Below are 72,089 nucleotides of genomic sequence, written 5' to 3' on the forward strand. Positions count from 1 at the left end.
GTGTACCACCATTGCTTTGAGGAGATTCTCCTGATCTCAATCTGCCTGTCCATGGCGAAGTATGTGAACCACTGCTAGAGGACACTGTAGGTCCACTGATATTTTGTGATTGCTGCTGTGAATTCTATGCAGCATTACCGTTTTGTGCATCTACATCAATCATCACATTTACTGGTTTATACCAGCTGCTCATCTCATAAGAAACAACATCTTTGCTCACTATAAACTTACGAGTAGAAGGGTTATAGCATCTATACCCTTTCTGCTACAGAGAATAACCAATAAAGATGTACTTCTCAGCTTTTGGATACAACTTGGACCTCAACTCATCTGGCACATGAACATAGGCAATGCAACCAAAATTTTTCAAATGAGAAATATCTGGTTTCCTACCAGTATACATCTCCTCTGGCGTCATGCCATGTATTGTTGCAGTGGGAGTCCTGTTCATTATGTAAACTACTGTAGCAACTACTTCAGCCCCAATAATAATCTGGTAGATCTTTTTCATTTAGCATGGCCCGAGATACCTCTCCAATATGCCTGTTTTTCCTTTCTGCAAGTCCATTTTGCTGTGGGGTATGATTGCTTGAATATTGCTGCTTTATGCCATGCTCCTACAGGAACCTTGCAAACTCATTTGAGAGGTACTCTCCCTCTCCATCTGACCTTAGGCATTTTATTTGTAGGCCTGTTTCTTTTTCAGCCATAGCTTTAAAAGCTTTGAAATGCCCAAACACTTCAGTTTTCTTTTTCATAAAATGCACCCAAACTTTTCTGCTGTAGTCATCAATAAAAGTGACAAAATAATGATAGCCTCCAATAGATGCAGCTTTAGTAGTCCCACATCAGAGTGGATTAATTCCAATGGCTTTTTACTCTCTTGAACATGCCTAGGAAATGGTTTCCTTGCCTGTTTTCCAAATTGATAGGCTTCACAAACCTTATGCATTTCTGCAACCTTGAATTTTGGCAATCTTGCAATAATATTTTGGGCTTGCATTCATTTAAGTCGCTGTATATTAACATGACTAATGCGTTTATGCCAGATATCAATATCTGCAACTACACCGGTCCCATGTGCAAACATTACTGCACTCAATTCAGGCATGTCCGCATCCAACGTAAACATCCTGCCCTTCTTCTTTCCTTTTGCTATCAACTGACCGTTATTTTTCATATCCTCAACAAAGCATCCATGAGGATTAAATGTGACCTGCAAGCCCTGCTCAACCATTTGACCAACAGAAACCAGGTTCTTGGTGATGTTCGGGACATGAAATACATCAGACAGGTATTTCTTTTTCCCATCCTACATAGACAAAGGAATTTTACCAATCTGCACAATAGGATGTGCAGTATCATCACCAGTCTCCACAAATCGTGGTTTTTCCATTTTCCTTGCATCCTGCATCCATTCTGCATGACCTGTCATGTGGTTTGACACACCTGAGTCAACATACCACACATCATTTCGTTCTTTAGTACTTGTCACAGAATTGGTCATGTGCTGCACCATAAATAGATGCTCATTTCTGTCATCACCCTGTCTACAAAAGATGCATAGTTGCCTTGTTGCAATTTTCCATTCATAATGTCATTTTGCTTTTTGTAGTAGTCCTTAGCCATATGACCCATTTTACCATAGTAGTAGCATTCAACATTGCTGTTTGCATTTTGACCTCTCTGCCATCCACCATGGCCTCTTTGGCTCCCCCTGCCTCTAGAGTTACCACGTCCTCCTTCGTAGGACTGGTTTTCTTGAGTTTGATGCATATTTTGATTTCTACCATGGCCTCCAGATCGGCACTTTTCTGGCTCTCTCATGCCATCCTTTAAATGCCTGCATTTCGTGTTGATTGGGAACATTAGGAAGAACTGGTTCTTCTTCATTTCCTATAATGAACTCCCAATAGCCTTTTCCCATAAGGAAATTCGTCATTCTAAACTTCCATGCCTGGAAGTTATTCTTGTCAAGCTTTTTAGTGACAATCTGTGAAAGAGAATTAGACGCCATTACAAAACACTGCAAAATATTCTGTCACTGCAAACAACACAGCTTTTGCCTCATGGGCAGATCTGCAAAACTGACGAAAATGGTATTTGACCACACAGTCACTTCCTAGTAATGATTTTGCATCAACAGGCAACAAGCATGATTTTGCAACTCCCAATATCTCTGCACACAGGCATACGATGCAATTTTTGGCAACTTTTCATCGACCAGCAGAGCAGTGGTCGCACAGCAAAAACAGGGCCTTTTTCACAGTGCCTGCAAAGAACTTCTGCCTTCAAAACGGGCCTCGAAATGGCTTCGAATTAGAAAAATAAAGCCACCAAGGGCTATGCCCTTACCTACAGCATATACTGTCCTCTTGCCACACCGCGAAGGGCGTCTCAATCTAAGACAATGCACTCTTGCACTTCCGGCTGTGCTACCTGCAGAGATTTGCTCCCAAACTCGAAAAAGGAAAGCAACAATGGTCCTCTTACCAGGACACCGTGAACTTGGTTTGCTTTCTTGAGCTCCTTACCACGAACCAGGCTCTGATACCATGTGAAGATAGTGGGAGAGAGGGAAGGAGTCTCACTTGCGGCTTTCTCACATACACAATGGGGGAATACACACAAAGGTGGAGGCTGAAAACAATTTTCCTCTTCTTAGTTGTGAAAGCCAAAAGAACTCAAGTACAAAGAAATGGAAGAACCCTATATGTGGGTCTCAAACCAAACTCAACTAACTAAGGTGGCATACTAACTGAGCCACGAACTAGAGTAGATAAGGATAGCTGTCATCCAGCTATTATTTGTGGGTGGTGTACCAACCGCATCTGCAGCTAGCAAGTCGGTGACATAAATGCACAACGGTCACCCTGGCATATCGCGAGTGGAGCTCGATATCTCAATAGGTGTAAGGTACAAACATCTATGACCATATGTACCTCAATGGCTCCAAAAGTCTATGCCAAAATGTGTCGACCATCCTTATTTTGTAATGACTTGCAGCTACTATCACACCATGCTCCTATGTTGGTGAATTGCCCAAGCGCTAGAGTTTAGCATCTGGCTTCTTAGGGCAGTCTATGGTGGTGAATTACCATCATAAACAACCACCTGAGTATACAAGTGTTTTCACACTGGCTCAATTTAGTTGTTGTAGTTCAGAGAGTGACCTGCTCCTTTGCGATGGCTAATACCCATGCTGAAGAATAATAGAAGCTTGTAAAAGCTCAAAGAAAGAATTGTCAAGGCAAGAGAGATTTCCACAAAAGGGTGATGAAAGGACATAGGCCATCTTTGCACATAACCTTATCCATTGCTTTATTCTCTTCATCTGTATTTGGGGAAGCTTTGAGCAAGAGATTTAGGTCTAGTTTGACATATAAACTCTTGTCAGTTGTAAGTTGTGGGTTTTCTGAATAGTATTTGGGTCATTGGAAGCAATTTTTTTTGCCCTGAGTTAGGAAGTGGGTTTCACTAGGTAAAACCCACTTCCTAGCCCTAGCTAGGGCAAAAACATTTGCTTCTAATGACAAAAATTTGTCCAAATAGCAAATGTTTTTGCCTTGGTTAGAGCCAAGAAGTGGGTTTTGCTTGGCTTTGGCCAAGGTAAAAACTTTTGCTTCTAATGACAAAAATTTGTTCAAACAACAAATGTTTTTGCCTTGGGCAAAGAGCTAGGAAGTGGGTTTTTTCCTGGTGAAACCCACTTCTTGGCTCTGTCTTGGGCAAATAAAGTTGCTTTTTGAACATACATAGACCCTTGCTCCTCTTTTTAGTGCACAATCTAGACTTGTTTAACAAAGTGATCATGGTTGAGCCTAATTACTGGCCCAGATATGTTCAAGAAATTGTTCTCTGCATATGGGTTGATGGTTTGTGCATGCTGTGGTTGGTTGATGGTTTAAAGCAATAGTCTCTTCTCAGCAATGCATTTTCCCAACATGCTTCTTTCTCCAAGTATTGATTCTTTATTATTAGACATGTTAGATCATGGTCTTGTAAGGGGCTTCATTTGAGTAGGATCTCTCTTCTACTAGTATCTCCCTTCATGTGGTTGTACCTATCCTTCGTCCCAATAGTTACATCTTCACATGATTACATCTATAAGAAAGTATAAATAGTAACCAGATATCAATTAGTGTCTATGACCATACTTGAACTACAAGGCTACACATTTGGTTAGCTATCAATGATGAGATTGTCCTTGGTCTTTGCAAAAGCGATGAAAACTTGGCATGTTTGTGTTAGGGTATAAAATTCATTTAGATGTATAATTTATATGAGACTACCCCTTATTTCTAGTGTTAGTGATGTTATTGTTTGAACGTTTGAAAGAAGACTTATCTACATCAAGGTTGCATGTATTTGGGAATCTTTGTTAGAGATCAATATGGCATAGGAATAATTGACTAAATGAGTCAAAAAGCAGGTGAAAATGGAGCAATGTTCAAGGAGTTGAATCACAGGTTTACATGTAGCAACGATGCTGATGCTAAATCACATCTATCTATAGGTAACACTAATACCCTAAGGTGGTATATTTGTCTTAATGGCCCATTCTCTTTGTTCTTCAACCTCTTATGGGGGACCTTTATCTAAGGGAAGAGAAGGGGTGTTTGTGTGGCCTATGTGGATGGTGCAAGCATGTATTAGAGATCTATGAGCTCGGGGGGGTCACTATGTATAAACCCTCTATACCACGTGCGTTCAAGGAATATTTCTAAAATCCCTTATCTGTAAAATTTTCATTAATAAAATGTACCCCTTTTTTATACAAATTTGTAAATTTTTTCGAAAACTATTTTAAATAGTCCCTTATGTATATTTATTTCTATAAATTTTAGAAATAAAAAATATCCTTCTGTTGAACTCACGTGATAGGGTTACATATGATGAGTGACCCCCCCGAGTCTATGAGGTGCTTTCATGCTACTTCAATCCAGAGTCTCCATAAGCAAATCAATCAAATTAATTGAACCTGTAATGGACACCCTTGGATGTGGGTACCACATGCAAGTATTTGTAACAATTCATCTGTCACAGATGATGGGTGCATGGAAGGGGCCTATACTACCCTAATCATAATTGGATTGCATGCACCCTCTTATAGACTTCATGCACTGACCATGAAGGTGCATCATTTCCCAAACAAACCCTAAGGTGATGCAAGCCCTCATATCTAACATGCTTCTGAGCCAGACCTATGCCCAAAGCTTGAAGTGCTTGTTGGAGGTCATCACAACCACAATATGATCTGGAAGATCTAGCATATAGCGAGTGCACATAATTGACAAGAGGCTCATTAAGAAGTATAGATAAGAACAGGTTCTACAACATCACAGATCTGACACATTGCACATTCTACACAAACAATCTAATTTATACATTATTGACTCGTGGGTGAATGAAAAACCTTGGAAATCTATAAGAGCACTAGAGTTGGTAGAATTTCTAATGGACTAAGCCATTTCCAAGCATATATGTCCCAAATATCATCTCTTAGGTCTAGGCTCAAAATTTTAAATCAAAAGTGATGGAATTGTTTCCAAGAGATTGAATATTAAGAAAAGTTTTCAAGCCCCAACCATCTAAACTATTATGGTCTAGTAGAGAGACTCAATTGAACATCTCATGTCATGTTAGCTATGTGTGTCAATCCTTGGAAAGCATCCTTACACATAAGCCTCATCCAAATTTTAGAAATCAAGAGAAGGGATGCAAAATAATGGGTTGAGTTATTGGAAGGTGCATTGACCTTTTTTTGATAGATCTCAATTGAACACTTGAAGAAAGCTCAAGACAGACAAAAAAGACACTATGACCAGAAACACTTGAAGATTTCCTTTAATCAATATGGAAAGGCTTTAGGAAGGCATGTTTATTGTAGGCAGTTCTTGCTGAGCATGTTGACCCAAAGGATTTGGGTGATGTCATGGTGTTACTTATATGTGTGTCACCATTCTTTGTTTCTATTGATTTTAAAAGCATAATATTATGTTTGGGAGAACTAACATATGTTGTGGTTTTCAGTATCATCATGTTTTCCCCAAAGCAATACCATCTAGCTAAAAAAAAAAGCTGATAGGGAAGAGGGAGGACATGATATCTCTCATGATGTATCATCTACAAGCACGGGGATGGCTAGTACCATTGCCCACACAACAACTCTTCCAATAGTTGAGGCTGAACTCCATTCTATAATAGGGTGAACATACTGGAGGTGATACAAATTTGGTGTCTCCTAAAGGAAAGGGTCTACAAAGGTATGGAAAGGAGATAAAAGGTGACATTTTGCAAGATGTCATTAAGTCTTTTTTTGCAAAGTCCAGCCAGCCACCTCCCCCCATACCCCTATGTAGACTTGTCTTGAATGAGGCCATAAGGATAGTTGGTCGTAATGTTGCTATGCTTGTCTCAGAATTTGAAAGTGTAGGATATTGTGAGACCATGGGGAATTTTCTAGTATCATTGAAAAAACCAAAGAAACCAAAAATGTAAGTCATAGATGAGGACTTAGAGTAGTGGGGGAACGTTTGGAGGGAAGCCAATGAGGGGTTTGAGGTGGAGCTTCAAGATAGTGTGGAGAGCAAAAAAAAAATTGTTATTTGGGATGGCAATCACAGGTGCAAAGCATGGGTAGAGCGAATAAAAAAGGTGAGTCCTTTTGAGTATTTATTTAGGTTTTATTAGAATTTATTTTTCATGAATCTCAAAAAATTTGTGGTCACTTGTACAATGTATCATGCGACCCGCTCTCGCCTTGTGTGTGTTTATTATCAACTTTTAGAATTTAAAAAAGCAAAAGAAGGTGAAGTGCTACTTGCACTTGTAGAATTGAACAGGTGACTTACTTCTGCTTGTAGTGGATGGGTAGTGTCAGTATCCTTAATCTAACCTAACGTCATATTAATTTATGATTTTCATGCATTGCTATTAGGTTCGCTAGAGTCTATGTGCCAAGCACATTGGCACATGAGGTCTTCTTGATGCAAAAAATGGTATGTAAGAAAAGACAATGTTGATGAGGTACTTTAGTGATGAAGAAAAGCAGAAGATTGAATTGATGCTTTTGAGATAGAGTAGAATGAAATGCACTCAATGGTATAACCTACCCATGGAGATTCTTGTGCAGTTTGTATTCAAGGTATTTCAAGGGGAGTTGGGATATGCGTGCATGTTCCCATAGATACAATGATCTACTTTAGATCATATTTGTAGTTGCACTTCAAGGATTCGTGCCATTATTTACATCTCACTAAAACCTCATTTCCCCTTGAAAGAAAAATTCATAGGCCTTGGTGGCAAATTAAAGAGTGATGAGTACAAAGTAAAAAACATAGGCCAAGTGATGAGTACAAAGTAAAAAACATAGGCCAATGACGGAATAGCTCGAGAATAGTCAGTGCCTTTGTCATTTTGGATTTTTACAAACTTAACTAACCTATGTAATCTTATTTGATCAAGGTACAAACTCAAAATTGAAAAGGAGTTTCAAACTTAGAAGGGTAGTCAACCACGTGAAGTGCAATCGCGGTGCAACTTGGAGTACACAGACAAGCCCTCGACAAGCCAGGAGATATCTTGTGCCCTATAGTATAGTGCATACCCCCATTATAAAGCCACTCATATCCTTTCTCCTTCAAGGAGGCGTCCGATAAAACAATTCATGAGAGGAGCTCTTAGCCCTCTTTAGACTTTGTGAGGTAAATCTCCCTCCTTGGAGCCAGGTTGTTAGAGGGAAAGAGAAGAGAAACGGCATTTTGTTGTCTTGATATCTAGAAAGACTACCAAAACTAGGGGCATTAGAAAACGGGGAGAGGATCTTCCGGAGCCTATGGGGGAGAGATTTGAACTTTGCCTTGGGAAGAGAAGCATGCCTTGAAGATGGCTAATTCCTTTAGGGTGGTAGAAAATATGCATATACACAAGCGGTTTTTCTTTCCCAAAACCATAAAATATGTTAAATTTATAACCCCTTGAATGCAAGTTGCATGCAAGTTTTTCTAGTAATGTACCCGTCGGGTTTCCTTCATGGATTGCCAACCACTCCATTTCCCACTACAATTGCATTGTCGCTTATGAGAGGGTTAGGCAATCAAATAGAAGAACAATAAGTCCCAAGCAAAATCCTTGAAACAAGTGCTTCAAATGTTCAAATGTTCAAATGAGGGCACTTTGGTGTCCACTCCACTTGAGATATACAAAAGTCTATGTCACTCTCGAACATAAGAAGGGAGCTCCTTTACAATTGAACCTATTATACGTGTGAAACAAGCCAAGAGACAACTCCTTCTTCATTTCATTGAAGTTCGAATGTCTTTTGGTCTGTCTAAGAGTTCTTTGATCGGATACTTAGAGTCGTGTCATACTAGTGGGAAAAAACCGAGTTCCAAGGGGATCGACGAGTGTTTCAGTCCCTTAATAGAAATCGTAATTGAAGGGTGGCTCTGTTCTCTTTTCCTTCACATAATCAATAGTGCGGTACATGCAGTAACCGGAACCAACACTAGTGGGCCGCACAAGCTTTAAAGCATGGGTTTGAAACGATCGCTTTCAAAACAAAGAAATGATAACGAAACTAGGGATATGCAAAAGGTATCTGACCTAGAAGTACAAGAGCCGAACAATCGGATACAAACTTTTGCAAAGCTATAAATTATAATGTATAAATTCCGATGCCTTGATGCATAATACACAGCGGATGATCTCGGGAAAGATGCTAATTAAGCGGGAATCAACAGGATGTCCAGGAGGATCCAACGAGTATGCGCTTGAGAAGGCCCGGCCCGTTGATCCAGACAGAGCTGATGCTTGAGAGTGCAATATCTCCGGTCCTTCAGGAATCGGTAATGGTAGACGCTTCTGGGCTGGCGCAGCTATCGCGCGGCACTTTGTACAAGATGAGCTTAAGGCAGTTCGTAGGGTGGCGCTTAATTCTCCAGACCATTGCTGGCTTTTGGATAGCATCAAGCAGGTGCTGCGCGGAGCTGGTGCATGAGTTTTTGTGCGAGGGGGCGGTAGCAGGGAGCCGGCCCAACAGGGTGGTCGAACGAGAGCGCTGAGCTGGGGGGGGCAGGAGCTGCTTGGGTCTGGTGATGAGCTTGTAAGCGTAGTATTCTTTGGCAGCCTTGCGGAAGAGACGGCCCTTGTTAACAACAGCGAGAGATCGCGCGGGCGACATCCTCCAAGGCTAGGTAGCGATCAGCGAGCCGAGAGAGACGATGGAGAAAGATGAGAAGCTCGATGGGGAGGCGATAGATGAGGGAGCGCCTGCTGCAAGGAATGCAAAATGCACTGGTTCTGCATTTCATGGGTGGCTTATAAGAGAGAAAAAGAAAAGCGTGAGGCACGCTTTTCAGCCCTTTTGCTTTTAAAATTTCCTTTTGCTTCGGGGGCTATGAGAAAATCGTAGGCGTTATTTCTTCAAAATGCCATAACATATAGGCTTTAGGAATTAAATCCAGACACTTGGATCAACAACATTTCTAATCTAGAAATAACAAACAGTACATAGCCGCTGCAAAAAAAATCAACCACAGACCAACACGTCACCATTCTTTACAAGAAAATAATTAGCAGAACAATCTTCCAACCGACACGTAATCCCAAACCAACTAAAACAACCGGTAAAAATTAAACGCGTAGCAAATAAAACTAAACAAGATTAACGTTAAACATTTGTTCATTTTAATATAAACCGTTACCTACAACAGCACAGGTAACATCAAAAGCATAATCCCAAATCCATATAATATTCCAGTATCAAAAGCCAAAAATGGCAGTTCTGACAAATGTTATACAAAACCAACCTTGAACTACATTTAACCAAAATATCCACTACACCTTCTTCCCACTGCCTCCATCTCCTTGCACCACATTCCCTCCACCGTAAAAGTGAAAGACACAACCCTTAAAAGAACCTGCAATGCTGTAACTTGAAGAACCTCTACCACCACTAATCCGCTCCACAGAACTGTCAAATCCGTTAGGGCAACACTGCACCATTTCATTGAAGAAATCCTCATCTTCATTCAATGCCTCAGAAATATTTTCCACATCCTTAAAACTCTTATCAGCACAACAAAAACTCGAATACTAAAAATTGAACAGACAGCACCAACCGGAATAACTTTCGTAGAAGATCCACCACCAGAAGACTCCGAAATAGAGCCAGCAGAACAAATCGATGAACTAGCAAGAGAGACCTCGCCTCCATTACACTTTGAAAAATCAAAAACAGCTTGAGCATTGCCAGTTACAAGACCACAACTATTACTGCAAACAGCTCCAAAAGAAGCAGGCAATAAACCACCAATAGGAATCGGATCCAAAGCACAGTTACCCAAAGAAACTCCATCAACAACATTAGCATATTGAGCCATGCATTCACCAAGAACTTCCTCGTAAACCCTCCTCTTTCCAAATTGATCATATGGCCTCTCAAACTCTCACAAGCACGCAGCAGCTGAACCTCCTCAGTCACATTATACTTCTAAAAGGAGGAAATACACCCTTGACTAGAGAACTTAGTCGCAACCTTTGTAGGAACGCCATCAAAAGCCAACCTGCTGAACGCAATCGACCTCGACAACTTGTTCGCAAATTTACCCCTAGAACCACCCCCAACAGTATCAAGCATGCAGGAAACAAGACCTTTGAACGTCTCAACACCAACGTAGTTGCGATTGTACCATACCTACAACAACACAAGCAAACAAACCACAAGTTTAAAACTGAAAGAACAGAATCACAATCCATTAAAAAAAAAAACAGTAAACACCTACCACAGATCTGGGATTCTCAATTGATTGAAGGAAAACATACAACAAATTCTCGTCGCCCGAAACAATAGTGGGATATTATTCAACAGTTGGTCGAAAGTGAACACAAAATCCAGTCCGTAGCTCTTCAACAGTTTCCCTAGATGCTCGTCTTTGTAACACTTTAGGCTCATCACATGATTCTTTGTCAATCTCTCAAACCAGCAAAACACAGATAACTCTTATTAGCACAACAGAAACTCGAATACTAAAAACTGAACAGACAGCACCAACCGGAATAACTTCTGTAGAAGATCCACCACAAGAAGACTCCGAAATAGAGCCAGCAGAACAAATCGATGAACTAGCAAGAGAGACCTCGCCTCCATTACACTTTGAAAAATCAGAAACAGCTTGAGCATTGCCAGTTACAAGACCACAACTATTACTGCAAATAGCTCCAAAAGAAGCAGGCAATAAACCACCAATAGGAATCGGATCCAAAGCACAATTACCCAAAGAAACTCCATCAACAACATTAGCATATTGAGCCATGCATTCACCAAGAACTTCCTCGTAAACCCTCCTCTTTCCAAATTGATCATATGGCCTCTCAAACTCTCACAAGCATGTAGCAGCTGAACCTCCTCAGTCACATTATACTTCTAAAAGGAGGAAATACACCTTTGACTAGAGAACTTAGTCGCAACCTTTGTAGGAACGCCATCAAAAGCCAACCTGCTGAACGCAATCGACCTCGACAACTTGTTCGCAAATTTACCCCTAGAACCACCCCCAACAGTATCAAGCATGCAGGAAACAAGACCTTTGAATGTCTCAACACCAACGTAGTTGCGATTGTACCATACCTACAACAACACAAGCAAACAAACCACAAGTTTAAAACTGAAAGAACAGAATCACAATCCATTAAAAAAAAAAACAGTAAACACCTACCACAGATCTGGGATTCTCAATTGATTGAAGGAAAACATACAACAAATTCTCGTGCCCGAAACAATAGTGGGATATTATTCATCACTTGGTCGAAAGTGAACACAAAATCCAGTCCGTAGCTCTTCAACAGTTTCCCTAGATGCTCGTCTTTGTAACACTTTAGGCTCATCACATGATTCTTTGTCAATCTCTCAAACCAGCAAAACACAGATAAAGTACATGAGAAACCAAAAAATCAAATGCAAAATACTTAATACGAAAACATAGAACACTTATTGCAGATGTTGACCAAAAACATCAAAGGCATGAACAAATTATGCACGTTGTATTCCATACAGCTCAGTACCACCTCTGATAGGAAAGTGAAGCAGCATGTAGAAAGCAAACCGTTTTTGCAGACCCCGAGGATGGAAAGCACTAAAATCCACATCCTTCAACACCAACATATCATCCTTCAACCCAACAACATCGCTCTTCATTGTAGGTACCTACGAGTACCTGCACAACCAAAGAAAATAATGAAAACAACACAAACACAAAGAAATATAACAACACACAAAACTCACGAAGGCTACAAACCTCCAGTATGATAAAAATCGTGAGCAACATTTCATGCAGTACATGAAGGACACCCCGCAACAGACTCCATCTTAGATCACCGAAATCAGATCCAAAGAAGATGCCTGTCATGCATCGCCTCGAACTGTCCACCACAAAATCGAACATAGAAAAAACCTCCAGCACTCGTGCCGCCAAACTCACAGCAAACAATGCCGTGAATCTGCACCTCACCAACACGTATCGCCCTCCCTCCTATAACCTTGATGCCCGAGAAATGCCCGTGGTTGGCATTTCCTGACCAAGAAAAGTGGTCGAGAAATGCCTCCCCGGGGCATTTCCCTTAGAGCATGAAGCCACTTTGGTGGCTCCAAAAAGCTCTAGGGTGTAAGACATTTGATAGCACTACCCCATCAGGGGCAAAGCTATAGCAACAATTTGCTTTGACCTTTTATTTTGAATTGTGAGACACTTGTAGCCATGCCATGGGTGTTGATTTAGCTCCAAGGTAAGTCCTCTTCAGTCTTCTAGGAGTTATGTGGCACCCATGCACACCTTCTCTTGGCTTTCTCTGTGCATCTCTAGCAAATTATTACTCACAAGAAGCTACTTCAGTAATGCAACTAGATGGATCAATGCAAAGAGGATGGTGCAGTGCTGTTGGGCACATAAACTTTGCCCTCTTCTCTCTCTCTCTCTCTCTCATGAGCACACAAGTTCTCCTCTGCAAACAAACACAATTCCAAATGGTTGCTACAAATGAGCTTTAATCACTTGTTTCCTCATTGACACACGTTCTCAAATATAACTTCAAGCAATTGTTTAACCTAAAATTTTATTGCTTACATGAGGGCTTGATGTGCTTCTTATATACATATGCTCCAATAGAGAGAACTCTAAGTAGAGTGATTCTTAAGTGTTTCTTACTCCACGTGCCCTTATTTCTCCATGATCACTATCTGACAAATTGTAAGAGAGCAAGAGATCATGCACCATTGCAGAAGGCTTCGTGCACACATTGTTATATTCACACGCTTTCATGGAAGGATTCTCACTTTCATACTGATTTGAGAATTTGTTTGATTTCGAATCATAAAGGAGGACATTATTTCTTTGCACTTGAAGAGTTATAAGTTCATTAATTTAAAAGTTTGAATTCGCTCCAATGGAAAATATTATGGTTATTAATGGGTATGTCTCTTGTCTGGTAGCATCGTCGTAGAGACTCCCACCTACTAATCCATGATGCTCTCATCTCATCAAGCTCCTCTCCCTCAGCCTCACCAAAAAGATGACTCACATGCATAGAAATATGTAACAAGTGTCTGTGCTCTATCAATATCGATGAACTGTGGCATCAGTCCCTACTGCTCTCTAGTCTGTTGCATCAGTATATCTCTCTATTGTTGCATCTCAATCAGATAGAACCCAACATAGACCTGATTGAGAAAATGGATCAGTCAAGTAAGTGGAACAAAGCCATGCCCCTCCTGAAGAGGCAGTGATATCTCCCTTGGATCTTATAGTAGACTGGGCAGACTCATATAAAGTTTTCCTCTATCTCGATCTCCTCCATCTAGCATTGTGTGCAGATTCTCTACTCTCTAGGTATGCATGTAGCTCTCCCTACCTTGATCCTTAGCTAATGTGATGAGACTCACAAAACTAATAGATGGCAATCTTGAATGCATGTGAGACTCTCCTATCCTCAAGGTACTAAGGTTTGATTACTAGAGCATGCTCTGAGACCCTCAAGAAGTGGTCATGGTAGAACTAGATCTTGGGTGGGGAATTCCTCTCCCCCTAAGCCCTAGCACTACAAGGCATAGGCCCTTTTCCGATGAAAATATCGATGCTTTTTACATTAAATTTTTTTTTTCACGGGCACAAACGTCGTTATTAAAGTCGTTAAAAGCATAAAAAAAGAACCGTTGCTATAAAGTGTCACTATATAGCAACGCTGATAAACGTCGCTATATAGCGACACTGATAATCACCGCTAGATAATGACATTGGTAAACGTCGCTATATAGTGACGATTAACAGAACTTAAAAAAAAGGATTAGTGGGGCTAAACAGGGCTTGCTATGGCCCTGTTTAGCCCCACTAATCCTTTTTTTTTGGTAAAGGGTGATACAAAATCGATCAAATGAAATTATCGAACAACAAAAGCATATACATGTTGAACATATACAACATTGTTTGTTACAAAATTACACTTTCGGAAGGGTGATACAAAATTGCTCAAATGAGCGGATATACAAAATGACATACATGGCGAAGAAAATGCAAACTGCTACTACTAGTACTACTACTTCTACTACTCATCCGAATCGTCCTCGTCCTCGTCCTCATCTTGTTGGCCTGATCCTTGGTCCTCGTGAGCTATGCCTTCTTCCTGATCCTCATCACATGCGTCTGATGCCTGGTCCTGGTGATCGCTCGCCTCCGATAATGGGATGCTTGAGCTTTGACCCTAAGAGTGAACCATATAAATTGAAAATTAGATGGAACTTAAAGAATAAAACAATTTAAAAAGTGAGATTACAAGTAGGAGTAGACTTATACTGTGCGAGCAGCCACCTCAGCCCAATCGACCGTCGCTCCCATTGCCTCTTGCTCAATAAACCATGGCTTTGTTCCTATGCGAAATGCGTGTTGCGTCTATCTGTAGGAAGACGACCCATCACAGCTTGCTGTGGATCCAATTTATGGGAGTTAGAGTTAGCTAAAGTGCATGTAATATGTAGTAAAACAAATAGAACAATACATTAAATGAGAAGAAGTAGAATTACCACGGTTGCCTCGAACACCAACCGTCTGCCTGCACCAAAGTGCGAAGTACCTACAATGTCCAGCCATCTCTTCGCAGCCCTCCTTTGACCCTCGAACATTTCGGGATGGTCCCTATTCTGCTTCTTGAAGAACTTCCAATCAGCTTTGTCTGCCCAGCTAGGTTTAGCCAACCCCTTTGTGATGGAAGTACGTAAGGTTGATCTACAATGCTTTAAGACTAAACCCATGCGCTCTCGCATATAATCCTCATTAAACTCCCAATTTGGCGGGTTAGGGTATTTTTGTTTTAATTCATTGATGACCACCTGCTTCTTTTGGTCATCTTGATATTGCCAATCGGTAGCAATGCCGCTCTTGAAGTGATGGCTCATCAACCGCCTCATGGTGGCCTTCATTGCTTTACCCTTTCTATCTTCTATTATCTCTCTGACAGTCATGATTTGATAGGAGAGATCAGCTGATGAGTAAGGAGGACTGATGGTAGCAGAGTCAGAAGGAGTGGAAGCTGTGCGAGCGCTTTCGGAGCTAGGAGTAGTAGTGGGAGTAGGAGAGGGCAAGGGACCTGATTGATACTGTGTCTCCGGACCAAGTGGAGACCTGTAGGAATGTGAGTGTGCTGACTCCTCTACATCTCCCAAGTCAGCACAACATAAGCTGCCCTTCCTACTCTTCCTTCCATTACGAGAGGCACGCGCAGGTGATGACCCCTCGGTCGAAGGGGCACGAGGGGACGGTTGGGCAGTACGTCCAGCCATCGGTGTAGGGGAGGGAAATGCTGAGGTCCTCTGAGATAGCAGAGAGAAGAATCTCGCTGCCTCCTCATCGCTCATCTGCACTACAAACTCGTCGGGACTCCCGACAAAGCCATGCACGGCTAGTAAAGGAGTCCCCCAAGGGGTGGTCGCAGTGCTACATCTGAGAGGAGTCAGAGCAGGGGTAGTCGCAGTGCTAGGTCCGAGAGGAGTTGGACTAGGGGTAGTCCTTGGGGTAGTCGCCTGAGAGGAATCAAAGTCCTCTGGAGCATATAGATCGTGAGCTCTCCTCCTGCGAGGCTGTCCGTACTCATTGGATGTGCAACATGATCCCGTGTCTAACATAGACACAAACACGAAAACAAAAAACAAAAAACAAACATAAGCATAGGCATAGGGAAAGGAAAAGAGGAGACATATGCATGATAAGCATAAGCATAAGAGACGGAGACATATGCTCAGGCTTATGCTTATGCATGAGCAAAAGAGAAGGGGAAAAGGAAAGAGAGATTGGAAAAGGGGAAAAAGGGAAAGAAAGAGAGAAGAAGAGGGAAAGGAAAGAGGAAAAAAGAGACATATGCTCATGCTTATGCATGAGCACATGTCTACTTCTCTTATGCTCATGCATAAGCATAAGCATGAGCATATGCTCATGCTTATGCTTATGCATGAGCATAAGAGAAGGAGGAAAGAGAGAAGAAGAGGGAAAGGAAAGAGGGAAAAAGAGGGAAAGAAAGAGAGAAGAAGAGGGAAAGGAAAGAGGGAAAGAAGAGAAGAAGAGGGAAAGGAAAGAGGGAAAAAGAGGAAAAGAGAGAAGAAGAGGGAAAGGAAAGAGAGATTGAAAAATGAGAAAGAGGGAAAGAAAGAGAGAAGAAGAGGAAAAGTAAAGAGGGAAAAAGAGACATATGCTCATGCTTATGCATGAGCAAATGTCTACTTCTCTTATGCTCATGCATAAGCATAAGCATGAGCATATGCTCATGCTTATGCTTATGCATGAGCATAAGAGAAGGGGGAAACTCTCGAGCGTAAACAAAAGGATAAAGCTTCCACATGTGGAGTGAGGATAATCCTATGCGAGGTGGGAAAAAAAAGGAGGAAACCCTATTATCTGGAGCATCCACGTGGCGAGATCTGAAGGGTGAGATCCAACGGCAAAGGGGAGGTGGAGCTATTATGGGAAGGGAGGCACTAATTGCATCGCATCGCCTCGCTAGTTTTGCATTCAAATCGATCTTCCTGCAGCAATTTACCTGGCAAGAATCATTTCAAGTTCCCCTCATCCCCCTATAGATTGTCACAGTCCACTTTCGAGCTGCTTATCGGAGCTATTTTGCTCCTGGGAGCTCATTATCATAGCGATTTGGCCCCAATTCGTGTAAGAGATCATCAGAGTTTCTGTTTGAGTCCCCTCTTGGCTTCATTGCTTGCTCCTAGCATCCCTTTGTAACTCTGCGTCGCTGATTCGATTTGCAGGAGTTGATTCTTTTGGCTTGCAGTTGGATTAATCCCACCCCTTCGCATGGGTGCTCCGGCGGACCAGCTCGAGACTTTGTGTCTCTCTTTGGTTGCTCAGTAGGTAGCTATCGAAGAGCAAGGGGACCTTGTGCGATCTCTCAAGCCTTCTAAGGCTGACCCTGCTGACATTGAGGAGGCCATGAAGCTCCTCCAGGACTTGAAGCTACAGCTTCAGGATGCTTCCAAGGAGTATTCCGCCAAGGCTGGCGTGGGGAATGGAGTTGGCAGGGCGGAATCATTTCGCAAGGATGTAAACAACACATTGGAGAGACGCCTTTTCATCCTCCCTTTTTTTTGGGATTTATGGGGGTGTCATGGGGTTGTACGATTACGGTCCTCCAGGCTGCGCGGTCAAAGCAAATGTGCTGGCCTTCTAGCACCAGGTCTTTCCTCCATCTTCTTTGTGTGAGCGACTCGTGTTTTGCCCATTTCTGCACCCTTAATGCTATGAATGTGCCGTGATGAAGTCGAGTTTTGCAAATGGATTGTCTGCAGCATTTCATTTTGGAGGAGGGTATGCTGGAAGTGGATTGCCCTTGCGTCACTCCCTATGTGGTTCTTAAGGCTTCTGGGCACGTGGATAAATTTACCGATTTAATGGTGAAGGATGAGACGGGTCAGTTCTATAGAGCAGACCATCTTCTCAAAAAATATTGTAAGGAAAAGCTGGAGAAAGATTTATTGATGCCACCAGAGAAGCGGGAGGAGTTGAAGCATGTGCTTGCAGTTCTTGACGAGTTGGATGCAGAACAACTGGGTGCAAAGCTAAAACAATACAGCATCACTGCTCTTGGCATGAAGAAATCCTTAACCGACCCTTATCCCTTCAATCTTATGTTTGCAACATCAACTGGCCCTACAGGCAATCTTCAGGGGTAAGTCTTTCACACCTCTTGCGATAAAGAGCCTTTTGGTGTAGGCAACGCAAGCCATTTGAATGTGTTGAAATATTACTGTATGCTCTTGCCAAGCGTGCATGTTGGTATTGTGATAATTCTTTATATTTCAAGTGAGTGTATTGCTCTTCTTGTGTTCCTTTTTCTCTTTAAATGCATACTAGTACCGGAATTCATTCAAACTGCAACTCTGAGCTAAGTTTCGCAACATGCTTTATAACCTCTTTTTTTAGTATTCAAAAGTGGGCTCTTTCTGGATAGTGGGATGGTCAGGTATTGTTATTTGATTTGAATAGAAGTGCCTTCTTGAGATCCTACAAAGGAAAACAAGTATACACATTTACAATAAGATTCTTGGATGCTGTACATAATGACTTCTGTGTGCAGGTGGTCATTTGGATGTGACAGTTAGGCTAGTAATTTCCTATAGTCACAACTGATATGATGGCACATACTTCTTCCTTCTCTGTTGAGATTGTATTGCTTATATTCAAAGCAGAGACATATTAAAGCAAGACTTTGATCATATACTGGTGGACAGCAGTAGCTCCCATAATTTTATTAATCCCAAGGCTTTGCTGATAGTGATTTTGCAGGCACTGATATAGAGCATGGTTTGAGAGTGGATTTAATTGAAAGACAGCATAGATTTAATTGAAAGACAGCATATGCTCAACAATCTTTTGTTAGCATGCCCAGATTCAACTCTCCATTGACTAGACATGATGACATTTTCAAATGCAAGGGCTTACCAGATGATAAGAATCCTTCCAAACGAGAAGATCACTTAGGATTGTTCTACCTATATGAAAAAAACTTAATCCGGCCTTGTGCAGGCTCAGATTCAAGCTATGTAATACATGGGGGTTTTCATTCTCTGTTACTGGAGCTCTTGCTAGTCTGACAGTCAGAATTTGAGGACATGATTTTTTCGGGTAAGGACATTAGAACTGGCTAGGTTTTTGGGTAATACCCAATTGTACCAGTGCCACTTGATCATTTTGCAGTTCAATACATCCTCTTGTGCTCTGCATTTAGTGACCCTGCACACAGTCTACTCTTCATAATCCCTTTTTACTCTCCTTGTACCAGTGCCCGCTGTGACCACAGTGGATCCTTTTACATATAACAAAGAAACAATTTAATCTTTGATATGTAAAGGCTATCAATGGGCACAGATTACTAGGTTTCAAAATGAGGAAACATGGATTTGGAGCATTTATCAGATCACATCTTCTCTCCAACAAACAGACGAAGACACATCTTGTGCACCTTTAGTCATCACCATCTTTGAAGAATCCTCACAGTCTCCAAAAAGCCTTCATCACGTCTGTTGGCCACACAGAAGCTTCTTCCATGTTTAGTGTGTGCAGCTGACTCAAGTTCAAATGAGTCGCAGGAGAGTGGAGATAATATTCATAACCACTTGTTGCAGTCAGACACAGTAGCTGACAACCAACCTTCCAAAGAAAACATGGGATGTTGGGAATATCCAAGCTTAACTGGTCAAAATCTATTAGCAGACAATTCTGGAGATGGATTTAAATCAATCAGATGCCAAAGCACAGGTATCAGTACACCGCATGATAAAATCAAAAGTTCAATCACTAATTAGTTGAGCATCTAAGGCAATCATGAGCGATCATTGGATTCTGACCAAATTGCCACATTTTTTTTTTGATACAGAAACCAATGAGCAAGCTTGCAAAGGGGATGTGAGATTTCACATCTATCCAAGCTGGGATGGTGAGGATTTGTCGGCAGCAGCCAATTCTACAGAGGAAGTGAAACAAGGGACTGGTATGATTATCTCAGGTTAAACATCTCAATTGCCAGAAAAATGTGAAATTCACTTGCTTTTTGTCGTCATGTTCCATATTATCTTTCCAGTAATGTGAGCAATTCTTGGATTCTGCTCAAATGGTCACATGTTTTCCTGCTTCTGTGTCAATGGGAATAGACCAGAAATCCTCATTTGGTCACAACCAAGATTGGAAAAACCTTTCCTCAACTTGGCCAGAAATCCCTATGCAACAAATGTCTGGGTTTTTGGCAACAATGCGAGAGATTGTAGAAGATGGTGCTCAAACAGTTAATCTAGAGACAAAGTCTTTGCAATCAAAATGTACTTCTTTAATTGATGGCACACTCAATCTTGCTTTGGATGTCCAGAAGAACGGAGTGCCACAAAACGAGAGTGGGCAACGGTGCTACAGGGTATGGAATTGTTTCTTCATTAGCATCTCTGCATATATAAGAACTATGAATATACATGTAAGGTATGTGTGTGTATGTGTGTGCATGTGTGTGCATGTGTTAAGCCATTGATTGTTGCCATGAACATTTCTTCTCGTTCTTCCTCTTTTGTATGATCAAAAGCAAAACGAAGACTGTAAAGAGGTACACGCACTAACTTCTTTTTCCTACTTTCTATGTTTGACTTTTCATTGATAAAAATGTATGCTTTTCTTTAATCCTATTCATTTGGTCATGCTTGGGGATTAAAAACGATTTGGCATGGCATAATTGTGAATTATTGAGAGGAGCACTGCAGATGCACATTCAAGTTTTCTCTGTATGCAAGTCAATTGAAGAAAACTGAATGCATCTTTAATGTGCCGGTGTGCATGTACACCTACGAGAGTGCATGCATGTGCATGCACACGTGCATGTCTGTGTACGCGTGCGCATGAGTGTGTGCATAGTGGTGTGTGTTTATGTGTGCGAGTGCTCATGCTTCGAGATGGAGGTTGCTGCATTGCTATCTATCCTAAGCTTCCACTGACCTTGCAGATTCGTCTGTAGCACTGAATCTCCAAGCTCCTAAGGCGATTCCCCAAGCTCCTAACATACCCCCCCTTAAGGGTTTGCCTCATCTAGTCACATAGTTTCACATGCCATCTCATAGTGGTCAAGGATAAATCTATGGCTAGGATCACATGCTAGCAAGAGTGCCTAAGGGTCGAGGCTTACAAAAAATAGGATAGACCCTCCCAAATGGTTATCTTCCTTGCATGTATAAGGATTAATCTTAGGCCTTTGTGTGGACCTAGTTTCTCATGTCTGCAAGAGGTACCATGGAGGCAAACACAACACATAACCATAACATTCTCAATCTAGCCAAGGAATAGGGAAGCAAGGTGAATTAATTCCACAACCATCGGCACAAGTAGTGGAATTTGTCCGTCACCAACATCCATGGTTCCAGAAGGAGATGCCTTAAAGCTGGGTGCTACTAAAAACTGGTATGTGTAATCTCTATCTGGTCTTTCATACACCATAGCCAGTAGCTGTAGAGGATTGACTACAGTAGGGAAAGAATTAAGGCTGACATGTAGGCAGTAGATCTGCTGTCACATGGGTAGCAAGTCTTTTTTAATGTATTTATTGGTGCATTGTATAGAGTAAGTTGAAATTGGTTTGGCATGCTTTATGTAGTGTAGTATTATGATTTCAAACATGAAATAAGGGCTTGGTTCAGAAAGTGGTGTTTGGTTCCTACGCTCACAAGACAGGTTGACTAAGAGGCACCACGACCTAGGATTAAGTTTCTTAGATCTAGTTGACAAGCTAAAGAAATGTATGCTTATTTATTTTTTAAAAGTTTCTGTTGTGAATATGCACATGCATCATTGTTTGTGATGTGCTCTTTCTTTTTTAATGTATTTATTGGTGCATTGCATAGAGTAAGCTGAAATTGGTTTGGCATGCTTTATGTAGTGTAGTATTATGATTTCAAACATGAAATAAGGACTTGGTTCAGGAAGTGGTGTCTGGTTCCTGCGCTCACAAGGCAGGGGGCTAAGAGGCACCATGACCTAGGATCAAGTTTCTTAGATCTGGTTGACAAGCTGAAGAAATGTATGCTTATTTATTTTTTAAAAGTTTCTATTGTGAATATGCATATGCATCATTGTCTGTGATGTGCTCTTTCTTTTTTAATGTATTTATTGGTGCATTGTATAGAGTAAGTTAAAATTGGTTTGGGATGCTTTATGTAGTGTAGCATTATGATTTCAAACATGAAAGAAGGGCTTGGTTCAGGAAGTGGTGTCTGGTTCCTGCGCTCACAAGGCAGGGGGCTAAGAGGCACCACGACCTAGGATCAAGTTTCTTAGATCTAGTTGACAAGCTGAAGAAATGTATGCTTATTTATTTTTTAAAAGTTTCTGTTGTGAATATGCATATGCATCATTGTCTGTGATGTGCTCTTTCTTTTTTATTGTGTTTATTGGTGCATTGTATAGAGTAAGTTAAAATTGGTTTGGCATGCTTTATGTAGTGTAGCATTATGATTTCAAACATGAAAGAAGGGCTTGGTTCAGGAAGTGGTGTCTGGTTCCTGCGCTCACAAGGCAGGGGGCTAAGAGGCACCGTGACTTAGGACCAAGTCCCGTAGTTCTAGCTGACAACTTGCAGAAATATATGCTTATTTATTTTTTTAAAGTTTATGTTGTGAATATGCATATGCATTATTGTTTGGTATGCATGATGTGATGTGATCCTTCTTTTTTTAATAAGTTGATATCAATTTCATGTATGTTGGGATATGATAAAGTTGTTCCATTTCTTAGATTTAGAACCTTTTTTTTTTTTTTTTTTTGTAAAAAGAGACTTCTATTAAGTATTAAAGAAAAACCGTTAGAGCAAGCTCCATACGGGATACATCATGCAATGCACGAAAAGCTCAAGAGCCAAAAAGAAAGGATTGAGGCTGATAGTGCCATCTCAATCCGATAGAAACCTCTGAGAAAAAGGGAGAATCCCTTCAAACTCAAAGTAAAATAGTCCTCCTAGAAGAGATTGCCAGTGAAGGACTCTGCATGCAAGTCCATATGGCTATCAAAGTGTGAACATTTAGAACTATTTTTGTTTTGATCCTACATATGGCTTAGGGATGGAAGGATCTAAGCATAAGGCTATTGATTTTGAGTTATCTAAAGGACAACCGAAGTATGTCAATCAAGTCCTTCAAAATGAGCTTGTAGAGATAAATAACATGAGTACAAAGGAGATGGGGATGACCATAGAAAGCACTTTTAGATTGCATACTCTAAATAGCAAAGTTGTTTTGAATACAAGGCATCAAGTAGAATTGGATCCTAACAAGAAACACCTTGTAGGGATCACAAAATGGGACAGTGATGTTATGCTATGGGTAGAGAGTAACATTGGGAATGTCTTGGCTTGGTTTAATGAAGCATGCGCAAGGAACCCAACATTTGCAAATGATATTAATGAGGACACAGCTGTGGATACTACATCATGGTTGGGAATGCATTTGAACGTGGTAGAAAACAATAAGAGAATCATATTTTTTACATGTACACAAACTTAATTCAGAATCCAATGCTAATAACTTAGTGCAAGTTTTGATCCAAGCTTTAAAAGAGTATGGAGGCATGATAGAGTCTGAGATGGTCAAGAAACTTGTTTGTTTTGCATGTGATGGTGCTTCAGTCTTGTAAGGTTGTCGGAATGGTCTCTGTATAAATAGAAACAAAATATGCTCCTTACTGTGTTGGGATATATTGTATGGCTCATCGCATAAATCTAGCTTACAAAGTTGTGTCCACATTTCCATCAGTATAACGAATCAAGACGTTGATTAAAAAAAGCTACTCTTACTTTTGCAAGAGTCCAAAAAGATACAATCAATTTAGAGTTATTGCAGAAGCATTGGGTACAAAAGGGAGGAAGATTTTGAAGAATGTGGATACTAGATGGATATTTTTGGTTCAGTCAGTGAAAAGATTATGGGATGAATACAAGACTTTGGTCTATTTAATGCACATGGAGGCAGAAGAAGAGGTTGAAAATGTAAATATTTTGTATCATAAAATGACCAACATAGATCCGATATTGGGATTGTGTGGAATTATTTTACTTTTAGAAAAAATGAATATGTAGTTTGGCCATTCCAACACATATGTAGAAGGGATTTGACCGTGGCACCACATTGATTAGATGGAGTGTCTAAAAACCAAAATTTGAGATTTTCCTACATTACCTTGTAAAGGATTGATGCATTTCATAATTTTCTATGAAGAAATCTAGAATTCGAAGGGGTAGATGAAGAAATTTGACAACTTTGGCCATTTCAATGTCAATTTTTGGCAATTGTAGGAGGAATTTGACCGCGGAGGAGAAGGCAAGTTGGTCGGGACATCATGGGGTGTCCAAAAATGCCAAAACTCACCATGGCACGAATTTTGCCATTTGGACACCCTCCAAATGGCCAAATTTGCACTGTGGCGGGTTTTTGCATTTTTGGACACGTCCCGACCAACTTTGTCTTCAGTGCCACGATCAAATTCCTTCAACATCTACCAAAAATGGACATTGGAATGGCCCAAATTGTCAAATTCCTTCATCTACCTGATTGAAATCGAGTTGAAATCCATGTGTCTTTATAGATGCATCAACTTCAACATAGATAAACATGGAAAAGAAAATATTTACAAAGTAACTTAGCAAATGACGATTGGTAAATGTGACAACTTATGTGCCTTGTAGCACAACTCTGGTAAGACCCTTAGGCAATATATTTTCTATATAATTTCTTGTGCTTTGGAGGAACCTTGTAGGTTGGCTATGTCAATGTAATTTTTTATTTAATCCAGAAGACTTTGATCTTCCACTACATCACCTTGTAAATTTTCATTTTCTTTATCTTTCCTTTGGAGCCACCTTTTAGGTTGGCTATATCAATGAAATATTTGATTTCATATCACTAAATCACCTTGAAATAATTTGATGCATTACATGAGAAAATATATATTTTGAAGAGGAATCTAAAATTTTCATTTTCTATGTTTTCTTAGTCATGGAGGTTGGCTATGTCCATGTATCTTTTATTTTTAATTTTTAGGTTGGCTACTATATCACTTTGTAAAGGATTGATGCACTTCATGATTTCCTATGAAGAAATATAGATTTTGAAGGGGTAGATGAATGAGTTTGACAACTTTGACCATTTTGATGTCCATTTTTGGCCAAATAAAGGAGGAATTTGACCACGGCACAGAAGGCAAAGTTGGTCAGGACATCATGGGGTGTCCAAAAATGCACAAACCTGCCATAGTGTGAATTTGGCCATTTGGACACCCTCCAAATGGCCAAATTCCTGCCACATCCAAATGGCCAAATTTGCGCTATGGTGGGTTTGTGCATTTTTGGACACCCCATGATGTCCTGACTAGCTTTGCCTTATGTGCCATGGTCAAATTCCTCGTACATTTGCCAAAAATGGTCACCAAAATTACCAAACTTGGTCGATAGTATTATTTTGACTTGGAATATTCATAATATTTTCCTAAATTATTTTTACAAAAATATATATACAAGTAATAGAACTTAATTGCATGGAATATGAAGGGAATAAAATAGCTATAACTTTTGCGCTATAACTCCGATTGCAAATTTTTTTAGTTCAAAATCGAGAGCATGATAGCTCTATGATATTTGACTGGAAAAATATGTTCTACGACCCTATTTTTCCCCGAATGTTCAAATTCAAAGTAGAAGATCTTCAAAAATTAGTCACAAGTTGAGGGGGTCATAAATTTCTAATTACTTTGGATACAAATGAAGGAAAAGGGACAAGTTTGCATCTAAAAGGTTCACTCTCTACACAACAAACTTGGAGGTGGTGTATTCAATACTCTACAATTGACTATCTAGTTAGTCAAGCTGTAAGTTCAAGTCATCCAATGCATTTTTCATGTTCTAGAACACACTAGAGCTCACAATATTGTCAACTTCTATCACTTTCTTCCTGACCATGCCTCTAGAACACACTAGAGTGCACAATATTGCCATCTTTGGCCACTTGGGTCACTTTGTTCCTAACCATGCCTCTACAACACACTAGAGCTCACAATATTGCTAGCTTATGTCACTTTCTTCTTGACCATGCCTCCAGAACACATTAGAGCTCACAGCATTACCACCTTATGGCACTATGTTCCAAACCATGCCTATTGGGAAAACAATAGCTTTAGGGGAGGAAAGAGCAGTTGAATCCTATATGAGAAGGAAAAGAAATAGGGGAAAAGCTCCTATAGGAGGGCAAAGAGTTGCTATAGCAGAAGGAAAAGTGCTTATAGGAGGGAAAAGAGCACTTGTATCAGAAGGAGAAGCACCTACAGAAGGGAAAGAGAACCTATAGGATATGGCAGCTAAGGAAGAGGCCATAGAGCAAGAGAGGGTAGATCAAGAGAGAAAAGAGAAGGTGGAGGTAGAGCATGAGGGGATGGAGCAAGAGGAGGCACAAAAATAGTGAGAAGAGCAAGAGAGAGAAGACCAAATGTAAGAGGTGCTGCAACCCAAATTTTGAAAAATGGAGGGAGAGAGCAGCTAGATTAGAGCAAAGGAGAAGAGAGAGGGGGGACAGACCTACACTAGGCTAGATGACAAAATAAATTCATCCAAAAGGTCCCACAATGAAGGGAGAGCAAAGTTGGACTAGAGTAGAGGAGTAGAAAAAGGGGGTAGACCTGCAGTAGGCTAGAGGACAAAAGAAATTCGTCCAAAAGGTCCCACAATGGAGGGAGAGGGCAGTTGGACCAAAGCAGAGGAGCAAAGAAAGGGGGTAGACCTACAGTAGGCTAGAGGATAGAAGAAATTCATCCAAAGGTTCCCACAATGGAGGGAGAGGGCAGTTGGACCAGAGCAGAGGAGCAGAGAAAGAGGGGGTAGACCTACAACACACCTAAGGAGAAGAGAAATTCACCCACAAGGGCCCACAAAGACATATATGAGATTTGAGGATGATTTGGGGTGGGTGCATGGGAGGGTGGTCAAGCATGGGTTAAGGGGGGGGAGGATGGTTTGGGTGGTCCCCAATGTAAGAGGAATAGCCAATAGGGGATCTCTGCATGCCTGCCATCCCTCCACCTCAACATACCATTACCCCACACAAAGGAGCACTCTCATTGGTACACCTCAAATCCCTCTCTAATTCCTTGAAATTAGGAAACACTAATTGGAGGACCTTTTGAGACCCCATTTCTCCCCTAATGATTGATACCACTTTGTCCGGATCCACTGCAATTCCTTCTGCTGAGATCACATGGCCGAGGAGTCGACCACTGCGGATTGCGAACGTGCATTTCATAGGGTTTAGACTAAAGAGATTTTCCTGCATCGTTGGAAGCATTTCTACAAGTGCTCTAGGTGCTCATCGAATGTGCCTAACACACTGAGGTCATCCAAGAAAATCCACATGAAATTTGTCAAATAGGACCCAAAGATCTCCTGCATTGTCGAGGGACCATTCCACCGAACCACATGACTGTGTAGACATAAACCCCCAATGATGTGATGAATGTTGTTTTTGGATGGTCTTCTGGAACCATTTGAATTTGGTTGTACCTGCTATATCCATCCAAGAAGGAGTACACCTCATGCCGTGCCACTTCGTCGAGCATAGAATCCATATATGGCAAGGAAAATGGATCAAGTACTTTGGTCACATTCAGCTTGCGGTAGTCGACACAAATCCGCAATTTCTTATTTTTCTTTGGCACAATGACAATCAAGGAAATCCACTCTGGATTTTCGATCGGTACGATGAATCCCACCCATAGCAAGTGCTCCAGTTCTTCACGCACTTGCTTGGCCATGTGCGGATTCATACAATACCTCTGTAGCTTTGTTGGAGTCACATCTAGTTTGAGGTTGACTTGATGCTGGTAAAATTTTGGATCCAGACCCTTCATATCCACATAGTCCCAAGCGAACACATAGGAAAATTCCCACAAGAGGGCAATCAATTCGTTGCAAAATTCAGTTGTGAACAAAGTGGTGACTTTGACTAGTTTAGATGCTCCATCCACTCTGAGATAAACCGTATCTAGAGCATCTTCCTGAACTCATGTGACTCTGCTCATCCGTTCTTCAAATTCCCTCTCCTACTCAAGAGATCCCATATATCGAATTTTGCTACTGCTACTTGTTAGGGCTCAATCTCCTCCTCTAGAACAAGGCTGCATCCGCCAGAAAACTTTGATGCATGTAACTATCCGTAATGCCTTCCACATTGATGGTGAAGATCGGAACCCAGCTCTAGATTTGCTTTGAGAAAGGCTTCCTCCTCATCATCCGCCATGTTCACTGTCTCGGCCAACACAGGTCAGACTGCATCCACCAATGGTGTCGCCACTCCCATTGTGACCTGCACTTTCTTCTTTCCTCTTCGCACTGAGATGATGTTCTGCTCCCAATTTTGCTTGACTTTTGCTTGCTGCAGCCAAGGCCTACCCAAAAGGATGCTATACTTTGGTGTAGCGGCTTCCATGTTCAACACCACGAAGGACACCATGAATGATATGCCCCCGCCATCTCCAAAACTATAGCCCGCAAGATTCCGAGTGGTCGATGATCAGCCATGCAGACTAAGAATGCACCAGCTCCTAGAACATCCATCCCATTTCTTGGCAGGTCTTTAAAGTGACAATATTGACCCTCGAACGGCCATCTACCATCACCTGAGCAAAAGTCCGACCTTGTGCCTTTGCAAAAATCACTGGAATTCTCATGTCGGTCAAAGGAACTACTGGAATTGACATACAGCTTGACATAGCTCCACCTCTTTTGGTTCAGACTTCGTGTGCAAGAAATGCAACAATTGTTGGTGGAATCCCAAAACCAGATTAAGCAATCTGCCCAATGAAATTTGGATAGGAGCCTCCAAAAGGCACTCCAACCCCGACTCCCTTTGCGAAGAATTTGTCCGCCTCTTGGCTTGGTTACCGACCAACAACGGAGTTGCTTCGACCGCCTTCGGACCATTTCTTGGTAAGTGTAACTTGAATTTGGCTTGAGTCTCCAAACAACTAGTTCTGCAAACTACACCTTAGTACGTGCCTCACTGGGCATCGTTGTGAACTCTGGCAGAGACATCAATGGTGGGTCCTTCATCATCAACTCGTAGACTTGGCATCGAATGTGTTCCTAAGCTGACCAATCCAACAGCTTGTCTTCGTTCTTCAGAGTCGATCCTCACACCTTGGTACCAGTACGAGTGATTATGCAAATCTTTGGGCACACCAGTAGATCATCATCAATAATGTGTACCATCGACGTGCTGGGCATTTTCCCAGACATCTTTTGTCACTCCGTGTGTTGCCGATCCCATTCCTAAGCCTCCAAGCATTCATTTTGCCAATGGCCTTCGCTCAGGCAAAACAAACAGGTTTTTGGTCAATTTTGACCACGACCCCTGCCTCCATGGCCACCGCGTTGGAACGTCTATTGATGGGGCTGAAATGCTTGCTACTTTGGCTCTTCTTGAACAAAAGACTCAGCTACATCTTGCTACTAACCAACCACTCGCTGGCCGCATCCATTGTAGTGGCATCCCACCATGTTGTGTATATTAATTAAGCAAATCACACACCAATTCGTGTTAAGAGCACACTCGACTGCGGAGTGACCAAGATTGTGATAGTGAGTGCACCATATACCCTTCAAGCCTTTAGGTACAGATCCTTCTCTAGAAGCCACTGGCATGCCCTTACCCCATTTAGAGGCTCTCCGGTTCTTCGTCTCTGCTTTCGAGTCAAAATTCCTCTAAACTGGAATCGTCAGAGCTTCCTTTCTCACTGTCATCTGACTTCTTTGATTTTGACATCTTCTTCTTGGTTTTACTCTTTGCAGATTTGTGGTTCTTAGATGTCCTCCCATGCAGTGACTCCCCCGCTCGCATTGCTTCTGCCATGACCGCCACGAGCATTGTCTGTGTCCAATCCACTATGGCCAATGCCGTCCGTAGATCCCACGACAGCCCCAAAATGAAGTAGTCATTGAGTACCTCCTCCTGAGCAAGGCTTTGAGCCACAGGCACACATTACAAGAGTAAATTGAATTTAGGCGCATAACCTTCCACATCCTGATTGCCTTGCTCTAAGCTACGCAATCTCTCAAGAGTTTGTAGAATCATTTTGTCTCGACAAAACCATCTCAAGAATGCATCGCGGGCCGCATCATATGTGGTGAAATGGTTCACTACGTACTCTTCCAACCAACGTGCCGCCTTGCTCGATAAATTTGACTAAAAAACTGCCTCTTGTTGGAGCAGTACCACAACTCCTAGATTGTTGATCTCATACACCTTTTCAAACATCTGGACATGTGCATTGGGGTCGTTCGACTTTCACCTCAAAAACTTACAACTACAAAATTCATTGCCACGACCATAGGATGAGGTTCTTCACTAGAATTTCCACACTCGCTCAACCATAAGAAGGGTGTTGTGGGTCGGATCACATCCGATCGAGTTCATATTTAAATCCACGAATGTGCCTCCTTACCGCAACAATCTCCTCCCAAATCTCCTCCAAAGTGAGTGCAACTGTGTGCAAGCCTCCATGTGAAGTGCCTCTGCAATGATGGCAAGGAGCGGATGACATGAGCGCATCAAAAAAACTGTGCCAAAATGGGATCGCTTGCCAGATCACGAATTCCTTGCGTGATGGTAAGAATGTGAATCATGATCGCCAATGTGTAGCGTCATAAATACGTGCAGACGCTACAAGAAATAAAAGACAACGATATGCATAGCATCCATGAGAACATGATAAAATATGCAAGAGATGATAGAACGCCGAAGATCACTGTATTCCAGAGCAATAGCTCGCACAACAATTGTGTACAAAATGATAGCGGAATGCTAGTAATAGCATGCATACAGAATCATCTAACGATTAGAGAAGCGGCCGTTGGAGACCCAACTATCTAGAGATCTGAACCACCAACCCTTGCGGCTAACCTACCCTCACACACCCCTCTTGGTCACTATTGCTAACCCGCATGGTTATGCAATAACAATTAATACAATTTTAAAGATAATTTGGTACATGTACTTAAGCATAAATTCATATAATTAATGGCATTCAATACCCATATTCAATCTAGGTTGGTTTTCATCCAAATCATTCTGATCCAAGATGGTGGTACGTGATCCAAGTTGCACCACAAAGTAAACAGATTTTTGAAGATAGAGATGCGGATATGGAGATGCCACTACCAATGCCGGATCCAATTGATCGAGATGGATCTAGCGAAGAAGATGAAGATCACAATATGAGCCAAGAGGAAGATGCACATAATGACATCGTACGCGAGGAAGATGGAGATCATGATATTGAGGAAGAAGATGATGATCAAGAATCACCCGACTTTATTGAAGAATGGGAATCATAAGGTCAAGTCTTAGGCAAAAGTACGATGCTAGAGTACGATGATGATATAGGAGATCAACTCGGTATAGAGTTGGAGATAGACTTGTTTGGCATGCAAGACTTGGCTCATGATGAAGCCATTGATGTAAATGCTCTTGATTGATTTTTTTCATCTCAAACTTGGACATGAATATATGAGCTTCAAACTTGATGTACATGCTCTTGTATTTTTATTCTTTCAAAGGATCAAACATGTATGAAAAAGAAAAAATTTTGTCATTGGGAAACACTCTCTTTAAAGGTCGAAACACTCTTTGTAAAAAGTCGATATAGGAAAGCATCTCAGATTCGGTATATACAGACCTTTTGTGACTTTTGTAAAAGGTCAGTATATACTGACCATTAACAAGTCTGGTAAAGGTTGGTATATACCGACCTTTTTAATCCCACCGTACATACCAATGATTAATGCACCATGCGTGCTAAACATCGGCACTTAATCATCAAAACAAGGCTCGTGTATAGTAGTGTAAGGGAGTGAAAATAGCTCCATATGAAAATTAATGAAAATTCATTGATGATGTGGGATGAGGGCATTTACAATTGGGAGTGTGCTATTGGTGTAGGAGATTAGCATACAACAAGTCTTGCTAATAATACTAGATTATGAGACACTTGATGACTGTGGTGATGGGGCCTTCACCTTGTCCTCTTGGCTTAGATGGTAAACCAGAAATCCATGTCACAAAGGATGCCCATTAGTTGAAACATGAGTGGCATACAAATATGGAGAACCTAGCTATCAAAAATAGAAGGTTGTCTATCTATACATCACCTATCGTGTCTTGTAACCAATGTTGACTATGTTACCATCTTTTGCTATGTGTGATCCCCCTATTGTCTAAATGATACAGTATTAGCTATTAGATGTATGAGCCCAAAGAAGTTATTGGGTTCTTTTAAATTAGGGTTGGATTTTTAAAATGTGTAGGAAAAAACAACAATTGGTTCAATGTAGTGGAACCCAACCTCAATCCAATGTGCCTTAAGGAGGCCTTCAAGAAGCATAAAATTTAAAAAGCATGATGCATGGGTAGATTAATTAATCCATTTTTTACTTTTCTAAGAAGTGGATCCTTATGTATCTCCTCAATTCAATACCCACAAAAGGAGGATCCCATTTCTCACACAATAGAGTAGCCATGGCAATAAGCTATAAAGATTAGAGCTTGGAATTACCCTTTCCTAGGGGATAATTCCACTATTGGCTCTTTCCCACGGCTTCTGTAGGAAGAGTAGGATATTCTCAGTATGCAGGGTTTGGAGGCTTTTTGTCACCTACAGATATATCAAGGTTGTCGTTTGTAGTATACGTGTAGCTTAGGACCTCGAGTCATATTCCAGTGAGAGATGTAGGCTTAAGTGTGGTAAGCAAACATAGTGAATGCATGTGTAAAAGGAACGTGTATCATCATGGTTGAGGTAATGAAGGCTTTCACTGTCATTGGGGGTTGCACGGTTTAGGAGGAGTTTAAGGGTTAGAGGGAGGTTCAGGGTTTAGAAGGAGGTTCCAGGTTTAGAAGGAGGTTCCAAGGTTTAGAAGGAGGTTCAAGAGTTTAGAAGGAGGTTCCAAAGTTTAGAAGGAGGTTCCAAGGTTTAGAAGGAGGTTCCAGAGTTTAGAAGGAGGTTCCAAGGTTTAGAAGGAGTTTTAGGGTTAGAAGGAGGATCCAAGGTTCAGGATAGAGTACATGGTGAAGAACTCGTCTCCCTCATAGATCATGGAGGTTAATGGTTGAGGAACTAAGGGTTTAGGGTAAGCATAGGAGTGGGAGAGGAAGAAGCTGTAAGAGTATGGGGGAAAGAAGAGAGAGGAGGAGGGAGGAGGAGGAGGGAGGAGAACGGAGGAGCAAGGAGGAGGATGATGGAGAAGGAGGGAGGAGGAGGAGGGAGGAGAAGGGAGGAGGAGGAGGGAGGAGAAGAGGGAGAGGATGGGTTGCAAGGGTGAAGGGGAGGGGAGGAGGAGTTGCAAGGTTAGGACATGCTTTTGGATGTGGAGTGCAAGGAAGGATGGACACTTGAGACAATTGCTTGGAATACCAAAGTAGAACTCAACACAATGCCCCAAAAAGTGTGGGCTTCATTCCATTATGGGGTATTTATACAAGTTGGAGAGCTTCTCTCTCTGCATGTAGGAATTGTAAGACATTCTCTCTCTACATGTAGAACTTGCATATAGAAGTTACATGTAGGAATTGCAAGTTGCATGGAGTTGCATGTAGAACTCGCTTGTAGAACTCGCATGTAGGAGTTGCATGTAGAACTCGCATGTAGAACTCACATGTAGGAGTTGCATGTAGGAGTTGCATGTAGAACTCGCATGTAGGAGTTGCATGTAGGAGTTGCATGTAGAACGTGTATGTAGAACTCGCATGTAGGAGTTGCATGTAGAACTCGCATGTTGGATTTCTAAGAGGGATTATTTCTAGCTTTATGCAAGTACAAGCGAAGCTTTGCCGCTACTCTACACACACATTCTATTCTACCTAAGTCCATGTTGGCATAGAGACAAAATACTCCCGGATCTATTTTATTACCTGTCCTTGGGTTATGGCTTATTGCAAGCATGTACCTGGATTGCCATGCCTTTAGTCTAGTGGTTGTGGAACTTGTGTCGTGCCAGTCGGTCCCGCTCTATAAAGCCTTGGCACCATACAGTTTTTGCTCAGTTTCTAGATAGCCTATATCCACCATTTGTTCGAATAGAGATATGTGGCATGCTTCTAAGAAGATCACTCTTTGATAAAGTCTGGGATTGAAATTGAGTGGAGGCAAATGGGTAAGAGGTAACATGGGACCTCCAGAATGAATTCCAATGTTTTACAGAATATAGCACTTAGGCGAAGGGAGCGATCAATGTTGCTGTGCATTTTTTGCTCATGCTGCTGAAGTGCTTAGATCATTCTACCTTGGATATTCCATTCTACCCCAGAATATGGTTCGATCATTGGCCAATTAATGGTTCAATCTTCATCCAAAGTGTGTATATTGGCTTCCCATTTTTTACGTCGTGGAACTGCATAGAACTTGGGATGGGTTCTGAGACATGTAGGTGCATGTAGGTACTCCTTCAAGAAGATTACATCAAAGAGCTTGGGATGGTGCCAATCAGGTTGTGGATCCAACTTGCTTATCCAACCTTCACTAATTTGATGCTGACGAAGGTTGGTAGGAAAGTTTTCCAGGGTCTATCCACCTCGAATTTTCATATCAAGATATTTGCTGCAAAATTCCTTGATGGGGTTACTGCTAAGAAGTGGTATCTCATCAAAATCATACCCATCATTGGAACTTGACATGGGAGTACGAATTGGATTATCTGGATCCTGATATTCAAAATCAAATATTATGTCATTTTTTGCTGATGGAAGCACAAGTGTCGGAGGTGATGACGGGGCAAGGAGAGAATCTGGGGACATGGGGGAGAAATACGGAAGAGTGTCAGTTGTGGAAGGGGGAGTAGAGGGGAGGGGGGGAAGAACTAGGCAAATGATTTGAGCAGCTTGGTAATCCTCAAGGGTAGGATTAGCAAGGGGGGGGAAGAAGCTAGGTGTGAGGGGCTCGTAAGTTTGTGATAGTTGGGTTAGTTGAAAATGGTGAGAGGCATGAGCAAAGAGACGATGGAGTGAATAGATGTTAGGATGGAGCTCAGGGAAGGTTAAGGGTAAGTGAGCATGAGGTTGGCAGAGACAGTGGTTAGATATGGGAAGTTGGATGTGAGATAGGCCCTGTCATCTTCCGACACTTCTTTTTGTTGGTGTGATGGGATCATTAGCTGCATGGGTGGGATGTCGATTATGTCATGCCTTGCAAAAAATAGTGATGGCCTTTGTAGCAATGGCAACAAACCAGCAATAACCCTAAGGGGAGGACTACTCATGAGGAATACATATGCAATGAAAGCATCCATCCTGAGTGCTATAAACCCAGCATGTGTAGACAGGCAGAAGATATTTTTCTCATCTTCGAACAAGTCTTGGCAAATTATGTGCAGAGTTTTGGTCCCTATGGAACGTTCCCATTTGATTGTTGGATGAGCAAAGAGAGAGGAGAAGAATAATAATAATTTTAAAAAAAATTTAACGTGAAGCCACAAGGCAAGCCCCTCATGAGGGGTTGGGGGGGTGAAGAAAGGGTGGTGGTGGAGGGAGAGGGGGGGGGGAAGGGGTGGTGGTGATGGAAGGGGGTGGTGGAGATGGAGGGGGGGAGGTGGAGATGGAGGGGGGGGGAGGTGGAGATGGAGGAAGGGGGGGAAGGGGGTGGTGGTGGAGGGGGGAACGGTGGAGGTGGAGGGGGAAAAAGAAAAAAGAAAAAATCTTGACGGACGGAAAACTTTGACGGTAATCGAAAGGAAGGAAGAGATGGTTACCTGAACGCTCTCCAAATCTTTCTCGATGTAATGGGATTGTTGAGGCCAATGGATGGTGGGTGGATCACTAGGCTATCACTACAAGATGGGCTCGAAGTAACTCACCATGTGAGGATGGGAGTAGGGGGATGGTCGATGGAGAGGAGGAGTGTCTTGTGTAGGGCTCAGAATTGGGGAAGAGTATGGAGGCAAGATGTGAAAGAAAAAGTATGAGAGGGATGGGTGCTTTTTTATAGGGAAAGAGGGGGAGTTGTGGACTAAGTCAAACACATGTGCACCTTTGAATTTGTCCAAGTTTGACTAGGGAAGTGGTTTTAATTTTTCTTTTGGGTTATGGCATTTAGAACCTTTAATCATTGATTAACCATAACTTTTGGTGGTTGTGTCAGAATGTGCTTCCATAAAAAGGAGAAATGTTCAGAATTTCAAGCTCTACACTTTGACAACCATCACATGGTCTGATTTATTCCTTAAGGTGTTGTTTTTCTAGAAAACATGCATTTTCCTAAATCGGTAACGATGAGTTTCAGCTAGGAATTATTTTTTTATTTTTTACTTAAGTTGGAAAATTTTTAGCTCTCCTAGCTCTTGAGTGATATGTTCATGAAAGTTCAAAGTAGTTTGTTTTGTTTACTCGTTACTTGAGATGCTAGTCTCCCTGGTAGTGGCACCAAATATTGGCTCTTTCCCATAGCTTCCGTAGGAAGAGCAAGGTATTCTCAATATGTAGAGTTCCGAGGCTTTTTGTCACCTACAGATATATTGGGGTTGTCGTTTGTAGTATACGTGTAGCTTAGGACCTCGAGTCATATTTCGATGAGAGACATAGGCTTAAGTGTGGTAAGCAAACATAGTGCATGCATGTGTAAAAGGAACATGTATTGTGACACAAAACTGGGTGTTTGGTTTTGGTCATGTCTCAACCCACAAATTGAGGAAGAGAGAAGAGATTTGGGCATTAGATGAAGCTTAAAGAGACACTCACTCTCTATCTTCTCATATCAAAATAAAGATATAGACGTCAAAGGTGAGGTTGTACTCTAGCATTGGAAATAAGAAAGGATGAGGGGAAGCATTGATTTGAGCTAATCATCCTTGCCTCGATCAAATACATTATGTGAAGATGTATCATGTGCAAAACTATAATTTCTCTTTATATATTGAAGATAAGTAGCTATCTTCACATCCAAGTGAGTAGAATCTAGCAACGATTGTCTATATGCACACAACAATGGATTAGTATACTTGGATACCATCCAAACTTCACTTGAATGGTGTGTGAGATTTACCTCCTTATTGACAATTTCACAATGTAGCTGGTGATTAGCAAAAGGAGAAGACATAATGCAATCATCTTCAAATTCCAAGTACTCAAGGACCCTTGCATCAGCATCACATATTTCTATGTTCTCCTCTTCTAATAAGGCATCATCGAGAATTTCATAGCATTCTTTGTCATTTTCTATCATCATCTTAGATTCCAAGTCAGCATCATTTGCAAGTGTCAACATTGCAGGAGCCTCAACATCCTTAGGATCACTAGCATAAACATCATCCTTTGGGACTATGTGGCTCTCTTGATCAATAGCAAATATGGATTTTCTTGCTCTCAAGATGGTCAGTATCTAAAAGGTCAACACTTTCATAGTCACATGTTTCAAATGCAGCAATGTCAAGATCTTCACATGGATCTTCAACGAACAAGCATGAAACTCCATGAAGAATAGGATCAAAGATATCACTCTCATTATCCATATGAGTTGATGCACTAGTTGTGAATGATAAAGGAACATTTTCCAGATTTTCATATTCATCTTTTGCTTCACATTCATATGTGTCAACAATCAAGATTTCTTGATCACCACATGAGTCTTCAACAAACAATCCAGAAACTCCTTCAAAAGACTCATCATGTTTTGTAGGAGGAGAAACATCACCCAATAGAATAGAGGTAGAGGTATCCTTATCCAAGGATGGAAATGAATGAATCTTTGACTCCCCCCAGTTTGGCATTTCTTTGAGAAGTTCAAGAGTGGAGGACCCAAACCTGCTTGAGGATTCATCTTTTGTTGGGATGATAGTCACAACTGTTGATTGCTCTATGCTCTCTTCCATTTTCAAAGATCTTGCTTTCCTTTGAGGAGTAGAAGGCACAATTTCACTATGTTTCACTGCAAGATTCTAGACCTAAAGTTCTGAATCCTTTGCCTTCGCTTTGTTTTGTTTCTTCCATCATGAGAATTTCCTCTTTCCCTCATAAGGGAATTTCTTCCATCATTGCTAATGTCTTTTCTTCTTTTTGCTTCAACCCAAGACACTCATTGCGATAGTGTCCCCTTTCATGGCATTCATAGCAAGTAATCCCAATTATATCTTGAGGACTCTCTTCACTCTTATGGCCTCTAGGTAGCCATGCATTTACCAAATGTAATCTCAAATCAGCAAACTCAGCCATTAATTGAGAAATATTATGATCTAACTTTGAGGACTTTTGTACCTGAGGAGTTTCCATCACCTTCGCCTGGGAAGCCAAAGTCGACGATGTTGGAGTAGACATAAATAAGGATTCAATTTGTAAAGAAGCTTCCTTCTTGGTTGCAATACGAAGTGCCTCCATGTATGTCATTATATCTTTACACATTACTTTTGAACAAAGACGAGGCTTTAAAGCCATCACAAACTTGCTCATTTTAAGGTGCTCCATTACCAAAGAATTTTTAGAGTCCCCCATGGTAGAAGAAGAAGAAGCAACAACATGTAAAGCGGCCTATTGATACTTCATGAACAACGCCTCATACCTCACTGATAAGGTGGAAACTGACTCTCCTTCCTTTTGGGAAATCTAATCCAACTGCAATAGTAAGGCAATTGGCGACTCCATCATCCAAAATCTCTACTTCATTGCTTTGGTCAACCTTTCCCAATCACTCTTGGTCTCTTCTGGTAAAGCCTCATGCCAAGTTAAGGCCACACCCTCCAAGAAATCTAGAAGTGTTTTAATTCGCTCCATCATAGACCAACCTGTCAAGCGACATGCTCGATTGAACTCTCGGAGATAACTCCCCGAGTCTTCTTCCTCTGATCCACGGAACACTAGGTGTTGAACATTTTTGCACCAAAAGATGAGTAGAAACAAAAAAACTTTTCCAAAGATGACTTTCTTTCCTTCAATCTAATAGGGCTGTGCAGTTATGATAGAAAAATTCTAGGCAAAACTTACTTGGCGTCTCCACCAAAATGACACAAAACTAGGGGTTTGGTTTTGGTCATGTCTCAACCCACAAATTGAGGAAGAGATTTGGGCATTAGATGAAGCTTAAAGAGACACTCACTCTCTATCTTCTCATATCAAAACAAAGATATAGACATCAAAGGTGAGGTTGTACTCTAGCATTGAAAATAAGAAAGGTTGAGGGGAAGCATTGATTTGAGCTAATCGGTCAGCCCCAAAAGTAAGGGCGAGTCGTTGTTGGAAGAATATCTTTTGACTCAACACAATGTGAACTGATGTGAAAGGCGTGAATTGATAGGGCTGATTTGGCTGAATGGGATGGTTGGGATGAAACATAGATCTCAAAAAGACGAAGATTCTAATATCAGTTTCATTCAAAATAGAGCTTGGAATAGAAATTTATGATGGTTTTACGAAAGGTTCTCAAAATTGCTCCAAACAAAAGACCTGACCACTCAAACAACAATAACTTTTGTTCTATTAATTGGAACAAATATTTGAATCAGTAGACATATCTTGAAAAGAAAAAGATTTTGATATAAGTTTCATTCAAAACAAAGCTCAGAGTAGAAACTTATGACCATTTTACAGAAGACTATCAAAACTGTCCATACCCAACTGCAGTTATGGAAAGGGAAACGATCTCCTACAGCAGAGAAGTAGCTTCCAAGATACATGGCAAATTGAGGTTGCCCAGGGGAGTAGAGAATACCCTTAAAACAGATTTAAAAATGACTCACTCATATGGGTACATTAAGCTTTAGGGCGAGGAGAGAGGAGATAGAAGAAGGATGAGGAAAAAGAAGCATGAACTTTATTCAAAACATCAAAAGCAAGAAGATGGATACAAAGCTAGAGCCTAATGCTCTAGGGAGAAGGGAAGAAATATGCAAAGCTAGATACAAGTGATGGCATAACTACAATGAGAAGAACCAAATGCTGGAGAGGGAGGAGAGAAGTCTTTTTTATAGAGCAATTCTCGCCCTCCTTCACCTTGTTACATTTTCAGCCAGTAAATTTCTTCACCCCCTGGTGACATAAGGACATGGGTCACCATCAAATGTCCTTTTGGGCAAATTTTGACAAGTGTCCCATCACAACATCCTCATGACTTTAAAAATTGAGAAAGTCAAGAGTCTTTCCCCTTGGAGCCCATAGGGACCCTCTCTTTTCCATATGTCAACATCCTCCATATACCACCTTGGAATTCTAGACAGATTCCTCTTGACTTTACACTCTTCCACACTCCTCCACATGCCCTCCATGTGCTTGCAGGCATGTGCTCTCCATCATATTTTAGTACATTATGGAGGCCATGCAATCATCTCGCCCACTCAAAATACAGGACTCATTTCTATTTTCCCAATTACAAAGAAAATGATATATCTCTCAAACCATTCTATCCCTATACCAAGGTATTTATAATTCATACCCATGGTATTTACAATGATGCACTCCACTCATAATCACATTTGAAATCATTTTCACTAATTATTTTAATTAGTGTCAAACCCATATTAATGATTACATGAAATAAAGTAGTCGACATCAAAAGATTGGCAAGCCGCAATGAGAGTAGCCACAAAGAGCCGTCTCCTACCACCAACTTCTCCATCACACTTCTTGGTTCTTCTGTTTCTGTGGCTGGCTTTTATCACCTTGCGGATCCCACAAATCCTCCCACAAGTTTCAAAAGAAAATATCATTTTTTATTGCCACAGTATCATCATGGTTGAGGTAATGAATGCTTTTGCCTTCATTAGGGGTTGCAAGGTTTAGGAGGAGTTTAAGGGTTAGAGGGAGGTTCAAGGTTTAGAAGGAGGTTGCAAGTTTAGAAGTAGGTTCCAAGGTTTAGAAGGAGGTTCCAGAGTTTAAAAGGAGGTTCCAAAGTTTAGAAGGAGGTTCCAAAGTTTAGAAGGAGGTTCCAGAGTTTAGAAGGAGGTTCCAAGGTTTAGAAGAAGTTCCAGGGTTAGAAGGAGGATCCAAGGTTCAGGGTAGAGTACATGGTGGAGAACTCATCTCCCTTGTAGATCATGGAGGTTAAGGGTCGAGGAACTAAGGGTTTAGGGGGAGCATAGGAGTGGGAGAGAAAGAAGGTGTAAGAGCATGGGGGAAAGAAGAGAGAGAAGGAGGGAGGAGGAGGAGGGAGGAGAAGGGAGGAGGAGGGAGGAGGAGGAGGGAGAAGGAGGGGGGAGGAGGAGGGAGGAGGAGGGAGGAGAAGAGGGAGAGGATGGGTTGTTCGGGACTAACCCCCAGTCGATCATTTTGGGCGGATTGGGTCGGTCACCCAATTGAGCCTAACCGACTATGACTGGTGGCTATATAAGAGCAAGCCCGTGAAGCCCATTTCATCACTAGCCATAGCAACCCTGATTCCTTAGCATCCAGCCTCCATCTTCTACTATTTCCAGCATGCCATCGAAGCTTCTTTCATAGGAGCGCACAGTTGGGAGGCAGCGCCATCTATTGTATCAGTTCTACAGTAATCAAATTTTTGATTCTCTATACTATCTTGTTTTCTCTCTTGCGTATGAGATCCTGTTATCTGTTGAGCACAGATGTATTATTTTCTTACATGGTATCAGAGCCTGGACTCTAGCAAGAAGATTTGGTAGTGTGTTTTCTATTTGCGAGCAGATTGTGAGAGATGGCCCAGCCCGCAAGACTGCGAATCCCACCATTCGGCGAAAGCGAAAAGTTGGACGGCTCTAACTATCCACTCTGGAAGTTCAAGATAAAGACCATCCTAAGTGCATACGAGCTTTGGGACACTACTACTGGGGTGGACGTGAGGCCGGTTGCGAGACCGAATCCAGCCAATGCAAGACAACAGATAGTACCAACTGTGGATGAGATTCTCGTGTGGACAAGAAGAAATGCAGATGCACTGTGTTCTATTGTCTGCAGTGTTAGTGATTCCATCATGGCATTAATTCAACATGTCACCATAGCGGAGGAGGCATGGACGGTCTTGAAAAATCAGTACGAGACCACGAATCAAATGCGGATTCAAAATTTGGAGACTCAACTCGCGAACGAGAAGTTGTCTGAGTCTGAAGCGACAGAGAAGTTCATCACCAAGGTGAAGAATCTGCACGATCAGATGACTGTGTGGAGTGCTTGCGCTTCTTAGGCCAAATTCGATGGCATGGCAGGCATTTGCAGTTCCTGGCTCACATGGCAATTCCCTTGAATGCATTGGCACATGTGGAACCGAAGGCATTTGTGTGGACCACAGAGTGTGACCAAGCGTACCGGCAACTAAAGATTCAACTTTCCAAAGCACTAGTGCTGCTATCTCCGGATTGGGAGAATAATTTTCATGTGTTCGTGGATGCCTCAGATAGAGCTATTGGGAGTGTCTTGATGCACGAAGATGCGAATAAATGGTATCACCTAGTCTACTACACAAGCCGAAGACTCTCAATGGCCAAAAAGAATTATTATGTCACAGAGTGGGAAGGATTGGGCATGATCTATTCTATTAAGAAATTCCAGAATTATTTGTTGGGCCAACTGTTCGTCTTCCATGTTTTGATCATTCCGCATTGTTGTATTTGGTGAAGCAACAAAATCTTACAGGCCAATTGGCACGATGGGTGTTGCTCTTGTAGGAATATAATTTTGATGTGATTCATCACCTGAGCTCACAGCATGCGGTTGCAGATTACCTTTCTTGATTGGAGTCTGGATAGCTGCCAAGGGGAGTGGAGGATGAGTTTCCTGATGCAGAGCTAGCGACGATTTTTTGGGCAGAGCTGATCATGGCAGAGGCTGAAGTCATCCCAGAAGGACCATGGTCATGGTATGATGAGATGCTCTCGTCCCTATCTACTGGCATCATGCCCAAGTACATGAATCAAGACTAGAGAAAACACTTGGCACTGCAAAGCCAATCTTTTGAAGTAGTCTTGGGAAAGTTGTACCGATGACACCTGACAGAGGCACTGCTAGGGTGTGTTCCACCTCATGAGTAGGAGACAGTGTTAATGGAAGCCCATTGTGGGGTTTTGGGTAGCCATTTTGTGGGCAAAGTCACCGCAAAGAAAGTTTTGTAGGCAGGGTTATGGTGGCCAACCATGTAGAAGGATGTTCGATGGTTTGCAAAAAGTTGCGACCTTTGCCAACGGTTAGGACACCCCACTAATCGAGACCACATGCCACTTAATCCCATCTCGCCTCTGGAGCCATTTCAAAAATGGGGCCTGGATTTCATGGGTCCATTCAAGCCTATAGCTACCCACACAAGGAATTGCTACTCTTGTAGCCATGGATTATTGTACCAAATGGGTGGAAGCTTGGGCCTTGTCGGACAATACCACAAAATTGGTTACAAAGTGCCTTTACCACCACAATGTGTTCACTCAGTTTGGGTGTCCAATTGAGATTGTCAGCGATAGGGGGACTCACTTTGTTAATAAGGTCATCAAGCGAATGAATTCTTTTTATATGGTGATTCACAAGAAGTCTTCCCCCTACTATCCACAGGTGAATGGATTGGCAAAGTCTACAAATCATACTTTCAAGCAGATTATGTCACTATTGGTGAATGAGCACCGCACGGATTGGGATGAGAAGTTACTGGTAGCATTATGGGCTTACTGCACATCATTCAAGGTGGCCATTGGGTTGACTCCTTTTAAATTGTTGTTTGGGCTAGAAGCAATCACGCCGATTGAGCATATTGTTTCGAGTCTGAGGATTGCAGTGCTAGGACAGGTTTCTTCTATAGGACTCCATGGTATTTTGGTTGGATGTTCTAGACCAATTGGATGATCTGTGGCTGGAGAGCTATTATCTCACCCTGGAGGTTCAAGCACAGCGTGCAAGGGGAGGGTGGATTTGGCTTCGAAGAAGAAATTTTTTGAGCACGGGCAACTAGTTCTTCTATCCAACACTTGCCTTGGAAGGATGCCAGGGAAGTCAAAATTGTGATTGTCAAGTCCATTTTGGGTTTTTCATGATTGTGGATTGACAATGTTTTATCTTGCGGATTTGCAAGGACACGTACTTCCACATCCATTTAATGGTTTTTGGCTTTGTCCATACCATCATGATGACAGTCTTCAATGCCCATTCCCCATCTCTAATGAGGCACATATTTCTTGGGTTGAGGTGGAGGCGATAGAGCTATCGCATGAGGACATGTGGCAAAAGGGTTTGTGGCAGATGACAACAGTCTTCTATGAGGTCCTAGCCTATAGCCACCATGGAACTACCTGTCGTAGGGGTGGGGTATTGGCAATTTGAATTGCAGCTCTTGAGCATTTGTTTGCATGTATCGGTTGCTTGTTGCTTTCTCTTCATTGCACTTGCAATTCTCTTGAGTTCCTTCGCCTTCGAGCTCTCATCTGTGTTCAACATTATCTCTTTTCTCCTACTTTGCCTCACCATGGGAATGGCTCATGCTCAATTTCTTCCTCTTCTTCTATTGGTGTATATTGATTCCCAATTGATTGATGCTCATCTTTAGCTACTACGGATTTGAAGTTTCAGTAGCATTGATTGGCAGAGGGTGGCTATTCATCCATCAGCATCGATGCTTTGCCAAAAGTTGGTGGTCCCACCTTGACCACTACCTCCTCTCTCTTGGAGAGGATCAATGTTGCTTTCAGGAGTACAACTTCCATGAACTTGGGTCCACAAATGAGGCATCCTATCCATAGCACACAAGTCTTCTTGCACTCCTCTCGAGTGTTTGTCATCAACCAGATGTGCCCAAATAGTATCCCCCACATTCTTGAAGATATGCATGGAATCCAAGAGATGATTGATTTGTAACTAACCCTAATAAGGAAGCTCGTGAAAGATGGATAGCCTCTTCATACCAGGAGGAGGCTCCTCTCCATTTGCCCTCCAAGCCTGAATCCAGTCACTTGCCTTCAAATATGGTGGTGGTGGATCAAGCTGGCCTTCACACGCGAGATGGTCCAATGGAAGGTATCGAGCATGACCTTCATAAACCATTTTTCTCATATGTTTAGAGTGTCATGCAAGCGCAATCAAACCCTTCCCACAAATAGGACAAGCATGGTACCCACTTATTGCAAGTCCTACATGTGTGCATCAATGTGTTAGTATAAGAGTATCCTAGATAGTTATGCATGGTCCACATCAAGTATCATATATTATACATGTAAAGACACAACCACATACCTACATACTCTCCATATCCTAGATAGTCATGGATGGTCCACATCCACATTATATATATTAGTCATAAAAGTATCATATATTATACATGTAAAGACACGACCACATACCTACATACTCTCCATATCCTAGATAGTCATGCATGGTCCACATCAAGATTCCCTTGACCAAAATGTCATTGGTATGTCTAGGAGCTTTGGAAATATCAAAGACCTGTCACGTCTCTTCATAAGATTTGTAACTACTCTATCAAAGATGCCATATATACGTCCATATTTTTGGCCTTGTACTTCCCTGGCACAAGCACTACAAGCATGAGGTGTCCCTTCTTTATTGTTAGCCATGGTGGGATATTGTAGTTCACCAAGACTATAGGCCATGTTGACCAAGATGTTGATCGTAACCCGAAAGGATTCACACCGTCCATGGCAAGCCCAAGATGTAAGTTGCGTGGCTCCCTTGCAAAGTCTGGCCATTGATTGTCTATGTTCTTCCAAGCTGCACAATCTATAGGAATACTCAATGTGTATGATCAATGGACTGATGTGTATCATGCCAAGACATCAAGTCCTCTATGGATTTGCATCAGAACATGTGTTGTATTCTAGCAATGATAGGAAAGTGTCTCAAGACTGGGATCTGTTCACCCTGCAAGTCATCTCTATATCGTTGTTCCCCACACTCTAGAAAACTAGCCAAATCTCCATGCTCACAATGAAAGAGAATACAATCATTACAACAAGCGTGGATGGTATTCCATACCCACCATTGTCAGCATCTTCTTCGCTTCATCTCTTGATGCGGGCATGGTATTTGGTGCAAAAAAAATCTTCTCCAGAAACCTAATGCAACTCAAACATACATATGCTTCCAATAATGAGAAACTATAATGATTCTCAAAACAATCAAGATCCAAATTATGAGATAATTAATGCACGCTTTAACCTCATTAAGGTCGAGACACTTGTATCGAACCACCCATACTTTGCTTGCAAATTCAAGATTGAGAGACAAGCCCATAGTTTTGACATACCAGCACCCTTGCACAACCGTGTTGATTGCAACTCTCGCATATTGGCCTCAGACTCAGACATCACGTGTACATGTGATGTAGTGCCCCTAAAAATAGAATCCATAATGTCCACCATACCGTTGTCATCATCTCGCACATCTGGGAGACTATCCTCTTGCTCAAAGTGTGAAGGTATAGGCGTCCCCTCGCCACCCTCCTCATCCTATCTCAAGGTTTCGTGTAAATATAAGATCCTGTCTCAAGATTTTGTGTAAAGTACGCATGCAATATTAATCACAAACTCAAATAGCATTGACTTACTAATGATCCATCACCACATGCAACACCAATGGTCGGTAGTGGTGTGGACTCCTCCCCATATACCTACAAGTGGTGCATGACAATACGGCATTGATGTTGTATTTCTCGCTTGCAATGAGTGCAATGACAATACAACCTCTCCATAAGCCACTCCGCGCTCCCAAGTGTTGGCATATTATTTGACGAGCTTAAACTCGTCCCTTGCATCTACAGACCTCCAAAATCGCAACACAGAATGCAAGGAGATCCACTCAAGATCCAAAAAATAGCCACCTATGAGCTTTTATGCTCTATACCGATGGTATGCCCTGTTTCATCGGTGCATACAGACCTTTAAGGGATATACAGAGTCTGTATATACCAATGCAGCTATACCAACTCTGGGAGCTAAATCCCAAAACTAGCGTGTCGTTGCCCCTCACAATTCTATTGCGGGAAAAGCCAAAACCTCTCCTCCTTACCTTCTGCGACCTCACCTTCCTCCAACCTCTTCCCCACACTCCTCGCCCCCTAGAGTGCCAACTCCCTTAGTAATAAAACCTATCAAAGTCTTGAGTATGAGATGAATTTAACAATATGCCATGAGTAGAAATTATTCAAATTAACATGGTTGTTTTCTACACTAAAAGAGCTTCAAATATGTCTTTACACCTTGAAATTTGGGTAACGCATGAAAAAGTTACATTGATTTGAAAGGAGATGGGTTTTCATATTTTAGTGTATTTTTTGTTTAACCCCCCCTCATCTAAAAGACTCCCCCCCCCTTGGTCCTCACATATTATGAAAAATATGTACAAATCTTAAAATCTTGCATTTTTTTCAAGGTAAATACGCTATATTTTGTGGAAGGGGGGACATGAAATTTTCATATTTTTTCCTTGCATATTTGAAAATTTTAAAGGAAATCCATGCATATTATATATGGACATTCCCCCCCCATACCTTGGATTTTGGACGATGGTAGTAACATATTACACATTGAGTTGGTGCCCCAAGCCTCACCCCTACCCAACCCCTCTCCCAAAACTTGTGCTCCCACTCCACCCTTCTCCCTCTCTACTCGTGTGAAAGGACGTTTTCCAAGAAGGTATGTCTATTTAAACAATGTAGGTTTTTTCCTTCCCTCGTTTCATTTTGTGACTCTTGAAGCATTAGGAAGAGAGGAGAAGAGAGATGAGAAAAGAAAGGGAAGAAAAGAGGAGAGGAGAAAAGAGAGCAGAGAAAAGAGGAGAAAAGAGAGAGGAGGAAGGAGGGGAAAAGAGAGGAAGAGAGAGAAAAAGAGAGAAAAGAAGAGAGGGGAAATAGGGAGGAAAAAGAGAGGAGAAGAGAGAGGAAGGAGAGGAAATAAGAGAGGGCAGAGGAGAGGAGAAGAGGGGAGAAGAGAGGATAAGAGTTCTTACACCCATCACTGCAGCTAGCGCTTAAGGCGCTAGCTGCAAGCCAATGCAATCATGAAAAGAAAAATAGGAAAAGAGAGGAAGCACTTTCTTGCCTAGAAATGACATGTCATGGCACTGGATAATCTCGCTCAGAAGAGGAGGTGTTTCGTGTACTGGCACTATAAAAGAGAGGAAATGTACCATTTTTAAGTAAACTAATTAGTGAAAGTAGGAGTTTGGAAAAGCAACATTCCAAACGGATTGGATTGAGGAGACAAAGAGAAGCCTACAAACAAGGAGAAAGCACAAAAACAATAGGTATAGCTTTCAAACTGTTCTCTTTCATGATTGTTTTTTATGTATTGTTTCTTCCTTCAAAGAAAGAAAAGGAAAGGAAAGGAGAACAGACACTTTAGAAAAAGGAAGGGAAAATGAAAGTAGAGTAAGGGAAAGTAAAGAAATACCAAAAAAAGAAGAGGTGAGCCTTCTTTCACCAAATCGCATTTTTGGTCCTTCAACTCTAAAAATCAAGCATGAAAATGAGCACATGGTCTTAGCAATGCAAGGCTCTCTTCTCCTCTCTTTTTCCTCCCTCTTTCCCCTCTCCTCTCTCTTCCTCTCTTTTCCCCCTCTTCCCCTCTCTTTTCCTTCTCTTAAGCATTCTCTCTTTTCCTCTCTTTCATTCTCTCTTTTCCTTGTCTTTCCCTCTCTTCCCCTCCTCTCTTTTCCTTGAATCTTTCCTCTCTCTTTTCCTCCTCTCTTTTCCTCTCTTTCCTTATCTCTTTTCCTCTCTTTTCATGGCTTTTATTCTCTGTTCCTCTCTTTTCCTCCTCTCTTTTCCTCTCTTTCATCCTCTCTTCCCCTCTCTTTTCCTTCTCTTAAGAATCCTCTCTTTTCCTCTCTTTCCTTCTCTCTTTTCCTTCTCTTTCCCTCTCTTCTCCTCCTCTCTTTCATTCTCTGTTTCCCTCTTTTCTCTTTCCTCCTCTCTTTTCCTCTCTTTTCCTCTCTCTTTTCCTTTCTCTTTTCCTCTCCTTTCCTTTCACTTTTCATCCTCTCTTTCCTCTCCTTTCCTCTATTTCCTTCTCTCTTTTCCTCTCTTTCCTTCTTTCTTTTCCTCTTTTCCTCTCTTTTCTTCTCTCTGTTCCTCTTTTTTCTTCTCTCTTTTCCCCTCTCTTTTTCCTCTTTGTCATCTCTATTCTTCTTCTTATCCTCCACCTCTTTTTTCTTTTGCTCCTCAGCCGTATTTTGGTTCTTTTTTTTTTAATAGATTCTAAATGGAACACTCTCACCCACAAGTGTCTTCCCACCAAGACTCCAACCTGGATCCCCACGTTGGAGTGATTCAAGACATCCAAACTCTGCTATCACATGTAGCAGAGAAGATTGCGCACGATACAAAATGGGTTATCTCTTTCATTCTCTCTTTTCCTCTTCTTTTCCCCTCCCTTTTTTCCTCTTTTTTCCTATCTTTCATCATCTCTTCCTCTCTTTTCCCCTCTCTTTCATTCTCTCTTTTCCTCTCTCTTTTCCCCGCTCTTTTTTCCTTTGTCATCTCTCTTCTTCTTCTTATCCTCCACTTCTTTTTTCTTTTGCTCCTTAGCCATATTTGGTTATTTTTTTCAAACAGAGTCTAAATGGAATTCCCTCCTTCACGAGTGTCTTCCCAAAACCCCAACCCAGTTCCCCATGTTGTAGTGATTTGGGACATCCAAACTTTGCTATCACGGCAGTAGTGTAGGGATAGTGCTATCCCTACAATACATCCACGTTATAGAGATGATTGTGCACGATACATACTGGGTGAAAGAAAATGTCGAAGTGCGTGCACATGCGTGGGGTCTTGACCGATCACGTGTGGAGCGAGGAAGACTGAGGCAGGTGCAAAACAGCCTACGAGATCTCTGTAAGCTTTGGAGAGACCTCTACAACTGACTATATAGCAAGGATGACACTAGAAAGGACCTATTGGGTTGTGTAGATGTCTTCTTGGACTGCAAGTACATAGTCCAAGAAGAGTATGATTATATATTAGAAGAAGTGAAAGATGGGATCCTAAATGACCCATCTAGTGATGAGGAGGAGGAAAGTACCTCAGATAGTAATGCAGAGCAATAGAACTCCTCCTCTAGTTTGGCATTTTTGGAGAATGTCTCTTTTGGACATTGATTTTGCTTAACAATACTATTTTTGCGATATTTTTTGTATATGAAAACTCTCTTGGATTCCACTTGTCTGAAGTAAATAATTGTCTTTTCATAGTTTTATCAAATTGAATTTGAATTTCAAGTAATAATTGTCTTTCCGCTTCTTACCCGCTCTTGTGTTTGTTTTTGTTTTTGTGTTTGTGTTTGCATTTGTCCAATCCCCCCAAATTAGACATGGCATCACGTCGCACTTTCAGAGAGTACGGAACCCCATCATGATCTGTACTCTTGAGAGGACTTTGATTTCCCTCAGCTGACTCCTTAAGGCCTACTCCTATGACTACCCCGACTCCTCTCAGGCCTAGCACTGTGACTACCCCTTGGTGGGGAACTCCTTTGCTAGTAGCCCATGGCTTCCTCGAGAGTCCTAACGAGTTTGTCACATCCATGAGCGATGCAGACTTAGCGATATTCTTCTCTCTACTATCCCAAAGGACCTTAGCTACTATTACTTGGCCTATATTCCAGATCAGCGATGACTGGACCTACCTATTCGACAACCGTCCCCTGTAGCCCCTTTGACCAAGGGGTCATCACCTGGGTGTACCCATCATAGGTCCAAGAAGAGTAGGAAGGGTCGAGGCTATTGTGTTGCCTTCAGGGATGTAGATAAGTCAGCACACTCACATCCCTACAGGTCTCCACTTGGTCATGAGACCTAGTACTAGTCAGGTCCCTTGCCCCTCAACTCACAGGCACAGGCACAGGCACCCTAGAGCCCACTCCCTCTGCTACTCCTCACTCTGTAAGCACTCGTAGTACCACCCCTCACTCTAGCTCTACTTCTGCCACTCCCCCACACAAGGACCTGTACTATGAACTCAGTAGGGGTAAAGAGATCATATAAAATAAAAAGGGCAAATAAATGTTGGATGAGGCAGTTGATGAGCCACCATTTCACATCCCTACAGGTCTCCACTTGGTCATGAGACCTAGTACTAGTCAGGTCCCTTGCCCCCTCAACTCACAAGCATAGGCATAGGCACCCTAGAGCCCACTCCCTCTGCTACTCCTCACTCTGTAAGCACTCGTAGTACCACCCCTCACTCTAGCTCTACTTCTGCCACTCCCCCACCCAAGGACCTGTACTATGAACTCAGTAGGGGTAAAGAGATCATAGAAAATAAAAAGGGCAAATAAATGCTGGATGAGGAAGTTGATGAGCCACCATTTCAAGAGCGGCATAACAATTGACTAGCGGCACCAGGATGATGAAAAGAAGAAGATAGTCATCAAGGAATTGAAAAGGCAATACCCTAACCCCTCCAAGTGGGAGTTTGATGACATGTACATGCAAAGTGCATGTATGCTATCTTGAAGCATCGCAGGTCAGACCTGCAAGGTGCCATTGTAGCAAAGAAGCCTAAATCCAATTGGGCGGATAAAACTGACTACAATTTTTTGAACAAGGAGTTGAGGGACAACCCCCAAAAGTTCAACAATCAGAGGAGGGATGCAAGGAGATGGCTGGACACTATAGGTGCTTCACACCTTGGCAGTGGTGGCGAACGGGCCACGTCGAGGCATGGGCAATAAGTCTACTTTTCATTTAATTTATTGTTCTATTTGTTTTATTACATATTGCATGCACTTTATCTAACTCTCGTAATTTGGTTCCACAACAATTTGCGCTTGGTCGGCTTCCCACAAACAGAGACAAACTGCGCATTCCACATAGGAGTAAGGAAGTGGTTTATTGAGATGGAGGCACAAGAAGTGGCAATCGATTGGGCTACGGTGGCTGCTCGCTCTTTATAAGTCTACTCAAATTTGTAAGCTCATTTTATTTATTTTTTAATGCTTTAAGTTCCAATCTAATTTCAAATTAAAATGGTTTCATTCTTAGGGTGCAAGCTCAAATGTCCCATTAGTGGAGGCAAGCAGTGATAAGACGAGGAGGCAATTCTCAGGGGATTTGGCTTAGACAATGTCGACGAGGGCTAGAGTTTAGGCGAAGGTCATGAGGGTCAAGGATCAGGTGGAGGTCACAAGGGCTAGGGTGATGATGACGACTCTGATGAGCCAGATGAGCATCATCAGCAGTAGTATTAGTAGTTTTCAAGGTCATAGAAACTAAATCATCATCTTCCACTGGCGACCCAATAGAAGCAAGTGCATCTGCAATTTTCTTCACCTTCATGTGGTAGTCATTGATGCTCATATTTTCTCTCTGCACATTATACAACTCCTGCTTGAGCTACATTTTCTTGGCTTGTGTATTTGTGCTATACATTTTTGTCAAAGTGTCCCACACCTCCTTCGGCATGCTTGCATCCTGAATATTGCACAATCATAGAATCTGAAATACTGATAGATAGCCAGTACATAACTTTTCTAGCTCTCTCATGCCAGCCTTTAAATGCCTGCAACTCCTGTTGATTGGGAACATTAGGAATAATTGGTTCTTGTCCAACTCTAGTAATGACCTCCCAATAGCCTTTTCCCTTAAGGAAATTCGTCATTCTAAACTTCCATGCTTGGAAGTTGTTCTTGTCAAGCTTTTCAGTGACTATCTATGAAAGAGCATCAGACGCCATTACAAAACACTGCAAAAATATTCTCTGCCTACAAAAAACACAACTTTTGCCTCACAAGGGCAAATTTGCAAAACTGACGAAAGTGGTATTTTACCACACAATCACTTTCTAGCGATGATTTTGCATCAACAGGCAATAAGAATGATTCTGTCACTCCCAATATCTCTACACACAGGCATACGATGCAATTTTTATAGCAACTTTTCACCGACCTGCAAAACAGTGGTCGCACAACAAAAAACAGGGCACTTTTCTGAGTGCCTGTGGAAAATTTTCGCCACCAAAACGAGCCCCGAAATGGCCCCGAATCAAAAAAATAATGTCACCAAGGGCTTCGCTTGTCCTGCAACATTTAGTGCCCTCTTGCCACACCGCAAAAGGTGTCCCAATCTGAGACAGTGCACTCTTGCACTTTTTGGCTGTGCTACCTACAGAGATTTGCTCCCAAACTCAAAAAAGGAAAGCAACACTGATCCTCTTACCAAGACACCATGAACTTGGTTTGCTTTCTTGAGCTCCTTACCACGAACCAAGCTCTGCTGATACCATGTGAAGAGACTGGGAGAGAAGTAAGGAGTCTCACTTGCAGCTTTCCAACATACACAATGGGGGAATACACACAAAGGTGGAGGCTGAAAATAGTTTTCCTCTTCTTAGTTGTGAAAGCCAAAAGAACTCTCTCTAAGTACAAAAGGAATAGGTGAACCCTATATGTGGGTCTCAAACCAAACTCAACTAACCTAGGTGGCATACTAACTGAGCTACTAACTAGAGTACATAAAGATAGCTGTCATCTAGTTATTATTCATGGGCGGTGTACCAACCGCATCTGCAGCTAACAAGTCGGTGACAAATGCACAACAGTCACCCTGGCATATCACGAGTGGATCTCGATATCTCAACATGGAGGGGGTCCGCCCTCTTGGAGCAGCTCTGTCAGGTATATGGTAGGGGTTCATCCCCTATAGACTACATGGCATCCCTCTTATAGGTAGGTTGCTGAGGTGCCTAAGTCGGCCCACTTAGGGACAGAGAGGTAGCCCTTTATAGGGTTGTGTTGCAGTCCTTATAGGCTAGAGGGTGGGGTCGGCCCTAGAGGAGGTGGGTTGGCCCACCTTACTGAGCTGGTTGGCCCCTAGAGTAGGGGGTCTGGCCCCCTTGTTGCAGTTGACTAGGGAAGGGGAGGCTCCCTATATATAGGCCCCCTTCCCTCACTAGTTTTCATCTCATCGTGGAGCATTGGTGCCTATCTATAGTAGAGGTTTTCCCCACCATTCTTGGGGGTTTGTTCTGAGATCCCTTGTAGTGTTGTGTGCTTTCTCATTTCCTTCTTAATTGTTTGTGTGAGAGGTTTGCTCTCTCTCTCTCTCTCTCTCTCTATGCTACACTTCTCACATGGTATCAGAGCTATAGTTGACTAGAGACCCAAGGAGTGGAGGGAGTGTGGAGCCAGCACACTGAGAGGAGTGCAAGGCCTGCTATTTGAAGGTGTTTGTGAGGAGGACTATGCAGAGGTGTGGACTCAACAAAGGCATGATTTTGAAGGGTGTTTTCGGACTTGAAAGAAGTAGTTCTTGAGGATCGAGATAGCAAAGGTGTAAAGGTACTTAGGCTCTCAGCCTCTTCATCATCTTCTTGAGCCCTCTCCTCTCCTTTCTTCCATCATTCCCATTCTCTACCTTCTTTCGGCATCCACTCTCTCTTCCAGTTCGATATCCTCTTCACCTAGACATGTCTACTCTGCCGAGATGGCAGAGAGTAACGCAAAATTTCCAGTTTTGCTGATGCAAAAATCAAGACACAATTGATTGATCCTTGTGAACTATTATATGCCCAATGTTATTGGAGCATTGTAGAGAGAGAGGGCCTTGGTTGTGGGTGTGCCCACCCCATGAGAGGCTAGTGTAGGCTGAGTGAGGCCTTGTGTTGGGTTATGGGTGTGCTCGCCCCTATGAGGGTAGAGTAGGGTAGGGCAGATCTCCCACTGTGGATCCATCTAGGCTTCGTGGGTGCCCCTCCTATGGTGCACTTTGCTGAGTAGTGTTTAGGGCTTGTGGCTACCCCTGGAGCTCCAGACCTGCCCTGTTAGTTCGCCCATAGGCAAGGGGTTCAGCCCCTAGCCACCCAGAAACAAAGAGCTAGCCGGAATGCAGTGGAAGGGTTGTGGAAATTGCTTCCTCCTCTACAGCACGACTAGAGGTATCATTGGTACTCATGGTCTTTGAGAAGTTTATGGCTATCTAAAGGACTGAGTACAACTACAATAAATGGAGAAAATAGTACTACATGAAAGGTGGTGATCCTTCCTAGAGAAATCTACAATAACTAATGGAGGAAAGGGCTACTCTTATGCTTCCTTACGGCTACTATCAGGTGTTGGACCTAGACCTGGATGTGAAGATTGTGGGAGAGAGGGAAGGAGTCTCACTTGAGGCTTTCTCACATGCACAATGGGGGAATACACACAAAGGTGGAGGCTGAAAACAGTTTTCCTCTTCTTAGTTGTGAAAGCCAAAAGAACTCTAATACAAAGAAATAGAAGAACCCTATATGTGGGTCTCAAACCAAACTCAACTAACTAAGGTGGCATACTAACTGAGCCACGAACTAGTGTAGATAAGGATAGCTGTCATCCAGCTATTATTCGTGGGTGGTGTACCAACCGCATCTCCAGCTAACAAGTCGGTGACATAAGTACACAACGGTCACCCTAGCATATCTCGAGTGGAGCTCGATATCTCAACACTCCCCCTCGAGCTCAATCCCAAATCTTGCACACCAAGCAGGTCTCTGAACTTGCGCAGCTTCTCTGTGCCCAATGCTTTCGTGAATATGTCAGCTACCTGATCCTCTGTGCTGACATAAACTAGATCAATAAGACCTAGTAAAACCTTCTCCCGCACATAGTGAAAATGCACCTCAATGTGCTTTGTTCTGGCATGAAAGACTGGGTTCTTTGCCAAGTGTATACTGCTCATGTTGTCACAATAAATGACAACCGGCCCATCTGTAGACTGATGCATATCATAGAGTAGCTTATGCAACCAAGCTACCTCACATGCAGCCATTGCTGCACCCCTGTACTCAGCCTCTGTGCTCGACAAGGCAACTGTAGGCTGTTTCTTGCTGCTCCAAGTGACTGCAGCACTCCCAAAAGAGAACACATATCCACTGGTAGATCGTCTATCAGAAATGCTACCAGCCCAATCAGCATCAGTGTATCCATGCAACTGTATCTGAACCCCAGCCTCATAAAATAGTCCTTACTGCAATGTGGACTTCACATACCTGAGTATGCGTCTAGCCGCATCCAAATGCGGTTTCCTTGGAGCCTGCATAAACTGACTTACCAACCCAACAGCATAGCTCAAATCTGGCCTGGTAATAGTCATGTAAATCAAACTTCCTACTATGCGTCTGTACATAGTAGGGTCTTCCAGAAGCTCACCTGCATCTGTGCTCAGCTTCACATTCTGCTCCAAAGGAACTGAAATAGGCTTACAGCCTGTCATCCCATATTTGGACAGCATGTCCAATCCATACTGCCTCTGCGCAAGAGCTGTATCCCACTTGGTGATCTAATCACCTCAATGCCCAAGAAATAACGCAGCTCTCCCAAATCCTTCATCTCAAACTTCTGCCTCAATAGCATTTTCACATGAAGGATATCTTCATCACTATCACCTGTGATGATCAAATCATCAACATAAATGACCAGCAGCATAATCCCTTTCTCTGTTTTTCTCACATAGAGTGAGAAATCTGCCTTGGAAATCTGAAAGCCAATAGTGACAAGATACTATCCTATCTTGTCAAACCATGCTCTAGGTGCTTGCTTCAAGCCATACAAGGCTTTCTTCAACCTGCAAACAAACTCAGGATGAGTAGCATGAACATAACCTACTGGCTGCTCCATAAAGACCTCTTCTTGCAAATCACCATGCAAGAAGGCATTCTTTACATCCATCTGATGTAAAGACCATCCCTTTGATGTAGCCATAGCAATGGCTGCTCTTACGGTTGCCATCCTTGCAACTGGGCTGAAAGTTTCTTCATAATCAATGCCATATGTCTATGCATACCCCTTGACAACTAATCTTGCATTGTATCTATTCACAGAACCATCTGCATTGTGCTTGATCTTATAAACCCACTTACAACCAATTGCATTCTTGCCTTTAGGCAAAGGCACGAATTCCCATGTAGCATTAGCATCCAAGGCATCCATTTCTTCATCCATGGCTTTCTCCCATTTTTCATTTCCCATGGCTTGCTCAAAAGAAGTGGGTTCTGGTTCCTGTATCACTTTGACCATATAGGCATAGTGAATGGCTGTAAATCCATCATATTTCAGCCTATCCATAGGATACCTAACCCTGGTAGACCTACGCAAAATAGGCTCACTTCCAGGTGCTCTCAAAACATCCCTGGTCTTCCTTACTCCAGGTGTAACAACAGAAGGAATACCCAACTCATCATCAATGCTCTGTTCTGAGCCACTGGATTCACCATCCACATAAGAGTGACCTGCATTCACATCAAACATGGGCTGATCTACCTTCTCTTTTCCTTTTCGTGATACCTGCGTACCACTATCTGCATTTCTTTGAGGAGATTCTCATGATCTCAATCTACCTGTCCATGGTGAAGTATGTGAACCACTGCTAGAGGACACTGCAGGTCCACTGACATTTTGTGATTGCTGCTGTGAATTCTGTGCAGCATTACCATTTTGTGCATCTACATCAATCATCACATTTACTGGTTTATACCAGCTGCTCATCTCATAAAAAACAACATCTCTGCTCACTGTGAACTTGCGTGTAGAAGGGTTATAGCATCTATACCCTTTCTGCTGCAGAGAATAACCAATAAAGACGCACTTCTCAGCTTTTGGATCCAACTTGGACCTCAACTTATCTAGCACATGGACATAGGCAATGCAACCAAAAATCTTCAAATGAGAAACATCCGGTTTCCTACCAGTATACATCTCCTCTGGCGTCATGCCATGTATTGCTGCAGTGGGAGTCCTGTTCATTATATAGACTGCTGTAGCAACTGCTTCAGCCCAATAATAATCTGGTAGATCTTTTTCATTTAGCATAGCCCGAGACACCTCTCCAATATGCCTGTTTTTTCTTTCTGCAATTCCATTTTGCTGTGGGGTAGGACTGCATGAATATTGCTGCTTTATACCATGCTCCTGCAAGAACCTTGCAAACTCATTTGAGAGGTACTCTCCCCCTCCATCTGACCTTATGCATTTTATTTGCAGGCCTGTTTCTTTTTCAACCATAGCTTTGAAAGCTTTGAAGTGCCCAAACACTTCACTTTTCTTTTTCATAAAATACACCCACAGTTTTCTACTGAAGTCATCAATAAATGTGACGAAATAGTGACAGCCTCCAATAGATGCAGCTTTTGTAGTCCACACATCAGAGTGGATTAATTCCAATGGCTTTTTACTCTCTTGAACATGCCTAGGAAAAGGTTTCCTTGCCTGTTTCCCAAATTGACAGGCTTCACAAATCTTGTGCATTTCTGCAACCTTGAATTTTGGCAATCCTGCAACAATATTTTGGGCTTGCATTGATTTTAGTCGCTGTATATTAACATGACCAATGCGTTTGTGCCAGATATCAATATCTGCAACTACACCGATCCCATGTGCAAACATTGCTGCACTCAATTCAGGCATGTCTGCATCTAACGTAAACATCCTGCCCTTCTTCTTTCCTTTTGCTATCAAGTGACCGTTATTTTTCATATCCTCAACAAAGCATCCATGAGGATTAAATCTAACCTGCAAGCCGTGCTCAACCATTTGACCAACAGAAACCAGGTTCTTGGTGATGTTCGGGACATGAAATACATCAGACAAGTATTTCTTTTTCCCATCCTGCATAGACAAAGGAATTTTGCCAATCTGCACAATAGGATGTGTAGTATCATCACCAGTCTCCACAAATCCTAGTTTTTCCATTTTTCTTGCATCCTGCATCCATTCAGCGTGACTTGTCATGTGGTTTGATGCACCCGAGTCAACATACCACACATCATTGCTTTCTTCTGCACTTGTTACAGAATTTGTCATATGCTGCACCATAAACAAATGCTCATTTCTGTCATCACCCTGCCTGCTAGAAGATGCATAATTTCCTTGCTGCAATTTTCCACTCATAATGTCATTCTGCTTTTTATAGCAGTCCTTAGCCATATGACCCATTTTGCCATAGTAGTAGCATTCAACATTGCTGTTTGCATTTTGGCTTCTCTGCCATCCACCACGGCCTCTTTGGCTCCCCCTGCCTCTAGAGTTCCCATGTCCTCCTGCATAGGACTGGTTTTCTTGCGTTTGCTGCAAATTCTGATTTCTACCATGACCTGCAGATCGGCCTCCTCTACCTCTGCCTCTACCTCTGCCAGCATTTGAGTAGAAGACAGTTTCTTTTGAAGTTCCTGCTGAAGAAGATGCACCCCCATTTCTTTGCTCTTCAGAAATTAGAAGAGCAATCAACTTCTCAAAATCAGGAAAGTTTTCACGGACGGCAATGGATGTCCGGAACTGTGCATAATCCTTTCCTAGACCATTTCAAGGTCACAGAGACCAAATCGTCATCATCCACTGGCGACCCAATGGAAGCAAGTGCATCTGCAATTTTCTTCACTTTCATGTGGTAGTCATTTATGCTCAAATTTTCTCTCTACACATTGTGCAACTCCTGTTTGAGTTGCATTTTCCTGGCTTGCGTATTTGTGCTATACATTTTTGCTAAAGTATCCCATGCCTCCTTTGGCGTATTTGCATCCTGAATATGCACAATCATGGAGTCCGAAATACTGATAGACAGCCAGTACATAACTTTCCTGGCTCTCTCATGCCATCCTTTGAATGCCTGCATTTCCTGTTGACTGGGAACATTAGGAAGAACAGGTTCTTCTTCATTTCCTGTAATGAATTTCCAATAGCCTTTTCCCATCAAGAAATTCGTCATTCTAAACTTCCATGCCTGGAAGTTGTTCTTGTCAAGCTTTTCAGTGACAATCTGTGAAAGAGAATCAGATGCCATTACAGAACACTGCAAAATATTCTGTCACTGCAAAAAACACAGCTTTTTGCCTCACACTGGCAGATCTGCAAAACTAACGAAAGTGGTATTTTACCACACAGTCACTTCCTAGTGACGATTTTGCATCAACAGGCAACAGGCATGAATCTGTAACTCCCAATATCTCTACACATAGGCATACGATGCAATTTCTGTGGCACCTTTCCACCGACTAGCCGAGTAGTGGTCGCACAGCCAAAAAGAGGGCCTTTTTCTGAGTGCCTGCGGAGAACTTCCGCCTCCAAAACGGGCCCCGAAATGACCTCGAATCAGAAAAATAAAGTCACCAAGGGCTTTGCCCTTGCCCATAGCATATACTGCGCTCTCGCCACACCGCGAAGGGCATCTCAATCTGAGACAGTGCACTCTTGCACTTCCGGCTGTGCTACCTGCAGAGATTTGCTCCCAAACTCGAAAAAGGAAAGCAACACTTGTCCTCTTACCAGGACACCACGAACTTGGCTTGCTTTCTTGAGCTCCTTACCACGAACAAGGCTCTGATACCATGTGAAGATTGTGGGAGAGAGGGAAGGAGTCTCACTTGAGGCTTTCTCACATGCACAATGGGGGAATACACACAAAGGTGGAGGCTGAAAACAGTTTTCCTCTTCTTAGTTGTGAAAGCCAAAAGAACTCTTATACAAAGAAATAGAAGAACCCTATATGTGGGTCTCAAACCAAACTCAACTAACTAAGGTGGCATACTAACTGAGCCACGAACTAGTGTAGATAAGGATAGCTGTCATCCAGCTATTATTCGTGGGCGGTGTACCAACCGCATCTCCAGCTAACAAGTCGGTGACATAAGTACACAACGGTCACCCTGGCATATCTCGAGTGGAGCTCGATATCTCAACACTGGACCTGCTGTCTGAAGACCTATAGGTACCACAAGAGGGAAGCTAATTTGCTGTTGCCATACCCCATCTTGTTCCTGCAAGGAATGCTGCTGCAAGCTCAAGGATATCTATCCTAGGAGCCCTAGAGCTACCTTTGATAGGCCCCCATGGAGTTGGAAAACTCCAAACCAGGTCAGCTTCCATAGACAGCATGCCATCGGCTGTATTTGCCCTTGACATCTGCTTCCTTTGTGTTTATTAGATGTTCAACATTGTAGCAACATCATTGTAGCCTACTCCTCCTCCTATCAATGCTATAATAAGCTTGCTTAATCAAGCTGCTTATGATCCTACTATTGTAGGTCTCCCTCTTCCTTCTTAACACTTATTTGTGCATCTCGTTTCTAGATTCGTGAGCTCTTTGCTGCTCCATCCTTAGCTATGTATAGGCTCTCTAGGTTTGCTCGTTTGTGTTGAGCTACATTCCCACTTCTACTATAACCCACGAGCCTCTATTCATTGACTACATACACTCCCTTTGCATCCATAGGGATTGCATTCAAATCATCACAAGATTCTCCCAAAACTTTCTATGTTTAGCTCCTACAAATGGGAGAGCTCATTGGCAACCCTCTATGGCAAACCACGAACTAAAAGAGAAAAAAAAAATTGTGTATTGTTTCTAGAAGGATCTTGTCCAATTACATTATGTGGAAAATCGAGAGGATAGCTTGAGAAGGGATTGTAGCCCCAAAGTACATGAGAACAACCCCCAATTCAATGTGTCCCCACCTCCATTGAGCTCTCTCAAGGTTTCCTCACATAGACACTTTATCTCTCTATGTGTCATAGTGCTTTCTTGCCATGTCCAAAATTATATGGATAGGCTTCCCATAATCTTTGCCTAAAGGCCGCTCGGTTGTAGGTTGTCTCTTCAGCTACATGTGGTTCAAGGCTTGAGATTTATGCCTCCCATGGCTTGGTCTCTAGCTACATAGGCTGGATCTACCCACAAGCCTTGTCTCAGCTTATAGCCACTCATAGACTTCCCTCTTTGTCTCCATTGTGGTTGCTCCTAGAGCATATAACATCTCACAAGCTATCCCATGAGACTTGCCAAACCTTTTAAAGGTTATGCACTCTCTTGTTTAATGCCCACAAGCTTGAACCATGAGCTTGAATAGTCTGTAAGGTTCTACATCTTGCCTTCCTTTCTATCCATAGAAGTGTTTAATCTTGAGATCTAAATGCCTGGCATCTAGCGCTTAAAATAAAGAAAGAAATGTGGCTTAAAACATAGTTGCAAGCAAACGTTTGCCATGGTTCAAACATTTAAAAACGTTTGCATCAAGAGGGTGGTTGAAATAAACACAATATGTTCTCTAATGGAATACTTGTTATTTTCCTAACTATTGATATTCTCCTGTTGTTGAATACTTTAGAAATAAATCAGAATTTTTAAGGGGTTTTGAACAAAAGCAACAAATTTGCAGGCTCTAGAAGTTGCAAACCTGTTTTTTACAAACATTTGCCTCAGCATGCAAACGAGTATGTTGGCAACATGTGAGGCATTCCCAATCACAAGATGTACAAGGCTCTATAATATGTGAAGCATTCCCGATTCACAATATGTACAAAGCTCTTGGTTTCCTTTCTTATTGACAAAATGATACAATAAACTCCTGCAAATGGATCTGAACCCACAGCTTGATGGTAGTAGTCAAGTGCTAGACAAAAATTTGTTTCTTCAATTGAAATGCAAAATCATAGCCCAAGGGGGTTCATGAGAAAGAGGCCAATACCAGAGCTGCCATTCATTGCAAGCGGGTTGTAGGGAAACCAACACATCCAAGCACATCTTCTCAACAAAATATATTATTGTACATCCATCCAAGCGTAACTCATAATTTGAACACTTATGAAAAGAAATATTACAAAGAACAGTGACTTTCAAATTATCTGTATCTTGCCAAAAGAAACATGTGTGTCTCAGGGCTACCTGGGTGGACCAGCCTAAGAACCAACCTGTGAAGCATGCAATGCCATGTTGCGAGGAATGAGTACTTTGGAAGACATGGCACAAGCTAGACATCAGTGATCAGGTTGGGAATTTGTTGCAATAGGACACAGCCATGGAGAATTGATCATCGACTAGAGTGAAGCATGAACCATCTGTAGGCGAGTGGACAGCTAGGTGCACAGGAGAAACCGATGGCAGGAGATTGGAAGGAATCAAATGTAGGGCTCATATATGTGGATTGCTAGGAAGCTTTGGTTGGCCATTTGGAGGCGTTGATGAAGCATGGATAAGGCTCATTTTTTAAGGCTCTTGTTGGAGATGGCACGGTAGCAAAAGTCGATGCAGGAGCCATCGGCTTGTAGGATCATATAGTTGCCTCATTGCTATAGCTTAGGAGCTGCTTGAGGCTTGGAGTTCAAGTGGGCTTTTGATCTTAGGTAGTTGGACACTAGGAGCTGGTTGTAGCACTAAAACTCTACCCATGTAGGTGTAGGAGAGCCAACTTAGTAGTCGAGGTAGAAGCTAAAGCGTTGCCTAAGCTAGCTGTAGATAGAGTAGGTTGTAGATAGATTTGTAGAAAGGCTCTTCCTGTCTCACACACAAGAAGACTCGTAGTAGGGATTCTTTGTGAATCAGACTCTCACCAAATCTCTAAGGCATGAACGAAAATCTCTTCTTTCTCTCAGCAAAAAGCTCTCAAAGAATGCTCTCAAATCTGAATGAACACTCAACTCATGAGTCTCTCATGAAATGGATGGACGGAAGATTTCATTCTAAAGTGACAAAAATTTTCTCTCGCAAACAGCGGAAGTTCTCTCAACGGAAGAGAGCACTCAATCTCTCAATCTCTCAATCACTCTATCTCACTCTCTCATATGGATCACGATGCCTCAGCAGAAGGCAAGGGAGCTCTGAAACCATGACAAAACGTGCCACTCTATCTCAGTCTCATACATATGTCAATGCTCATGCCTGATGCATCGTGAAAAACTATGAAAAATCCATTCCAAGCCATGCAAATGATATCCAATGGTCATGAAACTTTGCATAGGCCTTAAAATTCCCTACTTTAAGTCTTGTGAAAAGCATCATGCCCATAAAATACCATTTTCATGGCTAGAAGCATACCGATGCATGTTTTTCAACGCTCATTCATGATGCATGGTGAAAAACTAGGAACTATCCATTCCAAACAATGCAAATGACATCAAATGGCCATGATACTTTGTACAGAACTTCAAATCTCCTATTTTAAGACTTCTAAAAAGTATCATGCCCATATAATACCATTTGTGTGGCTAGATACACACTAATATAATACACACCGATGCATGTTTCTTTTTTTCCCAAAAAAGAGACTTCTATTAAGTAAGAAAGAAACCCGCTAGAGCAAGCTTTGTGTGGAAATACACCATGCTAAGCATGTAATAAAAAACACCTAAGAGGAATGAGGTAGAAAGAAACCAAGGCTGAGGCTGAAAATGCCATCTCAACCCTGTAGAAGTCTCAGCAAAGAAGGGAGAGTCTCTCCAATATCTGGGAAAAGTAACTCTCCTAGAGGAGGCTGCTCGAGATGATCCCTGCATGGTCGCCCAAATGGCCATCAGAGTGTGTATCGTATCTATCCAAGTACTGGCCAAGGTCTGAGAAGGGTGAGCCTGAGAACCCTCCAAAGCCTCAGTGCATCTGGCTCTCCAAATGTGCCATGCTGCAAATGCTAGCTAGGATCTCCCATGGAGAGTCGACCGAGGAGTGAGCAGCCCTGAAAAGAGTGGCCGACACATCCTCTAGAGAGCACGACTCAAGGTGTTGTCGGATGTGAAGAGCCCAAGAGGAATCAAGTCTCTCAAAAAATACTTGGGGCCCTGAAAGAGTAAGCCAAGCCACTGATCCAGGTCATATAGAAAGGTAGGCAAACAAAAGTGCTGAAAAGTCTTGCAATCCCCTTCCATATGATTCTCACTTGTCTACAATCCCAAAGGCAGTGCTGTATTGTCTCCAAAGCAGAAAGGCAGTGAGGGCAAGAAGGGTCAGCTCTGAACTCGGATCTCCAATGGTTTACTGCTATCCCACCATGAATAGAAAGCCAAAAGAAGATGTGATTTTTCTATTCTGGTGGGATTTCTAGAGTCTCTGCCAAAAATTTTCTGCAAGTCAGTAGGAATCTGAAGTTCTCCCAATGATGAGCTCTAGTGGGCCTCCAACCCCTACAGCTGAGCTGGAATTTCCTGGCATTACTGATTGTGTAACGAAAGAAGGGGATGCCCTTCTCTCAGTGCCCTTCATCTATCCATTCCCATTCCCTAGGGTCCCACTGCAAAAACTTAACTAGGACACCTCCATAGAGCCATAGCCTCCATGAGCCAAGGGCGAGGAGAAGCGGGTCAGGATCCAAGTACCATTGTGAAAGAGAGCCATGCTCCATGAAGCCCACTATCCTAACTGGCTGACACAGTACCTCCAAAAAGATATCGTCTATGGATCTGGACAGCTTGCCCCCCGAAGAAACATAAAAATCTAAGGCATCCTCATGTGTGTCAAGAAAAGCAATCACCTGTAAAAGAACTCCCAATCTGGAAAATTCCCCCATCCAAGTGGAGCAAGTAATACGCATGTGATCTGTGTCCACCCAATCCTAGGGCAAGGGTGCATCAATCTGTTGGACTCTCCCTGCACTCCCTCTGAGATTTAGAACCATTTGGGCCTGTCCGGTCTGTAAGAAGCTTCTTGAAGGCTTTCCATGCTCCCACTGTAGATGCAGGGCCCCTCTCCCATCTTGGCCACTGCATGTAAGGAGAAGCTCCAAGTGGTTTGCCAAGCTCTCGCCAAGCTCATCCAAAATCCTATCATTCCACATGATAGGCTGCCTTTCAATCTCTTCACAGGTGGATGGGGGAATCCTACGAAGAGTACTCCTGAAGCTGGCCCATGCTTTCAGGATAGCAACCATAAGAGGGGAAGAGGGATGGGCTATGGTGAAAACCCATCTAGTACTATGTGTCCAATCCTCTCCTGAAGTGGGCGTGTGAGACTGTATGCATCTGATTAAAAAATCCTTCCAAGGCTCTTGCCCTTGCATAAGCCCTCTCACAATGAACTTGCAGAGTAAAGCTCTGCACTGTAGATCTAGGTCGATGATATTCAAGCCCCCTTCTCTTGTAGGAATAATCAAGGTCTCCCAAGCCACCCTAGCTATAACATCATTTGTGCCATCTAGACCACTCCATAAAAAGTTCCATATAGGCCTCTTAAGCTGAGTGATACAATCCCTAGAGTGGCACCAACAAGAGCATACAAACCATGCTGTAACTAGAAGAACTTGGTTAACCACCACCACCCTGGAGGCCAAGTCAAGTTTGGCTAAGCTCCAGAAAAGGAGCTTTCTTCTGATGCTTTCCAACACCGGAGTAAACTATTGTGAAGGAGAGATGCCCACCCCAACCTGGCAGCCCAAATATCTGACGGAGACACCCATATGTACCAAGTGAAGCCAATATCATTACACCAATCCGGGGTGTCATCCTCGCAAATCCAAAAACCATTGGACTTATGCCAACTAATGTGTGCACCTGCAACCGTGCAAAACGAATCCAAGGCTGTCCAGAAGGAAGTGAGTGTCCTAGGGGAGGCATCCAAAAAAACAGCCATGTCATTTGCCAACTCAATATCTAGGAGCTCTTCTTCTTGGCAGATAGAAAGCCTCAGCCCAAGCCTCGGCCCATAAATATTAGCTTGAGATCTAATGTAGATACTCATAGCTTCTGCCACAAATAGAATAAGAAACGGGGCAAGAGGACATCCCTGGCGGATGTATCTGGAAATCTAAAACCTGTCCCCTCTTACCCCCCCACTGAGCAACTGGCTATGGGCTGATTTGTAGAGAGAGGATACTCCTCTAATCCATGCATCTAAAAAACCAAAGTGAGATAGAGTACCCTCTAAAAAATCCCAATCTACTCTGTCGTAAGCTTTCTCAAAGTCCAAGAGTAGAATGGCCAATCTCTGGTGGCTCTGCATGGCCCATTATGAGGCCTCCCAAAATGAGAAAATATTATCAAAAATACTTCAGCCATGCACAAACCCTATCTGCGTGTCATGAATCAAATCTGGAAGAAAAACCTGTAGCCACAAACTAATGGCTTCCGCCAAAATCTTGTAAAAAGTGCCCAATAGAGTGATGGGTCTCCATTGAGACACAAGATTCCTATTACTCCCCTTTGAGATGAGATGAATGAGATCATCTGTAAGTGAGTCTGGCATCTCACCAGAGTCCCACATGCCCTGCAAGGCTGAGGTAATGTGATCACTAATCTGCTCCCAACAAGTAATTAAAAAGGAGGGGGTAAGTCCATCTGAACCTGGGCACTTACCCTTGTGAAGGGCAAGTAATGCAGTCTTGAATTCTGCATTGGTGAAAGGTGCATCCAGAGAAACATACATCTCATCCTTCACCAATACAGGGATACACTGCCAAATAATTTCTCTGGCATTATCAATGGCCTGTATGCCTGGATCTACAGTAAGAAGGGATGCAAAAAAATCTGAAACTACACACATGATAGCATCAGGATCTCTGACTATAACACCCCGTCTAAGTCAACAAGCTGCGAAACACTATCTCTACTATGTCTGGGACCATGAATAGAGAAAAAGACTTTGTTGACCCTGCCACCCATCTAAATCCAAAAGGATTCCCGTGCATGAAAGGCATATTCTGCTCTTTGATCCAACAATGTCTGCAAATGATCCCTTGCTGTAGCAAGGCGCTCCTGAATCCAAGCATCTGTGGGCCTCTTCTGCTCTTCCCTCTGAAGGGATGCTAACTACTGGCGTATACCAATCTCACATCTGAGAATCTCATGTCTCCTAGAATCAATGATTGTATGATAATAGTCACTAATTCTGGATAAGGCTACAGCTACCTGAGATGGGTGGACAGCTCCACCCTGTATGTGAGAAACCCAAATCTGTAAAATATCCTCCGTGAGGCTCTCCTCTACATAAAAAGCATCTGGAATTCTGACACTGGTAGAGCATCCTCTCCGATGAGGCTCAAGAATATGCAACACCACTGGAAAATGATCTGAGGTGGAAACCCCAGTAGAAATGCATATAGATCCTCCTCTGTCAAGTGCCCAATCGTCTACATAAAATCTATCAATCCGTGGGCATGTGTATTCTCCTGTTTGACCAAGAGTACAGGAGTGACTGTGGCATAATATGAAAGGCATCATCCAACCAAGTGTCCCTGCCACTAAACTGAAAGAGGAAGGCATCCCAGGCTGCCCTCTCCAAAGAATGAATTCCACCCTGTCTGCCTCCCTTTTTGTCTGAAGGCAACTCAACCATGTTGAAGTCACCACCAATGATCCAAGAATCTACAATGGGGGCCCAAGAGAGTAACTCCTTCCAAAAGGAGATCTACTCCCCTCTGTTGCTGGGAGCATAAAGATTGAGAAGACCAATCTTATGCCCTCCAATCAAAATAATGATCCATTGAGCTCTAGAAGGGGAGATAATACCATGACCAACAACCAAGGGGAGAATAGAAAGAGAGACCAAAATGCAAGTACCTCCCCTTGTGCCCATAGCAGGTGACCAGAAGGTATGTCTTGAAAGTAGTTTGCCAGACTTAGAGCAATCACAATCATCCAGCTTGTGTTCTTGGATAAAAAAGGATATCAATAGCACCTCCCCAGCGACACCTGGATGAAGCTGGTTCCAGATCAACTGCCTACGGTGACGGTGTGGAACTCCGCCTAGGCCTTGTATGTTCCAGCTGACTATCCTCATCGACAGGAGGATGCTGGATGGAAAAGCTTACCTGACCTAGTAGAGGAGACCAGCTTCCCCTGGGTCGAAACACTCCTGCTGAGGGCAGGAAACTCAATAGGTGAAAGGATCCCCACACCTGCTGAAACGGAGGCCCTGTTAAAAGGAATCCCAATGACTGGGACCCCTAAGGTGGAGGGCAGAAACTCCTCATCATCCATGAAAGTCACCGAATCTGCCAGTGTTGAAAAAGAATTCCTAATAAGCAAGTTTGGCCGAGGAGTGCAAAGAAGACCTGCACTCATGGAAGATGGAGGAGAAGGACCTGCCAGGCCTCTATCAGCAGAACTGGAGTTGGGGTTTGAGGAGGCCTATGGCTGGGGTGAAGAGGAATCAAGAGCCCTCATCTGCACCTGCACTTTCTCGGTTGTCTTGACTGTGGCAGGAAGAGCAGTCTGTGGGGAAGAAGTACCTGTAGCCCCCTCATGGTCAAAAACCAAGGGGTCAGAAACCAAAGTGACTGGGGCTGTTGGATCTAAAGGCCCCTCCTGATGTGGAATTGTAGTGTTTGGGGCTGCAGCAACATCCACCTCTGGAGTCTGGAAGGTGTCTGTCTGAATAGGATCAAAAGTCTCCTCCTGAGGTAAGGGAGCTGCTCTGATAGCTCTCCATCGTGGTACTGGGTGTGCTCCAGGCATTGGGTGCCCTGCTGCCCCTGGTGGTCCTGGGGTGCGTGAAGCAAGGTGCCCTGTTGCTCTTGGTGGTCCTAGAGTGCGTGGTACAGGTTGCTAGGGAGGTGCAGTCATGATAGTACGTGAAGGAGCCACACCAAAAGACCTCTTGGGTCTTTTTCTCTTCCTGGGGTAGTCTCTAGCAAAGTGCCCAAGGATCCTGCAAATCCTGCACTGGTCTTGTCTACCTGAAATCTCGACTCTCTATCAAAAGAGAGAGCCGTCTGGACACTGAAGCATAATGTGTTCATCTGTGATGTTAGGGTCAGAGACAATGACCCTAACACGAGGCACCCCATCTGCACTGACTACCTCTACTGAGGAAGAAGGCATGCTAGGAAGGGAGGGGATCTCAGTGATCACTCCAAATGTGGCTCCGATAGTGGCAAGCAGTTGATGGTAGACCTAAGGAAGACCAGGAAATCTAATGAACAGTGATGTGACTTGCCTGTCCTCCTTGATCAGATCGAAGCCCAAGGTGTAGGGTAAAAGAAAGATCCTCCTCGAACCCAAAGCCAGGGGATTAGCTTTGAGAACAAGGGCTATGGACTCGTGGGAGTCGAAAACCACTTGGAAGAGTCCACGTCCCAAAAGTCAAATATCCCTGAGGTGTCGGGCGAGGTCTCCTGGTAATGCCACCAGCATCTAGTCTCTAGCCTATGATCTAGAAGGGTGTGACCCAAAGATGCAGGTGAAAAGTGATGTGGAGCCCTATAATTCCACATCTTTCTTGAGCTTGTGCAACTCGTCTTCTAAAAAAATGATAGTTCTCGCGGCCGGTGGAAGTGGATGGAAATTGGCTGAATGTGGATCCATTCACCAATCGATGTGAAAGGCCGATTCCAACACTGAAAAAGCTCCGTCCGTGAAACTGCTACCCAGGATGCCCTAAACGCGGGCACAGGAAGAAGGAGAAAGAGAGGGTAGGAGAGAGGGGAAGGGAAGGAGAGGATAGACTGAAGGGGGAGACAGAGGTAGGCTGAGGGGGAGGCGTGGGGAGCTGAGTTAGGAAGGAAGGGGGCGGGGAGGGAGAGGGAGGAGGTTTTTTTGTTTGTTTAACTCTTTTTTTTTTTTTGGGGGTCTCCTTGGGGGGGGGAATAGGAGGGAGGGAAAGGGAGGGTGGGGGAGAGGAAAGGATGGGGTAGGGGGAGAGCAGCGGGGGGGGAGAGGGAGGGCGAGGGAGGGAGACGGGGGAGGAGAAGGGGGCAAGGGGGTTGACAGGGGAGAGGGAGGGCAGAGGAGAAGGGGGCGGAGGAGAAGGGGGTAGCAGAAGGGGGGCAGCACGAGGGAGAGGGATGACAGGGGAGGGGGCGGGGGAGGAGAAGGGGGGCAGGGGGGCTGACAGGTGGGGGAGAGGTAGGGCGGGGAGGGAGAGGTAGGGGTAGCAAGGAGGGAGAGGTAGGGGTAGCAGGGGGGAAGAGGAGGGCGAGGAGGAGGAAGGGGAGAGGGAGGGTGAGGGAGGAAGGAGAGGGGGCTGGTGAGGGGGGAGGGAGAGGAGCAGCAGCGAAGGGGGGAGCGGGGGGCAGCAAGGTAGAGGGAGAGGGGGCTGGCTGAGAGAGGGAGAGGGGGGGGCAGTAGCTCACGGGGAGGGCAGATGCATGTTTCTCAATGCTCATGCATGAGAAATATCCATGCCAAGACAAGAAATTAACATCCAATGGGCATGATACTTTGCAAAGGCTTAAACTTGCTAGTTTAAGGCTTGTGCAAAGTGTCATGTCCTTTGGATGTCATTTTCATGGGGCTAGAAGTTAACAAATGCATATTTTTGAATGGGCATGCATAATGCATGGTGGAAAACTAGGAAATATCTTATCCAAGCCATGCGAACCACATCTGATAGCCATGATACTTTGAATAGGACTTAAAATACACCATTAAAGCTAGTAGAAATTATCATGTCTTTTGAATACCATTTTCATGGCTAGAAGCACACCGATGCATGTATTTCAATGCTCATGCATGATGCATGCTGAACATCTAGGAAATATCCATTCCAAGCCATGCAATTGACATTAGATGGGCATGATACTTTGCATACACATTGAAATTGCCTTGTTTAAGGCTTGTGCAAAGTATCATTCCCATAAAATACAGTTTTTATGGTTAAAAGCACACCGATGCATGTTTTTCAATGCTCATGCATGATGCATGGTAAAAAACTAGGAAATATCCATTCCAAGCCATGAAAATGACATGAGATGGTCATAATACTTTGCACAGGCCATGAAATCACCTATTTTAAGGCTTTTACAAAGTTTAATGTCCATAAAATCCCATTTGCATGGCTAGAATCACATCAATGCATGTTTTTCAACACTCATGCATGATGCATGGTGAAAAACTAGGAAATATCCATTCCAAGCCATGCAAATGACATCAGATGGCTATGATACTTTGTGCAAGAATTAAAATTACTGAGTTTAAGGCTTGATCAAAGTATTTTGTCCATAAAATACCATTTTCAAGGCTACAAGCACACCAATGCATGTTTTTGAATACTGATGCATGATGCATGGTGAAAAACTAGGAAATATCCATTCCATGTCATGAAAATGACACCAAATGGCCATGATACTTTGCACAAGCCTTGAACTCACCCATTTTACTGCTTGCACAAAGTATGATGCTTATCAAATGTCATTTGCATGGCTAGAAGTTGATAGATGCATGTTTCTCAATGACCATGCATGATGCATGGTGCGAAACTAGGAAATATTCAATCCAATCCATGAAAATGCCATCGAATGGCCATGATTCTTTGCATAGGACTTGAAATCACCTAGTTTGAGGCTTTTGAAAAATATCATGTACATCTAATACCATATGCATGGCTAGAAGTACAATGATGTATGTTTTAAAATGTGCAAGGTGTGGGAAAAAAGGAGATATGATAAAAAATTCAACACGCACCCTAAAATAGGGCC

General features: G+C 42.7%; 1 protein-coding gene across 3 annotated transcripts; it reads left to right on the forward strand.

Moving 5' to 3' along the window:
• The first annotated feature begins 17,490 nt into the window (after positions 1 to 17,490).
• On the forward strand, positions 17,491 to 19,458 carry LOC147895184 (glycine--tRNA ligase, mitochondrial 1-like). Of its 3 annotated transcripts, none has more exons than XM_087384198.1 (3): positions 17,491 to 17,727; positions 17,840 to 18,219; positions 18,826 to 19,458. In XM_087384198.1, exons 2-3 carry the CDS (start codon positions 17,861 to 17,863, stop codon positions 18,896 to 18,898), a joined length of 432 nt encoding a protein of 143 aa, XP_087240324.1. In that variant the 5' UTR covers positions 17,491 to 17,727; positions 17,840 to 17,860; the 3' UTR covers positions 18,899 to 19,458. The 3 variants fall into 3 exon arrangements, with proteins under 3 accessions (XP_087240324.1, XP_087240325.1, XP_087240323.1); XM_087384199.1 differs by having other exon boundaries at positions 18,837 to 19,458; XM_087384197.1 differs by having other exon boundaries at positions 19,077 to 19,458.
• Positions 19,459 to 72,089: the final 52,631 nt, after the last annotated feature.

Source organism: Dipteris shenzhenensis, chromosome 13, assembly GCF_047967505.1.
Source record: "Dipteris shenzhenensis isolate YYH24624 ecotype China chromosome 13, Dip_SZ_1.0, whole genome shotgun sequence".
In the NCBI taxonomy this organism is placed as follows: Eukaryota; Viridiplantae; Streptophyta; class Polypodiopsida; order Gleicheniales; family Dipteridaceae; genus Dipteris; species Dipteris shenzhenensis.

What these genes read in the sequence shown, in the direction of transcription:
- LOC147895184 (XM_087384197.1), top strand. Translation starts at nt 17,861, where the DNA reads ATGCTGGAAGTGGATTGCCCTTGCGTCACTCCCTATGTGGTTCTTAAG. An exon ending in CCTACAGGCAATCTTCAGGG is followed by an intron (nt 18,220 to 19,076) that starts GTAAGTCTTTCA and finishes GGCCTTGTGCAG; the next exon opens with GCTCAGATTCAAGCTATGTA.